The sequence below is a fragment of the Oppia nitens genome, unplaced genomic scaffold (assembly GCF_028296485.1).
Source record: "Oppia nitens isolate AA-2021 unplaced genomic scaffold, nextdenovo-longstitch-racon4-pilon3 scaffold5_pilon_pilon_pilon, whole genome shotgun sequence".
NCBI classification, from domain to species: Eukaryota; Metazoa; Arthropoda; class Arachnida; order Sarcoptiformes; family Oppiidae; genus Oppia; species Oppia nitens.
The window spans coordinates 1,356,211-1,412,908 of NW_026533243.1; the positions used below are offsets into that span (position 1 = coordinate 1,356,211).

The 56,698-nt window shown below is 24.8% G+C and overlaps 8 protein-coding genes across 11 annotated transcripts; 2 read left to right on the top strand and 6 right to left on the bottom strand.

Annotated features, from left to right (window-relative positions):
* Window positions 1–7,238: 7,238 nt before the first annotated feature.
* Window positions 7,239–8,347, bottom strand: LOC128961357 (uncharacterized). Its single transcript, XM_054307589.1, has 3 exons — window positions 8,131–8,347; window positions 7,507–8,007; window positions 7,239–7,416 (listed from the first exon to the last, which is right to left on the bottom strand). The coding sequence occupies exons 1-3, from the start codon at window positions 8,341–8,343 to the stop codon at window positions 7,240–7,242; spliced, it is 891 nt and encodes a 296-aa protein (XP_054163564.1). The 5' UTR covers window positions 8,344–8,347; the 3' UTR covers window position 7,239.
* A 12,489-nt stretch (window positions 8,348–20,836) lies between these two features.
* On the bottom strand, window positions 20,837–21,993 carry LOC128961143 (uncharacterized). The gene is made up of 3 exons (XM_054307347.1): window positions 21,741–21,993; window positions 21,106–21,606; window positions 20,837–21,013 (listed from the first exon to the last, which is right to left on the bottom strand). Exons 1-3 carry the CDS (start codon window positions 21,990–21,992, stop codon window positions 20,837–20,839), a joined length of 930 nt encoding a protein of 309 aa, XP_054163322.1. The 5' UTR covers window position 21,993.
* Window positions 21,994–22,366: 373 nt separating this feature from the next.
* Window positions 22,367–23,251, top strand: LOC128961144 (cation-independent mannose-6-phosphate receptor-like). The gene has a single exon (XM_054307348.1). The coding sequence runs from the start codon at window positions 22,367–22,369 to the stop codon at window positions 23,249–23,251; it is 885 nt and encodes a 294-aa protein (XP_054163323.1).
* Window positions 23,252–27,658: 4,407 nt separating this feature from the next.
* On the bottom strand, window positions 27,659–28,815 carry LOC128961145 (uncharacterized). The gene is made up of 3 exons (XM_054307349.1): window positions 28,563–28,815; window positions 27,928–28,428; window positions 27,659–27,835 (listed from the first exon to the last, which is right to left on the bottom strand). The coding sequence occupies exons 1-3, from the start codon at window positions 28,812–28,814 to the stop codon at window positions 27,659–27,661; spliced, it is 930 nt and encodes a 309-aa protein (XP_054163324.1). The 5' UTR covers window position 28,815.
* A 3,777-nt stretch (window positions 28,816–32,592) lies between these two features.
* Window positions 32,593–36,819, bottom strand: LOC128961950 (cation-independent mannose-6-phosphate receptor-like). 4 transcript variants are annotated; one of them, XM_054308285.1, is made up of 7 exons: window positions 36,631–36,819; window positions 36,308–36,489; window positions 36,061–36,230; window positions 35,847–35,992; window positions 33,579–35,788; window positions 33,447–33,519; window positions 32,593–32,937 (listed from the first exon to the last, which is right to left on the bottom strand). In XM_054308285.1, exons 2-7 carry the CDS (start codon window positions 36,448–36,450, stop codon window positions 32,767–32,769), a joined length of 2,913 nt encoding a protein of 970 aa, XP_054164260.1. In that variant the 5' UTR covers window positions 36,451–36,489; window positions 36,631–36,819; the 3' UTR covers window positions 32,593–32,766. The 4 variants fall into 4 exon arrangements, with proteins under 4 accessions (XP_054164260.1, XP_054164259.1, XP_054164261.1 ...); XM_054308284.1 differs by having other exon boundaries at window positions 36,308–36,492; XM_054308286.1 differs by lacking the exon at window positions 36,631–36,819 and having other exon boundaries at window positions 32,870–32,983; window positions 36,308–36,524.
* A 4,089-nt stretch (window positions 36,820–40,908) lies between these two features.
* LOC128961141 (cytochrome b5 reductase 4-like) lies at window positions 40,909–41,964 on the top strand. Its single transcript, XM_054307346.1, has one exon. It carries the CDS (start codon window positions 41,307–41,309, stop codon window positions 41,832–41,834), a length of 528 nt encoding a protein of 175 aa, XP_054163321.1. The 5' UTR covers window positions 40,909–41,306; the 3' UTR covers window positions 41,835–41,964.
* A 357-nt stretch (window positions 41,965–42,321) lies between these two features.
* LOC128960970 (uncharacterized) lies at window positions 42,322–44,101 on the bottom strand. Its single transcript, XM_054307158.1, has 3 exons — window positions 43,474–44,101; window positions 42,788–43,417; window positions 42,322–42,717 (listed from the first exon to the last, which is right to left on the bottom strand). The coding sequence occupies exons 1-3, from the start codon at window positions 44,015–44,017 to the stop codon at window positions 42,428–42,430; spliced, it is 1,464 nt and encodes a 487-aa protein (XP_054163133.1). The 5' UTR covers window positions 44,018–44,101; the 3' UTR covers window positions 42,322–42,427.
* Window positions 44,102–47,842: 3,741 nt separating this feature from the next.
* On the bottom strand, window positions 47,843–52,743 carry LOC128961470 (NADP-dependent malic enzyme-like). The gene is made up of 5 exons (XM_054307714.1): window positions 52,134–52,743; window positions 49,395–49,754; window positions 48,855–49,328; window positions 48,564–48,786; window positions 47,843–48,496 (listed from the first exon to the last, which is right to left on the bottom strand). Exons 1-5 carry the CDS (start codon window positions 52,371–52,373, stop codon window positions 47,907–47,909), a joined length of 1,887 nt encoding a protein of 628 aa, XP_054163689.1. The 5' UTR covers window positions 52,374–52,743; the 3' UTR covers window positions 47,843–47,906.
* Window positions 52,744–56,698: the final 3,955 nt, after the last annotated feature.

Genomic DNA, 56,698 nt, shown 5'->3' on the forward strand with positions numbered 1-56,698 from the left:
AAAAAATTTTGGTGTTCGGACCCGTACCTGACCTTAGCCCTAACTTTTACCTGACCTGACCTGACCTGAAAAATCAGGTCAGTTTTCAGTCTCTAATAGATATCTAATAGATGTAATTTTTTGTAACAAATATTAAGATAATAACAGTTTAGGATAACTAATAGGAAGGACATGTCATGTGGTGTAGGCATATGTTGTCGGTAACACGATTTGTCTTAAATAAATTACACAATTTGTCATCAATTTTGGCCATTTCATTGCACGCGTCCACTATGTTGTCCTCATGTAAACTATTATATAACTGTTTCCATTCATTTGTATTACATTTACTTAATTATCAGATTTAGAATAAAAAAACATAAAATTGTAAATAAATAAAAAGTTAATACTAATAGAAAATAATTAGAAAATTAGAATTAGAAAATACAATTTAATTGATAATAAAAATACCAATTGTTTGACACTACATGTGTACTCCCGATGATAACAACAATATTCAATAGTAAGTTGTGTTAAATCTATTGGTTTATCTGATGTCAAACTCCACTTTTTAATGAGAAATTGTTAATCTTCGGCCCAATACTGATGTCACACAACATTGGATTGATGTTTGAAATACAAGGAACAGTAGGTATGACTGTCGCTGATTGGATACTAGTTTGGATGTGTCGGTGATAATCCATGTTTCGATTTCTGACATTAGTATTATCATTACACGGATTCTGTGTAGTGGTTCGGCCATTGATAAACATTGACGGAACTGTGACATCGATATTATCAAAGCACGGGATGTATATCTTACAGGTGTCCGTCTCTTCAGTTATATTGACTGTATTTTTCAACTGATATTGTCTACAAAAATCAAAATCACTAATCAGATGATTGTTTTTACATTTCTTGAATATGGATCCAAAAAACAGATCCGTGTATTGTTCGTAACAGAACCGATGCTATCAATTGAGATATTAATTGAATTAATTGATAATTTTGTTGTTTTGTTATTATTGATGTTTAATACTAATAATAGTCTGTTTTACCACTCTTTTATGAGAACACTCTCTTTCTCTGGCTTTACAACAGCTCTGTTGACTAATAATACCATTGACAGCACCGACCCATTTGCTGTCCAAACATTTGTCCACTTTATTGACCACTTGATTGCAGGGATGACTAAGATTTGGATACAATAACTTTTGGTTGTCATCAAAAACAAATATATATATATCAGGATTAAGCAAGGTTTTGGATTTTAGGGGGCGTAGACCGGGGTAAAATTTACAAAATTCTCGAAAAATCTTGGAGGGGGGTATTGGGTGGGGTAAGATTTTTATTGCATTTTTAAACGACAATTTTTTCAAAAATCCAAAATCAAGGGGGGGTCAAGAGAAAATTCTTTAATATTCCATTAAATTCCCGAATATTCCCATGTAAATTCAATAAAGTTCCCGCAAGTTCCCGTATAAATTCCCAGGAAAATTGGTAAATTCTCCAAAAATAAAAAAAACTTAAAAATTTAAAAAAAACTTAAATTTTAACAAAAATTAATACTTAAAAATAGTTGATAAAAGCATTAATGATACACTATGAGTTTTTTTTATTATTTTAGTAATTTTTAACTTTTAAAATAATTAATTTTTTAAATAATACTTAATGTTTATAGTTTATAGATATATATTTTTATTTTTATGACCCCGAAATTTTAGGGGGGGTCATTTCTCCTCGTTTTTAAGTGACAATTTTTCCCAATTGGTCAAAAAATCTGGGGGGTAAAATCTCAAAATCTCGATCCTAGGGGGGGTATTTTGGCCTTACCCCCTACCCCCCTTACTTAACCCTGATATATATATATATATCTTTCCATATTAAAAAAAGTTTTGTGTTTTGTCAGATAACAATACATTACTATCTCATGAATAATATCAAGATAACACTTTAAGATAATAGTTTTATCTGTCTGTGTGTATGTGTGCACATTTCATCAACAACCATATTTTAACTCAAATCTAAAAATGTATTGTTATATTTTCAATTTTTATTCAAAGTAATGTTATTTCTATGGGAAATTTTAAATGATTATTGAGCTCAGGTAGATTTTTAGGACAGGTAGGCATGTGCTGTGTAACTATATTTAGCTATTTGGTATTCGTCATAGGGCACCGGGAGGTTAGCTACCTGTGCTAAATTTTTGTAAAATTTTCTCAAATGCAAAAATTTTAAATTTGTATTAAAATTTTCTATTTTTATTCAAAGCAATGTTATTTCTATGGGAAATTTTAAACGTTTATTGAGCAATGGTATGTTTTAGGGACAGGTAGGCAGGTTTTGTGTTATTACACTTTGTTATATTATATGAGTCACATGGCACCGGGAGGTAAGCTACCTGAGCTAAATTTTAGTAACATTCTTTCAAATGTAAATTTTTTTCGCAAAAATGATTTAATTTTCAATTTTTATTAAAATTATTTAAATATATATAAAAACTAAAAATTCTCAAAAGTTTAGACGAAATAATATGTATTGGTTCAGTAGTTTTGTTACATTAGGTTATGTAGTAGTTATATAGACAAATTAAGTCTCATTCAAATTACTTATGATGAATATTTTAAAATTAGTAATAGAATTCCACGGCTAGACATGTTGTGCGGGACAAACTAGTATTATTTATTTATTTAATTTTTTAATTTATATATTTTTAAATAATTAAAGATAGCGCGAGACGTAATAAAAATTTTTCAATAATATTCAATGATTTTTCAACTGGTCTCGCGATTGTTATAATTATTAATAATTAATTAATTTAAATATAAATATATATTATTTATGTATTAAATTAAAGAGAGTGTGTGTGAGAGAAGAGAGAGAGAGAGTAAAATTAAATAATCGTATTGTAATTTTATTTGTAATTTTGATAAAATAAAAATATATTATTTTTTTAAACATATAAAAATATTAAAATGGGTATGTACTAGTATATATTAAAAATAAATTTATTGAAAACATATATTGTAATAGTTTGAAATACAATAATTAATTAACACACGCTCTACAGTGAGAAAAACATTAAACAATTTATTAAAATAAAAATATATATTTTTAGATATATCTAAATCTAGCAAATTTTTTGATAAACATTGAATTAGACAATACATATATGAAAAAATAATGATAACATTTAGTTAGTTCATACAGAAAGCTTTTAACTGGCCATACGATAGGCCGATGATTTTGTTATTGGCTTTACATATACTTGTGGTGTCTGTGGTGTTGACTCTTAAATTTTAATGTCTGATGCATTGGTTGTGGTGGCTGTTGGACAACAGTAGTAGTTATAATATTCACGGGTTGGGGTGTAGTGCATAACTTATACATTTTAATTTCAATGACATTAATTAATATTATTAAAGTTATTAATGCTTTGCATCTAAATTTGTTACAAAATATTTTGTAATAAACATAAATTCAAAGCATTAATAACTGATATAAATCATTGAAAATAAAATCGCTAACATATTTTGCTTGATCAATTAGCCCATCAATGTTTGATAAATCGTCACAAATAATCATAGGCTTAAAATTAATTAGTTTAACTGATTTATTTTGATGATTATTTAGACCAATATATGTCGAATCATTGTATGTTTTGCGTATAGATTGCATAATACCAAATGGTATATCTTGTGTATGGATCCAAATAATGTTGTATTTTAAGAAATTTATTTTTTCGTGTGTATTAAAATTTTTATTTTGATTCAAATACAATTTGAAAATCGCAATATTAAACGCTTTATTAGTAATATAACCAATACATGTACTAGTATTTCCAAATCCAAAAATAGTTTGTTTTGACTTATTTATTATTCTTTCATCAAAAATATTAAATTTTGTGATACTTAGTACAATATAAGGCATAATATTTTTGAAGTCAGTTAAAGTATAATTTATTGCCAACTTATTTCTTAAATCATCTCTAAATCCATTATTCATATCTATAGAAAATTTAATTGATGTTATCTGTAAATTATTAAATTTAATGAATAACATTTAAGTTAATATTTTAAAATTTTGTAAATGTACATAACTTACATTTTGTCCATGACAATAGAAATTAATTGCATTTTTATAATACAATACAATTTCATATTGCATGTAATTATCAATTAAATACAAACACGACATAGTTATTTTAGGTGATTTATCATTTAAATATTTTGTTAGTTCATTATCATTAATTTGAATAATAGAAGATTTGATAGTTTTAATGAATTCAATTAATGTGATTAAATTTTTTCTACCATAATATTGAATTATGTGTTTGTTTAAAACGATAGAAATTTTAAAACCAAGTGTAGTATTTTTACAAATGCCAATATAATTGGCCGAAAGTTCATACTTATTATTCTCAATCCAATTGCTTTTATCATACATTATAAACGGTAAATTCAAATTTATAAAATTTCGTGTATTATTTTCGTTACATAAAACAGAATTATAATTACTGATTAAATTTATCCATTGAGATGATTCACTTTTAGCGTTAATGCTATTATACAATACATATAAATTAATTAAAAAAAATAATGATTTAATTGACATTTTTTATAACAAGTTGTAGTTAAAATCAGACTTAACTTAATGTATAGCAAAATATTAACTGTTATCGAAGTAATACTTGTTTTCAGTATTTATAAGATTTATTTAAATTTATTCATTTCAATTTTTTATACAATAAACCCAAACAAAAATAAAATTTAATATTTTAAAACAGTATAATAAAAATTGTTTTTTACTAAACAAAGTTTGTTTTTTTATAATTTATTCAAAGTAAAAGTATTGAATTCAATATTTATATATAAATAATATTGAAATATAATTCTTGTTTTCATTGTTATGAATTTAATTATTCTTAACTTCATTTTTATATTACAATTTATGACATTATTTTTATTTAATAAATTTAAGATGTTTTATCATTAGATCATTAAATAAATGTAAAAAATTAATTAGTTACTAAACAATTTTGTAATAACTATAAAAAAAATTATATAACAAAATACTTGTTAATTATAGTTATTATAGAAGTAATACTTGTTTTTATAATTTTATTCTAAGTAAAAATGTTTAATTTAATAGTTTTATAAAAATAATATTCAAATATAATTTTTATTTTCATTATGTAATGATTTATATTATTTTTAACTGCATATTTACATTATAATTTATAACAAACATTTGTTATTTAATAAATTTTAAATAATATTTTTAATTATTTAAGTAAAATTTAAAGTTATTTAAAAAATAATAAATTAGCATTTGAGTAAAAACCAGTGAAAATACTATAAAGCATTGCCATAAACAAACTTTTAGGGCATAAAATATGTTTACACTTTATTATAGATTAATAATTTAAACTTATTAGTGAAGTATAAATGGTTTAGTATGAAAAGATAAACTATAGACATGTGAGGTTTCAAATGATTCAGTATATCAAAATAAACTCAACTATAAACATGTGGGGTATGAAATATTTCAGTATAACAAAATAAAAAAATAGTCATGTGAGGTATCAAATCTAAATAAATTAGATATCAATATTCAATATAACACTTTAAGATAATAGTCTCTGTGTGTGTATGCGTGCACATTTCATCAACAACCATATTTTTATTTCAAACCTAAAAATGTATTGTTATATTTTCAATTTTTATTTATCTATGGAAAATTTTAAATGTACATTGAGCTCAGGTAGATTTTAGGGACAGGTAGGTAGGTGCTGTGTAATAACATATTGCTATATTGTATGAGTCATAAGGCACCGGGAGGTAAGCTACCTGTGCTAAATTTTGTAAAATTTTCTCAAATGCAAAAATTTTCAATTTGTGTTAAATTTTCAATTTTAATTTAAAGCAATGTTATTTCTATGGGAAATTTTAAATGATTATTGAGCTCAGGTAGGTTTCAGGGACAGGTAGGCAGGTGCTGTGTAATAAAATATTGCTATATTATATGAGTTACTGGGCACCGGGAGGTAAGCTACCTGTGCTAAATTTTTGTAAAATTTTCTCAAATGCAAAAATTTTCAATTTTAATTTAAAGCAATGCTATTTCTAAGGGATGTTTTTGTTGAGCACTGGTAAGTTTTAGGGACAGGTAGGCTGGTGTCGTGTAATTACACTTTGTTATACTGTGTGAGTTTATAGCACCGGGAGGTTAGCTACGTGTTAAATTTTTGTAAATTTTTTTCAAATGCAAATTTTTTTCGCAAAATGATAAAATTTTCAATTTTTATTAAAATTATTTATATATATAAAAACTAAAATTTCTCAAAAATTTAGTCGAATTAATGTGTATTGGTTCAGTAGTTTTGTTACTTTAGGTTATGAAGTAGTTGTATAAACAAATTAAGTCTCATTCAAATTACTTATGGTAAATATTTTAAAATTAGTAAAAGAATTGTACGGCTATACATGTTGCGCGGGACAAACTAGTAGAATTTATTAAAATTAATAAAAATATAAAATACTTTGACACTTTTATTTTATGAGATTTTGAAATTTTCATTTTTTAATGAATAAAGTTATTTTTTACAAAAACTAATTAAAAATTGCCAAAACACGTGTCAACTCATTTTAAAAGATGTATAATTTGCTTTTTAAAGAATTTTCCTATATCTTATAGTTTATGAGATATCGTACATCCCGGTGCTAGCATACCAGTGCCAGTATACATACAAAGTAGCAAAACTAATGTATTCGTCCCAGAAAACCATATTTCCATATTAAATATTTTTGTTAAATTCCAATCCATAGAGAAGTTATTCCCAAAAATCTAGTTCCGCCTATTTTGGAAATGATATATAGATTTCAGTGAACCTACTTTTTCTAAAAAAGTTTGTTCGAAAATTGATTTCTTGTTTGAATAAATTTTATAAATTATAAAATAATAAGAAAACAAATAGTTGTTTATTGTATTTATATTTTTCTTTAATTCATATGATATTAATACTGAATGAAAAAGTTTATAAAATAAATTTCCTTAATTTTTATTTAAATTAAGACATTTAAGAAATTAAGATTTAGTATATTATATAACATTAATTTTTATATTAACTATAAAAAAAATTAATTAATATTTTGGTTTTGTATTTGTATTTAGGTATGAAAATCACAAATAGATAATATCTAATAGATTTGTTTTGTTGTAACAAATATTAAGATAATTACAGCAATCAGTTTAGGATAACTAACAGGAAGGACATGGTATGTGTTGTAGGCATGTGCTGTCGGTAATACTATTTGTCTTAAATAAATTACACAATTTGTCATCAATTTTGGCCATTTCATTGCACGCGTCCACTATGTTGTCCTCATGTAAACTATTATATAACTGTTTCCATTCATTAGTATTGCATTTACTTAACTATCAGATTTTGAAACAAAAAAAACATAAAATTATAAATAAATACTAATAGTTGTCAGAAAATACAATTTAATTGCTTATAAAAAATACCAATCGTTTCACAATACATGTGTACTCCCGATGATAACAACAATATTCAATAGTAATTTGTCTCAAATCTATTGGTTTATCTGATGTCAAACTCCACTTTTTAATGAGACAATTGTTAATTTTCGACCCAATACTGATGTTACACAACATTGGATTGATGTTTGAAATACAAGGAACAGGAGGTATGACTGTCGCTGATGTCATACTAGTTTGGATGTGTCGGTGATAATCCATGTTTCGATTTCTGACATTAGTATTATCATTACACGGATTCTGTGTAGTGGTTCGGCCATTGATAAACATTGACGGAACTGTGGCATCGATATTATCAAAGCACGGGATATATATCTTACAGGTGTCCGTCTCTTCAGTTATATTGACTGTATTTTTCAACTGATATTGTCTACAAAAATCAAAATCACTAATCAGATGATTGTTTTTACATTTCTTGAATATGGATCCAAAAAACAGATCCGTGTATTGTTCGTAACAGAAACGATGCTATCAATTGAGATATTAATTGAGATATTAATTGAGATATTAATTGAGATATTAATTGAATTAATTGATAATTTTGTTGTTTTATTATTATTGATGTTTAATACTAATAATAGTCTGTTTTACCACTCTTTTATGAGAACACTCTCTTTCTCTGGCTTTGCAACAGCTCTGTTGACTAATAATACCATTGACAGCACCGACCCATTTGCTGTCCAAACATTTGTCCACTTTATTGACCACTTGATTGCAGGGATGACTAAGATTTGGATACAATAACTGTTGGTTGTCATCAAAAACAAATAGATCCGATTGAATCCAATTTATTACTGTCGACATCACAACTATCACCAGTAATACATGATTCAAAAAAATCATTTTTTATAATCAATAAAAACTAAATAACTGTTATATATATTTAAAAAATTAATTAAATTATTAAACATATAATAATGTATAGTTTGAAATACAATTAGTTAATACAGTACAGTATAAGTTTAAAAAAAACATTTAGCAATTTATTATTTAAACTAAATATACATTTTTAGAGATGTTTAATTGTAATTATTTATAATTAATTTCTATTTTTCGATTTATTTTATTATAAATTATTTATTTGATGTTAGTAATATTACATTTGAGTACAATAAATTCACTAATTAAACAATTAATTTTCACTAAATTTTACATTATTTTTAAAGTATATAAAAGTTAATATATTATTTTAAAACATTAAATACTTTAAATACACTTTATTATTTAATAATTTATTTAAAAGTTTTATAATATTAATTATATAATATGATAATTATATATTACTCATTATATTAATATTATACAAAAAAATCAATTAATCATTATTAATATATTAATTATTGACAGCATAACAAAAGAATATATAAGTATTAGTTAAAAATGTTATTTTCTAAATTAAAATTTATAAAAAATAACTTATAAAAGTAAATTATATAACTCATTATATATAATTTTACTAATATAATTGGATGTTTCTATTTTCAAACTAATATTAGCACAACTGTTATCAAAAATATTATTTGATAGATCAATTAGTTTTAAAGATTTAGTATTATTATTCAAACCTATAATTAATTTAGACATATTTGTGTATTGTATTTGCAATGATTCCAATATACCATAAGGAATGTCAGGTGAATGTATCGATGTTTGATGATATTGTAGTATTTCAAATTGAATTTTGAAAATGTATTTATATATAAGTTTCGTCGATTATACAGTTTATGAACTGCGAGATTAAATGCTCTATTAGTAATAAATCCAAAGCATGTATTGTAGTCTCCGATGCCATAAATTGTTAATTTGGAATTATTAACAATTCTATTATCAAAAATATTAAACTTTGTTATATTGTGAACAACATAAGGAATTATGTTTTTAAAATCACTTAAAGTATAATTTGTTTTTAAGTTATCAAGTCTTTTTTTATATCCACCCATTAATTCTATATAGAATTTATTTGATGTTTTCTTAAAATAATTTTTTTTAAAAATAAGATTAGTTTAATATAATAATATTTTATTTACTTACCACTGTTTGACCAAAACAATAAAAATTAATCGTATTTTTATAATATATTGCAATTTTATATTTCATCACGTCATTTATCATATACAAACAGGACATGATAATTTTAATAGATGAATCATTATCAAATTTGGTTAAACTATGTTGAAATGGTAAATTTATTATTGAAGATTTTCCGGTTTCTTTAATAAAATCTATTAATGTCTGTAGACTTCTTCTACCATAATATATAATAATTTGGTTGTTTATTACTACACCAATATTATTAGACACTAAGATATTTTTACATATAACAATTTTTTCAACAGATAATTGATACTTGAAATTTTCAATCCAGGTATTTTTATAATATATAAGGTATGGTTGATAAATTGAAGTAATATTACAATTATTTGAATCACCTGTAGTTATTAAATTCATCCATTGATAGTATTCACTTATAGCACTCACATTATAATAAAAAACATATAAATATATGCATGAAATAAATGTTTTAAATAACATTTTTATAAAAATTATTATTATCTAATCTTGATTATATAAAAAACTAATATTACTCTATATATCTAAAAAGTCTAAAGTAAAGTTATTTTAATAATATTCAATACATGCTATATATATACTATTATATAGTTTCAGACTTAAGCAAGGTTTTGGATTTTAATGGGTAGAGAGGGATCAAATTTATAAAATTGTTGATAAAAGCATTAATTATACATGAACAATTACAATAACAAATAAATTATTTTAAATATTTGAATAATTTATAACTAGTAACATAATTATTTATATAAATAATAATTAATGTTTAAATCCTGTTTAAGGCTAAAAGCGACTCGAAATTTTTGTTTTCATTATGCAATGATGTTTTATAAAATTATTTTAGTAAAATTTAAAATGTTATTTAAAATAAAATAAACTAGCAATTGAGTGACAAAAAATTGATTTCTTTTTAGACTAAATTTTAAAAATTATAAAATAATAAGAAAACAAATATCAATTGTATTTAATAAGTATAGTACAGATCGCAAGTTGTTTATTGTATTAATATTTTTCTTTAATTCATATGATATCTGTATAAAAGTTCTAAACAATTTAAAAAATAGATAATAAAATCATATCAACCAAAAAATAAATTAAATAATATTTAAATTTGTTTTATTTAAACATTTAATTAATAAATTATAAAATTTTTATTTTATTATCGAATATGAATTATTAATTTTGACAACAAATACAATTAATAAAAATATAATATATTTTCTATTATTATATATAAACAGATAATTATTAGTACATTAATGTACTTTAATTAATTTACCAGAAATACAAATTAGTTTTATCAAGATAACATTTTAAGATAATAGTCTCTGTTTGTTTGTTTATCTGTTTCTATGACATCTTTCCTCAACAACCATATTTTAACTCAAATCTAAAAATGTATTGTTATATTTTAAATTTTTATTTAAAGCAATGTTATTTCTATGGTAAATTTTAAATGTTTATTGAGCAAAGGTAGGTAAGCGGGACACTAGGGAGGTGCTATGTAACTATATTTTGCTATATGGTATGAGTCACATGGCACCTGGAGGTTAGCTACCTGTGCTAAATTATTGTAAAACTTTATATAAATGTCTGAAATTTTTTAAGAGTTTAGACGAATTAATATGTATTTATAGCAAAACAGACATTTTTAAATATCGCAAGTTTTGTAAAGTTTTTCTGGATAGCCTAAACTGAATTTTGCATATAATTACTACATATGCAGACGTTTTTCTAAATAAATTAGATATCCTTAATTGTCCAGTAAAACTAACGCAACTATTTATATTCAGACCTTCAATTTTTTTGATTTTTTTTCCTTTTTATGTTAAGGAATTCGTATGGAAATGCTTTTAAAGCATTCTCAACTGGTTTTATATAAATAATATTGAAATATAATTCTTGTTTTTATTATGTAATAAATTTTATTATTCTTAACTGCATTTTTATATTACAATTTATAACATTTTTTTTTATTTAACAAATTTTAAATAATGTTTTATAAAATTAGTCAAATTTAAATAAAAGTTATTATAGAAGTAATGTTTGTTTTTATAATTTTATTCTAAGTAAAAATGTTTAATAAATTTTAAATAATGTTTTATCATTAGATCATTAAATAAATGTGAAAAATTTTAATTAATTACTAAACAATTTTGTAATAACTAAAAAATTATATAACAAAATACTTGTTAATTATAGTTATTATAGAAGTAATACTTGTTTTTATAATTTTATTCTAAGTAAAAATGTTTAATTTAATAGTTTTATATAAATAATACTCAAATAAAATTTTTGTTTTTTATTATGCAATGATTTTTATTATTTTTAACTGCATTTTTATATTATAATTTATAACAAACATTTTTTTTGTTTAATAAATTTTAAATAATGTTTTATAAAATTATTTTAGTAAAATGTTATTTAAAAAATAATAAATTAGAAATTGAGTCAAAAAAATTGATTTCTTGTTTGAATAAATTTTAAAAATTATAAAATAATAATAAAAAGAAAACAAATATCAATTGTATTTAATAAGTATAGTACAGATCGCAAATTGTTTATTGTATTAATATTTTTCTTTAATTCATATGATATTAGTATAAAAGTTATAAACAATTTAAAAAATAGATAATAAAATCATATCAACCAAAAAATCAATTTAATAATATTTAAATTTGTTTTATTTAAACATTTAATTAATAAATTATAACATTTTTTATTTTATTATCGAATATGAATTATTAATTTTGACAACAAATACAACTAATAAAAATACAATTTATTTTCTATTATTATTATATATAAATAGATAATTATTAGTACATTAATGTACTTTAATTAATTTACCAGAAATACAAATTAATTTTAATTATTTAAAAATACTTTTTGATTATAAGTTATAATTTATAACAAATAATTAAATATATGTAAAAAAATCTTATTAATTATTAAACAATTTTATAATATGTTATTAAAAAATATCTGTAATATATTTTGATGATATAATAATAATGTATTTTTTGTATTAGATATAAACATATCATCGAAAAAATAAACGTTTGTAATAATAATCAGAATTTGTCTTAATATTATCGATTTTATTGGTTATTAAAAATACAATTATTATTAGTTTATTAAAAATATATATAAATATTTCCTTAAATGTATAATATTTTGTAAAACGATTTAGTATATTATATAAATTTTGATAATAACAATAAAAATAATTAATATAAATAAGATTATAAATATTTTGTTTTTATGAGAATCACAAATAGATAATATCTAATAGATCTAAGATTTTTTTTGTAACAAATATTAAGATAAGTACAACAATCAGATAACTAACAAAATATTTATATATAAATAATATTGAAATATAATTCTTGTTTTCATTATGTTATGAATTGTTTAATTCTTAACTGCATTTTTATATTACAATTTATAACAATATTATATTGTTTAATACTATTTGATTGAATCGCAAATAAATTGTGAAAAATTTTGTTGTTGTCATTTTGAATGATTTTTTTGTGTAAATTATTTTGTTTTAAATAATTAATTTCATTATCATGTGATTCATGTCATAGGAAATAAAGATAAATTGACATTGATTATATTTGATTGAATTTATTAGTGAAAATGATTAACATGATTATAATATTTATTTAATTGATTAATTTCAAAAATTTATTATTAATTGTTTGTATAGAGTAGAGTATATTTGAAACTACAGTATATATTATTTGATAAAAATTCAGTAAAATTCTAGTGAATCTCTTTTAATGTAAATAAAATTGTTGATAATTTTTTCACATTTTTATTTAAGTACAGTATTAACAATTAAATTGTTATAATTAACTGATCACTTAATTTGTTTGGATTTTCATTACATTTGTGTTTTGTTGATCACAGCAGACATTACCAAACAATTTGGTTTAAACATCAAAACCAGTGATGAGTCGATTAACGGCAATCATTGTTATCGGTATTTTGGTCATTGATTTGTCGTATCTGTTGGTGAAATCGACAGCCGTTGCCGATAACAATGGCCTTTCGTGTCATAATATGAATGGTTACGACTTGTCGATAATCAATGAGTATATGACATAAATTGAGTGAAAATTATTATTATTGAGATAATTGTTTCTTTTTTTTAATTTGATTTACAGGAAAACTTATAACTACATTCATAACTACACGAATACGTCTACTAATAAAACCGATAGTTTTGACGTTTTAATTAACATTTGCCGAGTGTTTGATACCAAAGATAAGACACCCGAAGTCTGTTTTGGCCGACAAATCTGTGGCCACAAGACCACTGATAAGACACCTATTGGTAATGAATTTATAGATATATATGATATAGTTTTAGTAATAATAACTGATATGTGATTTGAATATTAGGCTATCGATTGAAGTCCGCAGACTTTGTTCCCGACAACGGATCGCATAAAGAGTATATCAAAGTTGTTTACGTCGGACCCCAGTGTGATGTCATTGATATTCATCGGATACTTAACTATTCAATGACTATCAACTTCTACTGTGGAGAAGACAATGTTTGTGATAAATGTCATTAATTTTTAATAATTATAAAAATATATTTTGTATTTTTTAGCCGAATTTCAACCTCGAAATGTCCACTACTTGTAGTATCCAATTAAATTATACCACAAAATCTGTCTGCAAGACTATCACTAATACCTCAATAACTACAACAACATCAAAGGCGACAGTCAATTGCTTTTGGGGCAATAATACGCATTTTATTGATCTAAAAGAATTGGTTAAAAAATCAAATAATTATCAAATTTATTATCTCTCACCGACAACAAGTGATTTTAGTATATTTTATATAAATGTTTGCCAACCTTTGAATCCGATTATCTATTCGTTCAGTGAGTCAGGTATTACTAATTGTGGACCAAATTCCGCCATTTGTCGGGTAAATATCGATACAAATGATAGCGGAGTAAGTTTAGGCGAACCGACGAGTGGTCTAATTCGTCTGTTTGATGACAGTTTAAATTTGTTTTATGAAAACGGGAGTCCGTGTCCGGTCAGACCGCATGAAAAGTTGCGAACTCGCATAAAGTTTGTATGCGATCCGTTAGCCGACATTGAAAATATAACTGTCAACGAACCGGGAAGTGAGACAATGGATGCCGAAGATTGCGCCTATTTTATCGAATGGCGTACTTCTGCCGTTTGCAACTATATTGAACCGACAAAACTCGTAAATAATTCGTGTTATTTCACGGATCAGAGGACAGGATTATCTGTTGATTTGACATCACTTAAGAAGAAGTCGAATAATCCGTATCGCATACCGATGGACAACGGATCCACTTTTGAATTGAATGTCTGCGAATTTGCCAACTCTATCAATACAGAAGACTGCTACCAGACATCGGCCTGTCTTCAGCACAACGACTCGGGTATCAGTTATGGTCGGTTGACTTCAAGTTTCTTCATCTATAATGGCGTCGATTTAACGCTAAGATATGCGGACGGATCGAAGTGTACTGAAAACACTAATAAAACTTTGTCGACTATAATCGTATTAAAATGTAATCCAAATGAGACAAACTCTGAACCAAAGCTCAAGACAATCACTTCATGTGTGGCTCAGTTTGAATGGCAGAACTCATTGATGTGTGATATCAAACCATCGAAGTGTGCAATAATGAGTGAAAGTGGAAAATACTATAACTTAAGCCAACTGTCATCGATATCGCATTCATGGAACACAACTGATCCAAAGAACTCGTTTTTTGTCTATTATTTGAATGTTTGCTCTAAAGTACCGAAAAATATCGGCTGTAATGACCCGAATGCCGGTTCGTGTAAATGTTTTTACAATTCACAGAAACAGTTTGATAATTGCATCAGTTTAGGCCATCCATCGATGGATGAGTTAAAGGTCTTATCAAACGAAGATTTACTTTTGACTTATAGTAATGGCGACGACAGAGAGTGTAGTAAAGGAATGGGAATAAAGACTGAGATTACGTTTAAGTGCGATAAACATATCGGGAATCCGAAGTTTATTGAACACATGGTTTCCGAGTGTATCTACAGATTTGAATGGAAGACTTTAATGGCGTGTCCAGTATTGGATCAAATCGATGAACTCATCTATAAGGATGGCTTTCTGGAGGACAATCGACTCGATGCCTACATTAATGTATCGGCACTAATGGGAACAACTTTTAATGTGAATGAATTCAGACAATTGGATAATAATAAGACAGACAATTACACTTATGTCATAAATCTGAGTAAACCCGAACTGTCCACTGACTACCAGTGCTCTGAAGCGGGTGTTTGTCAGACAAAAGGCGACTTTAGACGAGATTTAGGTAGTGTTAAGACACTCAAGTATTATCTAAGAGGACATGAACTTCAAATGGCATTGCAGTCCAAAGGAGGCACTCGAGGAAAATGTGGCAAAAATGCCAACAAAAATGTGACCACAATTTTCCGATTGCATTGTTCCTCATCGGCCGGTGTCGGAGAACCAGAATTTATGTACGAAAGCAACGATTGTGACTATGTTTTCAATTGGGAGACATCGATGGTTTGCCCAATAAATTTCATCAAACAAGAAGAATATATTGAATATATTACTGAACGTAACAAATCCCAGGAACGGATAGAAAAGGAAGAGTTGGATCATTTAGATAAGTCTACTGAAGACAGTCAACAATCTGGTGGTCACACAAATCTGGTGATCGGTTTAATAATAGCTATATGTTTTGTGGCTATTGTTTGTGCTCTATTGCTATACAAACCATTCAGGTATATTTGATAAATGTTTTTTATATTAATTAACTTTTTGTTGTAATTAAATTTATTTATTTATATTTAGAAATTATGTTTGGTCTATTTTGATACCAATAGACAATAGGTATTTATTTAATACAAATTATTCAAGAAAAATTTTCAAAATCATCTCATCTATATATAAATAACATGTCATTACATTTAAAATTATTAACACTAATTATTATAATCATCTTATTTTAATTATGGTAAATTTTACAATCCATTTTATCATATTATATTATGTTTTAACCATTTTAATATAACTTATTATTTATATATTTTTTAGATCCAATGATTTTTTATTAACTAAAAAACTTAAGTATCGTAAGTATTTTAATTATTGCAGGAATTACTAAGATTTGGATACAATTTATTACTGTCGACATCACAACTATCATCAGTAATACGTGATTAAAAAAAATCATTTTTTATAATCAATAAAACTGAATAACTGTTATATATATTTAAATAATAAATTAAATTATTGAAAACATATAGTTTGAAATACAATAATTAATTAACACACGCTCTACAGTACAGTATAAGTTAAAAAACAGTTTATTATTTAAAATTATTCATTAAAATTTTTTATACAATAAATCCAATAAAAAATAATAACAAATTAAAATTTAATATTTAGAAACAGTATAGTAAAATTGTTTATTAGTTATTCAAAATAAAAGTATTGAATTCAATATTTATATATAAATAATATTGAAATATGATTCTTGTTTTCATTATATTATGAATTGTATTATTTTAACACTTTTTTATATTACAATTTGAATAAAGAGTTATCAGTGGTTTTGCTGTTGATAAACATTGACGGAACTGTGGCATCGATATTATCAAAGCACGGGATATATATCTTACAGGTGTCCGTCTCTTCAGTTATATTGACTGTATTTTTCAACTGATATTGTCTACAAAAATCAAAATCACTAATCAGATGATTGTTTTTACATTTCTTGAATATGGATCCAAAAAACAGATCCGTGTATTGTTCGTAACAGAAACGATGCTATCAATTGAGATATTAATTGAGATATTAATTGAGATATTAATTGAGATATTAATTGAGATATTAATTGAGATATTAATTGAATTAATTGATAATTTTGTTGTTCATTATTATTGATGTTTAATACAAATAATAGTCTGTTTTACCACTCTTTTATGAGAACACTCTCTTTCTCTGGCTTTGCAACAGCTCTGTTGACTAATATAAATATAAAGTGATATAAATAATTGAAAATAAGATTGCTAACATACTTTGCTTGATCAATTAGCCCATCGATGTTTGATAAATTCTTACAAGTAATCAAAGAGTTAAAATTAATTATTTTAACTGATTTATTTTGATGATTATTTAGACCAATATATGTCCAATCATTATATGTTTTGCGTATAGATTGCATAATACTGTACCAAATGGTATATCTTGTGTATGGATCCAAATAATGTTGTATTTTAATAAATTTAATTTCTCTAAAGTATTAAGATCTTGGTTTCCCTTTTGATACAATTTGAAAATCGCAATATTAAACGCTTTATTAGTAATATAACCAAAACAAGTACTAATATTTGCAAATCCAAAAATAGTTTGTTTTGACTTATTTATTATTCTTTCATCAAAAATATTAAATTTTGTGATACTTAGTACAATATAAGGCATAATATTTTTGAAGTCAGTTAAAGTATAATTTATTGCCAACTTATTTCTTAAATCATCTTTAAATCCATTATTCAATTCTATATTAAATCGAATTGTTGTTATCTGTAAATTATTAAATTTAATGAATAACATTTAAGTTAATATTTTAAAATTCCGTAAATGTACACAACTTACATTTTGTCCATGACAATAGAAATTAATTGAATTTTTATAATACAATACAATTTCATATTGCATGTAATTATCCATTAAATACAAACACGACATAGTTATTTTAGGCGATTTATCATTTATATATTTTGTTACTTCAGTGTTATCAGTAATTTGAATAATAGAAGATTTGATAGTTTTAATGAATTCAATTAATGTGATTAAATTTTTTCTACTATAATATTGAATTATGTGTTTCTTTAAAACGATAGCAGTGTTAAAACCAAGTGTAATATTTTTACAAATGCCAATATAATTGGCCGAAAGTTCATACTTATTATTCTCAATCCAATTTATCATACATTATATAGGGTAAATTCAAATTTATAAAATTTCGTGTATTATTTTCGTTACATAAAACAGAATTATAATTACTGATTAAATTTATCCATTGAGATGATTCACTTTTAGCGTTAATGCTATTATACAATATATATAAATTAAAAAAAATAATGATTTAATTGACATTTTTTATAACAAGTTGTAGTTAAACACAGACTTAACTTAATGTATAGCAAAATATTAACTGTTATCGAAGTAATACTTGTTTTCAGTATTTATAAGATTTATTTAAATTTATTCATTTCAATTTTATATACAATAAACCCAAACAAAAATAAAAATAAAATTTAATATTTTAAAACAGTATAATAAAAATTGTTTTTTAGTAAATAAAGTTTGTTTTTTTATAATTTTATTCAAAGTAAAAGTATTGAATTCAATATTTATATATAAATAATATTGAAATATAATTTTTGTTTTCATTATGTTATGAATTTAATTATTCTTAACTTCATTTTTATATTACAATTTATGACATTATTTTTATTTAATAAATTTAAAATGTTTTATCATTAGATCATTAAATAAATGTAAAAAATTAATTAATTACTAAACAATTTTGTAATAACTAAAAAAAATATATAACAAAATACTTGTTAATTATAGTTATTATAGAAGTAATACTTGTTTTTATAATTTTATTCTAAGTAAAAATGTTTAATTTAATAGTTTTATATAAATAATATTCAAATATAATTTTTGTTTGTTTTTATTATGCAATGATTTTTATTATTTTTAACTGCATTTTTACATTTACAAACTTTTTTTGTTTAATAAATTTAAAATAATGTTTTATCATTAGATCATTAAATAAATGTAAAAATTAATTAATTACTAAAGAATTTTGTAATAACTAAAAAAAATATATAACAAAATACTTGTTAATTATAGTTATTATCGAAGTAATACTTATTTTTATAATTTTATTCAAAATAAAAATGTTCAATTTAATAGTTTTATAAAAATAATATTCAAATATAATTTTTATTTTCATTATGTAATGATTTATATTATTTTTAACTGCATATTTACATTATAATTTATAACAAACATTTTTTATTTAATAAATTTTAAATAATATTTTAAATTATTTTAGTAAAATTTAAAGTTATTTAAAAAATAATAAATTATCATTTGAGTAAAAACCATTGAAAATACTATAAAGCATTGCCATAAACAAACTTTTATGGCATAAAATATGTTTACACTTTATTATAGATTAATAATTTAAACTTATTAGTGAAGTATAAATGGTTTAGTATGAAAAGATAAACTATAGACATGTGAGGTTTCAAATGATTCAGTATATCAAAATAAACTCAACTATAAACATGTGGGGTATGAAATGTTTCAGTATAACAAAATAAAAAAATAGTCGTGAGGTATCAAATCTAAATAAATTAGATATAGAATTTATTAAAATTAATAAAAATATAAAATACCTTGACACTTTTATTTTATGAGATTTTGAAATTTTCATTTTTTAATGAATAAAGTTATTTTTTACAAAAACTAATTAATATTTTAAAAATTGCCAAAACACGTGTCAACTCATTTTAAAAGATGTATAATTTGCTTTTTAAAGAATTTTCCTATATCTTATAGTTTATGAGATATCGTACATCCCGGTGCTAGCATACCAGTGCCAGTATACATACAAAGTAGCAAAACTAATGTATTCGTCCCAGAAAACCATATTTCCATATTAAATATTTTTGTTAAATTCCAATCCATAGAGAAGTTATTCTCAAAAATCTAGTTCCGCCTATTTTGGAAATGATATATAGATTTGAGTGAACCTACTTTTTCTAAAAAAAGTTTGTTCGAAAATTGATTTCTTGTTTGAATAAATTTTATAAATTATAAAATAATAAGAAAACAAATAGTTGTTTATTGTATTTATATTTTTCTTTAATTCATATGATATTAATACTGAATGAAAAAGTTTATAAAATAAATTTCCTTAATTTTTATTTAAATTAAGTCATTTAAGAAATTAAGATTTAGTATATGATATAAAATTAATTTTTATATTAACTATAAAAAAAATAATTAATATTTTGGTTTTGTATTTAGGTATGAGAATCACAAATAGATAATATCTAATAGATTTGTTTTGTTGTAACAAATATTAAGATAATTACAGCAATCAGTTTAGGATAACTAACAGGAAGGACATGGTATGTGTTGTAGGCATGTGCTGTCGGTAATACTATTTGTCTTAAATAAATTACACAATTTGTCATCAATTTTGGCCATTTCATTGCACGCGTCCACTATGTTGTCCTCATGTAAACTATTATATAACTGTTTCCATTCATTAGTATTGCATTTACTTAACTATCAGATTTTGAAACAAAAAAAAACATAAAATTATAAATAAATAAAAAGTTAATACTAATAGAAAATAATTTAATTGATAATAAAAATACCAATCGTTTGACAATACATGTGTACTCCCGATGATAACAACAATATTCAGTAGTAATTTGTGTTAAATCTATTGGTTTATCTGATGTCAAACTCCACTTTTTAATGAGACAATTGTTAATCTTCGGCCCAATACTGATGCCACACAACATTGGATCGGTGTTTGAAATACAAGGAACAGTAGGTATGACTGTCGCTGATGTCATACTAGTTTGGATGTGTCGGTGATAATCCATGTTTCGATTTCTGACATTAGTATTATCATTACACGGATTCTGTGTAGTGGTTCGGCCATTGATAAACATTGACGGAACTGTGGCATCGATATTATCAAAGCACGGGATATATATCTTACAGGTGTCCGTCTCTTCAGTTATATTGACTGTATTTTTCAACTGATATTGTCTACAAAAATCAAAATCACTAATCAGATGATTGTTTTTACATTTCTTGAATATGGATCCAAAAAACAGATCCGTGTATTGTTCGTAACAGAAACGATGCTATCAATTGAGATATTAATTGAGATATTAATTGAGATATTAATTGAGATATTAATTGAGATATTAATTGAATTAATTGATAATTTTGTTGTTCATTATTATTGATGTTTAATACAAATAATAGTCTGTTTTACCACTCTTTTATGAGAACACTCTCTTTCTCTGGCTTTGCAACAGCTCTGTTGGCTAATAATACCATTGACAGCACCGACCCATTTGCTGTCCAAACATTTGTCCACTTTATTGACCACTTGATTGCAGGGATGACTAAGATTTGGATACAATAACTTTTGGTTATCATCAAAAACAAATAGATCCGATTGGATCCAATTCATTACTGTCGACATCACAACTATTATCAGTAATACGTGATTCAAAAAAATCATTTTTTATAATCAATAAAACTGAATAACTGTTATATATATTTAAATAATAAATTAAATTATTGAAAACATATAGTGTATAGTTTGAAATACAATAATTAATTAACACACGCTGTACTTATGAGTTTAAAAACATTTAGCAATTTATTATTTTTAGAGATATATCTAAATTATACATAAAATTGTTGACAATCATTGAATTAAACAATACATATAATAAAAAATAATTATAACATTTAGTTAGATCGTACAGAAAGCTCTTAACTGGTCTTACGATTGTAAAACCAATAGCAAAATCATCGGCCAATCGTAAGACCAGTTAAAAGCTTTCTCTACGATCTAACTAAATGTTATGATAGTTAACAAAATATTTTAAAATGTCAAACGAAGATTTACTTTTGACTTATAGTAATGGCGACGACAGAGAGTGTAGTAAAGGAATGGGAATAAAGACTGAGATTACGTTTAAGTGCGATAAACATATCGGGAATCCGAAGTTTATTGAACACATGGTTTCCGAGTGTATCTACAGATTTGAATGGAAGACTTTAATGGCGTGTCCAGTATTGGATCAAATCGATGAACTCATCTATAAGGATGGCTTTCTGGAGGACAATCGACTCGATGCCTACATTAATGTATCGGCACTAATGGGAACAACTTTTAATGTGAATGAATTCAGACAATTGGATAATAATAAGACAGACAATTACACTTATGTCATAAATCTGAGTAAACCCGAACTGTCCACTGACTACCAGTGCTCTGAAGCGGGTGTTTGTCAGACAAAAGGCGACTTTAGACGAGATTTAGGTAGTGTTAAGACACTCAAGTATTATCTAAGAGGACATGAACTTCAAATGGCATTGCAGTCCAAAGGAGGCACTCGAGGAAAATGTGGCAAAAATGCCAACAAAAATGTGACCACAATTTTCCGATTGCATTGTTCCTCATCGGCCGGTGTCGGAGAACCAGAATTTATGTACGAAAGCAACGATTGTGACTATGTTTTCAATTGGGAGACATCGATGGTTTGCCCAATAAATTTCATCAAACAAGAAGAATATATTGAATATATTACTGAACGTAACAAATCCCAGGAACGGATAGAAAAGGAAGAGTTGGATCATTTAGATAAGTCTACTGAAGACAGTCAACAATCTGGTGGTCACACAAATCTGGTGATCGGTTTAATAATAGCTATATGTTTTGTGGCTATTGTTTGTGCTCTATTGCTATACAAACCATTCAGGTATATTTGATAAATGTTTTTTATATTAATTAACTTTTTGTTGTAATTAAATTTATTTATTTATATTTAGAAATTATGTTTGGTCTATTTTGATACCAATAGACAATAGGTATTTATTTAATACAAATTATTCAAGAAAAATTTTCAAAATCATCTCATCTATATATAAATAACATGTCATTACATTTAAAATTATTAACACTAATTATTATAATCATCTTATTTTAATTATGGTAAATTTTACAATCCATTTTATCATATTATATTATGTTTTAACCATTTTAATATAACTTATTATTTATATATTTTTTTAGATCCAATGATTTTTTATTAACTAAAAAACTTAAGTATCGTAAGTATTTTAATTATTGCAGGAATTACTAAGATTTGGATACAATTTATTACTGTCGACATCACAACTATCATCAGTAATACGTGATTAAAAAAAATCATTTTTTATAATCAATAAAACTGAATAACTGTTATATATATTTAAATAATAAATTAAATTATTGAAAACATATAGTTTGAAATACAATAATTAATTAACACACGCTCTACAGTACAGTATAAGTTAAAAAACAGTTTATTATTTAAAATTATTCATTAAAATTTTTTATACAATAAATCCAATAAAAAATAATAACAAATTAAAATTTAATATTTAGAAACAGTATAGTAAAATTGTTTATTAGTTATTCAAAATAAAAGTATTGAATTCAATATTTATATATAAATAATATTGAAATATGATTCTTGTTTTCATTATATTATGAATTGTATTATTTTAACACTTTTTTATATTACAATTTGAATAAAGAGTTATCAGTGGTTTTGCTGTTGATAAACATTGACGGAACTGTGGCATCGATATTATCAAAGCACGGGATATATATCTTACAGGTGTCCGTCTCTTCAGTTATATTGACTGTATTTTTCAACTGATATTGTCTACAAAAATCAAAATCACTAATCAGATGATTGTTTTTACATTTCTTGAATATGGATCCAAAAAACAGATCCGTGTATTGTTCGTAACAGAAACGATGCTATCAATTGAGATATTAATTGAGATATTAATTGAGATATTAATTGAGATATTAATTGAGATATTAATTGAGATATTAATTGAATTAATTGATAATTTTGTTGTTCATTATTATTGATGTTTAATACAAATAATAGTCTGTTTTACCACTCTTTTATGAGAACACTCTCTTTCTCTGGCTTTGCAACAGCTCTGTTGACTAATATAAATATAAAGTGATATAAATAATTGAAAATAAGATTGCTAACATACTTTGCTTGATCAATTAGCCCATCGATGTTTGATAAATTCTTACAAGTAATCAAAGAGTTAAAATTAATTATTTTAACTGATTTATTTTGATGATTATTTAGACCAATATATGTCCAATCATTATATGTTTTGCGTATAGATTGCATAATACTGTACCAAATGGTATATCTTGTGTATGGATCCAAATAATGTTGTATTTTAATAAATTTAATTTCTCTAAAGTATTAAGATCTTGGTTTCCCTTTTGATACAATTTGAAAATCGCAATATTAAACGCTTTATTAGTAATATAACCAAAACAAGTACTAATATTTGCAAATCCAAAAATAGTTTGTTTTGACTTATTTATTATTCTTTCATCAAAAATATTAAATTTTGTGATACTTAGTACAATATAAGGCATAATATTTTTGAAGTCAGTTAAAGTATAATTTATTGCCAACTTATTTCTTAAATCATCTTTAAATCCATTATTCAATTCTATATTAAATCGAATTGTTGTTATCTGTAAATTATTAAATTTAATGAATAACATTTAAGTTAATATTTTAAAATTCCGTAAATGTACACAACTTACATTTTGTCCATGACAATAGAAATTAATTGAATTTTTATAATACAATACAATTTCATATTGCATGTAATTATCCATTAAATACAAACACGACATAGTTATTTTAGGCGATTTATCATTTATATATTTTGTTACTTCAGTGTTATCAGTAATTTGAATAATAGAAGATTTGATAGTTTTAATGAATTCAATTAATGTGATTAAATTTTTTCTACTATAATATTGAATTATGTGTTTCTTTAAAACGATAGCAGTGTTAAAACCAAGTGTAATATTTTTACAAATGCCAATATAATTGGCCGAAAGTTCATACTTATTATTCTCAATCCAATTTATCATACATTATATAGGGTAAATTCAAATTTATAAAATTTCGTGTATTATTTTCGTTACATAAAACAGAATTATAATTACTGATTAAATTTATCCATTGAGATGATTCACTTTTAGCGTTAATGCTATTATACAATATATATAAATTAAAAAAAATAATGATTTAATTGACATTTTTTATAACAAGTTGTAGTTAAACACAGACTTAACTTAATGTATAGCAAAATATTAACTGTTATCGAAGTAATACTTGTTTTCAGTATTTATAAGATTTATTTAAATTTATTCATTTCAATTTTATATACAATAAACCCAAACAAAAATAAAAATAAAATTTAATATTTTAAAACAGTATAATAAAAATTGTTTTTTAGTAAATAAAGTTTGTTTTTTTATAATTTTATTCAAAGTAAAAGTATTGAATTCAATATTTATATATAAATAATATTGAAATATAATTTTTGTTTTCATTATGTTATGAATTTAATTATTCTTAACTTCATTTTTATATTACAATTTATGACATTATTTTTATTTAATAAATTTAAAATGTTTTATCATTAGATCATTAAATAAATGTAAAAAATTAATTAATTACTAAACAATTTTGTAATAACTAAAAAAAATATATAACAAAATACTTGTTAATTATAGTTATTATAGAAGTAATACTTGTTTTTATAATTTTATTCTAAGTAAAAATGTTTAATTTAATAGTTTTATATAAATAATATTCAAATATAATTTTTGTTTGTTTTTATTATGCAATGATTTTTATTATTTTTAACTGCATTTTTACATTTACAAACTTTTTTTGTTTAATAAATTTAAAATAATGTTTTATCATTAGATCATTAAATAAATGTAAAAATTAATTAATTACTAAAGAATTTTGTAATAACTAAAAAAAATATATAACAAAATACTTGTTAATTATAGTTATTATCGAAGTAATACTTATTTTTATAATTTTATTCAAAATAAAAATGTTCAATTTAATAGTTTTATAAAAATAATATTCAAATATAATTTTTATTTTCATTATGTAATGATTTATATTATTTTTAACTGCATATTTACATTATAATTTATAACAAACATTTTTTATTTAATAAATTTTAAATAATATTTTAAATTATTTTAGTAAAATTTAAAGTTATTTAAAAAATAATAAATTATCATTTGAGTAAAAACCATTGAAAATACTATAAAGCATTGCCATAAACAAACTTTTATGGCATAAAATATGTTTACACTTTATTATAGATTAATAATTTAAACTTATTAGTGAAGTATAAATGGTTTAGTATGAAAAGATAAACTATAGACATGTGAGGTTTCAAATGATTCAGTATATCAAAATAAACTCAACTATAAACATGTGGGGTATGAAATGTTTCAGTATAACAAAATAAAAAAATAGTCGTGAGGTATCAAATCTAAATAAATTAGATATAGAATTTATTAAAATTAATAAAAATATAAAATACCTTGACACTTTTATTTTATGAGATTTTGAAATTTTCATTTTTTAATGAATAAAGTTATTTTTTACAAAAACTAATTAATATTTTAAAAATTGCCAAAACACGTGTCAACTCATTTTAAAAGATGTATAATTTGCTTTTTAAAGAATTTTCCTATATCTTATAGTTTATGAGATATCGTACATCCCGGTGCTAGCATACCAGTGCCAGTATACATACAAAGTAGCAAAACTAATGTATTCGTCCCAGAAAACCATATTTCCATATTAAATATTTTTGTTAAATTCCAATCCATAGAGAAGTTATTCTCAAAAATCTAGTTCCGCCTATTTTGGAAATGATATATAGATTTGAGTGAACCTACTTTTTCTAAAAAAGTTTGTTCGAAAATTGATTTCTTGTTTGAATAAATTTTATAAATTATAAAATAATAAGAAAACAAATAGTTGTTTATTGTATTTATATTTTTCTTTAATTCATATGATATTAATACTGAATGAAAAAGTTTATAAAATAAATTTCCTTAATTTTTATTTAAATTAAGTCATTTAAGAAATTAAGATTTAGTATATGATATAAAATTAATTTTTATATTAACTATAAAAAAAATAATTAATATTTTGGTTTTGTATTTAGGTATGAGAATCACAAATAGATAATATCTAATAGATTTGTTTTGTTGTAACAAATATTAAGATAATTACAGCAATCAGTTTAGGATAACTAACAGGAAGGACATGGTATGTGTTGTAGGCATGTGCTGTCGGTAATACTATTTGTCTTAAATAAATTACACAATTTGTCATCAATTTTGGCCATTTCATTGCACGCGTCCACTATGTTGTCCTCATGTAAACTATTATATAACTGTTTCCATTCATTAGTATTGCATTTACTTAACTATCAGATTTTGAAACAAAAAAAAACATAAAATTATAAATAAATAAAAAGTTAATACTAATAGAAAATAATTTAATTGATAATAAAAATACCAATCGTTTGACAATACATGTGTACTCCCGATGATAACAACAATATTCAGTAGTAATTTGTGTTAAATCTATTGGTTTATCTGATGTCAAACTCCACTTTTTAATGAGACAATTGTTAATCTTCGGCCCAATACTGATGCCACACAACATTGGATCGGTGTTTGAAATACAAGGAACAGTAGGTATGACTGTCGCTGATGTCATACTAGTTTGGATGTGTCGGTGATAATCCATGTTTCGATTTCTGACATTAGTATTATCATTACACGGATTCTGTGTAGTGGTTCGGCCATTGATAAACATTGACGGAACTGTGGCATCGATATTATCAAAGCACGGGATATATATCTTACAGGTGTCCGTCTCTTCAGTTATATTGACTGTATTTTTCAACTGATATTGTCTACAAAAATCAAAATCACTAATCAGATGATTGTTTTTACATTTCTTGAATATGGATCCAAAAAACAGATCCGTGTATTGTTCGTAACAGAAACGATGCTATCAATTGAGATATTAATTGAGATATTAATTGAGATATTAATTGAGATATTAATTGAGATATTAATTGAATTAATTGATAATTTTGTTGTTCATTATTATTGATGTTTAATACAAATAATAGTCTGTTTTACCACTCTTTTATGAGAACACTCTCTTTCTCTGGCTTTGCAACAGCTCTGTTGGCTAATAATACCATTGACAGCACCGACCCATTTGCTGTCCAAACATTTGTCCACTTTATTGACCACTTGATTGCAGGGATGACTAAGATTTGGATACAATAACTTTTGGTTATCATCAAAAACAAATAGATCCGATTGGATCCAATTCATTACTGTCGACATCACAACTATTATCAGTAATACGTGATTCAAAAAAATCATTTTTTATAATCAATAAAACTGAATAACTGTTATATATATTTAAATAATAAATTAAATTATTGAAAACATATAGTGTATAGTTTGAAATACAATAATTAATTAACACACGCTGTACTTATGAGTTTAAAAACATTTAGCAATTTATTATTTTTAGAGATATATCTAAATTATACATAAAATTGTTGACAATCATTGAATTAAACAATACATATAATAAAAAATAATTATAACATTTAGTTAGATCGTACAGAAAGCTCTTAACTGGTCTTACGATTGTAAAACCAATAGCAAAATCATCGGCCAATCGTAAGACCAGTTAAAAGCTTTCTCTACGATCTAACTAAATGTTATGATAGTTAACAAAATATTTTAAAATGTTTTATAATAAACTTAGATTCAATGCATTAATAACTTATATAAGTAATTGTAAAATCAAATTGCTAACATAATTTGCTTCAACAATTAGTGTATCAATATTTGATAAATCTGTACAATTAATCATAGAATTAAAATTAATTAGTTTAACTGATTTATTTTGATGATTATTTAGACCAATATATGTCTAATCATTGTATGTTTTGCGTATAGATTGCATAATACTGTACCAAATGGTATATCTTGTGTATGGATCCAAATAATGTTGTATTTTAATAAATTTAATTTCTTAATTGTATTATAATTTGTGTTTCTATAATACTCATACAATTATTATACAATTATACAATTATTGTATGAGTATTATAGAGACAAGAGACAACATTATTTGGATCCATACACAAGATATACCATTTGGTACAGTATTATGCAATCTATACGCAAAACATACAATGATTGGACATATATTGGTCTAAATAATCATCAAAATAAATCAGTTAAAATAATTAATTTTAAGTTATTTGAAAATCGCAATATTAGTAATATAACCAAAACAAGTACTAATATTTCCAAATCCAAAAATAGTTTGTTTTGACTTATTTATTATTCTTTCATCAAAAATATTAAATTTTGTAATCTTTAGCACAATATAAGGCATAGTATTTTTGAAGTCAGTTAAAGTATAATTTATTTCCAACTTATTTCTTAAATCATATATAAATCCATTATTCAATTCTATATTAAATCTATTTGTTGTTATTTGTAAAATGTTGAATTTTAATGAATAACAATTAATTTAATATAAAATACTGTAAATTTATACATTACTTACATTTTGTCCAAAATAGAAATCAAAATTAATAGTATTTTTATAAATACAATACAATTTCATATTGCATGTAATTATCCATTAAATGCAAACATGATATGATTATTTTATGTAATTTATCAAGTACATATTTTGTTAATTGATTTTTTATCAGTCATTTGAATAATAAGAGTTTCGATAATTTTAATGAATTCAATTAATGTGATTAAATTTTTTCTGCCATAATATTGAATTATTTGTTGGTTTTAACATTGCTATCATTTAATCTGTAATGAAAATATTACACGAAATTTTTATAAATTTGAAGTTACCGTATATAATGTATGACAAAAACAATTGGATTGAAAACAATAAGTATGAACTTTCCGTCAATAATATTGGTTTTAACGTTGCTATCATTTTAAACCAATTGAAATATTTTTACAAATACCAATATTATTGACGGAAAGTTCATACTTATTGTTTTCAATCCAATTGTTTTTGTCATACATTATATACGGTAACTTCAAATTTATAAAAATTTCGTGTAATATTTTCATTACATAAAATTGAATTATCATTAGTGATTAAATTTATCCATTGAAATGATTGACTTTTAGAATGGATACTATTATACAATACAAATAAATAAATAAATGATTTAATTGACATTTTTTTTATAACAAGTTGTAGTTACAAACAGACTTATCTTAATGTATAGCAAAATATTAACTATTATCGAAGTAATACTTGTTTTCAGTATTTATAAGATTTATTTAAATTTATTCATTTCAATTTTATATACAATAAACCCAAACAAAAATAAAAATAAAATTTAATATTTGAAAACAGTATAATAAAAATTGTTTTCTAGTGAATAAATTTTGTTTTCATAATTTTATTTAAACTAAAATCCTTGAATTCAATATTTTTATATAAATAATATTGAAATATAATTCTTGTTTTTATTATGTAATGAATTTTATTATTCTTAACTGCATTTTTATATTACAATTTATAACATTTTTTTTATTTAACAAATTTTAAATAATGTTTTATAAAATTAGTCAAATTTAAATAAAAGTTATTATAGAAGTAATGCTTGTTTTTATAATTTTATTCTAAGTAAAAATGTTTAATAAATTTTAAATAATGTTTTGACAGCCGACAGATGGCTACTCATAAATAAATCATAATTTTTTTTAAACCGCTTTTTATATCTATATATACTTATGCTTTTCATTGTATTAATCAGTAGCAATCAGTTATTCAATATTATACGACATTCAGTAGTTAAACATTAATAAAATTTATTCAATTTTAATTACTTGTCGTAAATTGTTGGCCTAATCACTCTTCGGGCTAACAGTTTTATCATTAGATCATTAAATAAATGTGAAAAATTTTAATTAATTACTAAACAATTTTGTAATAACTAAAAAAAATTATATAACAAAATACTTGTTAATTATAGTTATTATAGAAGTAATACTTGTTTTTATAATTTTATTCTAAGTAAAAATGTTTAATTTAATAGTTTTATATAAATAATACTCAAATAAAATTTTTGTTTTTTATTATGCAATGATTTATATTATTTTTAACTGCATTTTTACATTATAATTTATAACAAACATTTATTGTTTAATAAATTTTAAATAATGTTTTATAAAATTATTTTAGTAAAATTTAAAGTTATTTAAAAAAATAATAAATTAGTAATTGAGTCAAAAAATGATTTCTTTTTTGAATAAATTTTATAAATTATAAAATAATAAGAAAACAAATAGTTGTTTATTGTATTAATATTTTTCTTTAATTCATATGATATCTGTATAAAAGTTCTAAACAATTTAAAAAAATAGATAATAAAATCTCAAAAAATCAACCAAAAAATCAATTTAATAATATTTAAATTTGTTAAACATTTAATTAATAAATTATAACATTTTTTATTTTATTATCGAATATGAATTATTAATTTTGGCATCAAATACAACTAACAAAATACAATATATTTTCTATTATTATTATTATTATTATTATTAGTACATTAATGTACTTTAATTAATTTACCAGAAATACAAATTAGTTTTATAATTATTTAAATTAATATTTAAAAATACTCTTTGATTATAACAGATCATTTAATAAATGTGAAAAAATTTAATTAATTACTAAACAATTTTGTAATAACTAAAAAAAATTATATAACAAAATACTTGTTAATTATAAACAAATTTTTCATATGATATTTGGTATGAAGTTTGAGCTGCAAAACTGGGATCCGGTTATCAATACATATATATATGTTATAATAGTTTATTAGGAATGGACTAGAAGTTTGATTAATATATAATTTTTTGTGATTATAAAAACCAAACCGAAACTATCAATTGCAGCGCAACCGTCACTCACAAAAAAAAAATCATTAATATCATCACATCCTCAGCTATAGTCACACAAAGAAAACAAATCGACTCCTTGTTTATCACAGATTTGTTTACATATTTAATTAATGACTAAATTAGAAAAAAACTATAATATAATAGTAATTAATAAGTAAACAAATAGCAATTATATATCAATATACAGTATATATATAATAAATATTACAATAGTAACCAATAAATTAGACAACACTTTACACACATATCACTAACTCAAATACAATTATAACAAATAATTTTCACAATAATTATCAACAAAAATATATAAAAAATGCCAAAACCATAGGTCAAGGATTAAGTGTTTGTGTGTAATGTGAAGTCAAGTGAGAAGATCAACGTCGGAGTCGTCGTAAATGCTATAGTAAGGCACGTGAGATGATGGCTGTCCTGCAATTGTGTTTGAATATTGATGACTATTGTTGCCGCCGTCGATGATAACCACTTCGGCTTTCGGTTTGTTGCTGTTGTTGTCCTTTTCATGCGATGCCAACTGTGTAGAGGATTAATGGATATGTTTTGCCGGTTTATAAAGATATCTATACGACAATCGAGTTTCACGTAGTATTTGTTAAAATAAATACAAATGCAAGACATATGACACAAGTGTGTGTGTGTTGTGAATAATATGTGTAAAAATAATAATTTTTGATTTGAAAAAAATAAATCAGTAATTATAAGTAAATAATCAAAAAAAAAAATCAAATTCAAACATAAATTGAAAGAATATTCAATAGAAATTAATTGACAGAAAATAGTTTTTGTTTTTTTTTTGCAAAAAATCAATACAAACTATGAAAAACAGAAAGATTTTATGATTACAGGAGATTACAAACAATGCAATGAAACTTTGACTTTAGTTTTTTTTATTAAAAAAACAAATTAGGTATTGAACTGAAAATAAAAAACCAAACACCAAAAAATATATAAGTTTGAAATTAGGGAATGGATTATAATATTGGGTTATATGGGGTAACAGTAATCTATTGGGGGATCACATACCTGATGATAATGAAATGTATGATTAGTTGTGTCCGATTTGAAAACACGTCTCACTTTAAACCAAACCACTTGTCTRAATAAATTTAATTARAAAAAAGTTAATAAAAAAATCATTTATTAATTCTAGTTTACCTGATGTTAGGTTTGTAGAAGAGTAGGGCACAAACAGTAGCCACAAAACATATAACAATAAGGATACCGATCCACAGATTTGTGTGACCACCAGATTGTTGATTGTCTTCAGTAGACTTAGCTAAATGATCCAACTCTTCCTTTTCCATCCGTTCCTGGGATTTGTTACGTTCGGTAATATATTCAATATATTCTTCTTGTTTGAGGAAATTCATTGGACAGACCATCGATGTCTCCCAATTGAAAACRTAGTCACAATCGTTGCTTTCGTACATAAATTCTGGTTCTCCGACACCGGCCGATGAGGAACAATGCAATCGGAAAATTGTGGTCACATTTTTGTTGGCATTTTTGCCACATTTTCCTCGAGTGCCTCCTTTGGACTGCAATGCCATTTGAAGTTCATGTCCTCTAAGATAATACTTGAGTGTCTTAACACTACCTAAATCTCGTCTAAAATCGCCTTTTGTCTGACAAACACCCGCTTCAGAGCACTGGTAGTCAGTGGACAGTTCAGGTTTACTCAGATTAATGACATAAGTGTAATTGTCTGTCTTATTATTATCCAATTGTCTGAATTCATTCACATTAAAAGTAGTTCCCATTAGTGCCGATACATTAATGTAGGCATCGAGTCGATTGTCCTCCAGAAAGCCATCCTTATAGATGAGTTCATCCCTTTGATCCAATACTGGACACGACATAAACGTCTTCCATTCAAATCTATAGATACATTGAGGCTTTGAAAAGTCAATAAACTTCGGATTCCCGATATGTTTGTCGCACTTAAACGTAATCTCAGTCTTCGCTCGCATTCCTTGAGGACACTCCCTGTCGTCGCCATTACTATAAGTCAAAAGTAGATCTTCGTTTGACAAGATCTTTAACTCATCAATAGACGGATCGCCTAAACTGATGCCACAATCCAACTGTTTCTGTGAATTATAGACACATTTACACGAACCGGCGTTCGGGTCCTTACAGCCGATACTTTTCGGTACTTTAGAGCAAACATTCAAATAATAGACAGAAGACGAGTCCTTTGGATCAGTTGTGTTCCATGAATGCGATATCGATGACAGTTGTCTTAAGTTATAGTATTTTCCACTTTCACTGAGTATTGCACACTTCGGCGGTTGAATATTACATATCAATGAGTTCTGCCATTCAAACTGAGCCACACATGAGTTGATTGTCTTGAATTTTGGCTCAGAGTTTGTCTCATTTGGATTGCATTTAAATGATATTTCTGTCGACAAAGTTTTGTTAATGTCTTCATTACACTTCGATCCGTCCGCATATCTTAGCGTCAAATCGACGCCATTATAGATGAAAAAACTTGAAGTCAACCGACCGTAACTCATACCCGAGTCGTTGTGCTGAAGACAGGCCGATGTCTGGTAGCATTCGTGTGCATTCAAAGAGTTGGCTAAACCGCAAACGTTTAGCTCAAAAGTGGATCCGTTGTCCATCGGTATTCGATACGGATTATTCGACTTCTTCTTAAGTGATGTTAAATCGACAGATAATCCTGTCCTCTGATCCGTGAAATAACACGAATTATTAACGAGTTTTGTCGGTTCAATATAGTTGCAAACGGCAGAAGTACGCCATTCTATAAAATAGGCGCAATCTTCGGCATCCATTGTCTCACTTCCCGGTTCGTTGACAATCATATTCTCAATGCCGGCCAACGGATCACAAACAAACTTTATCCGAGTCCGCAATTTCTCATGAGGTCTGGCCGGACACGGACTCCCGTTCTCATAAAATAAATTTAAACTGTCGTCAAACAGACGAATTGGACCACTTGTCGGTTCTCCTAAACTCAAAACGCTATCATTGGAACCGATAGTCACCCTACAAATGGCAGCATTTGGTCCGCAATTGTTTATACTCGAGTGGCTGAAGGTTTCGAAAATCCGATTCAAAGGTCGGCAAACATTTATATAATAGATTACGTGTTGACTCGTACTCGGAGACAGACCAACAGTTAGATGGTTACCGTTTGTCATAACCAATTGATTCAAATCCATGTGATGGGAACCGTTCTCCCAAATACAATGGACTGTCTTCTTCTTCTCCACAATTGGTGCCGGCGTTGATGTTGTTGTCGTTATTGAGTTATTAGTAGTAGTCTTGCAGACAGACTTTGTGGTGTAATTTAATTCTATACCACAAGTAGTGGAAATTTCGTGATTGAAATTGGGCTAAAAAATACAAAATATATTTTTTAATTATTAAAAATTAATGATATTTATCACAAACAGTGTCTTCTCCACAGTAGAAGTTGATAGTCATTGTATAGTTAAGTATCCGATGAATATCACACTCTGATCCGTCGTAAACAACTTTTATATACTCTTTGTGCGATCCGTTGTCGGGAACAAAGTCTGTGGACTTCAATCGATAGCCTAATATTCAAATCACAAATCAGTTATTATTACTAAAACTATATCATATATATCTATAAATTCATTACCAATAGGTGTCTTATCAGTGGTCTTGTGGCCACAGATTTGTCGGCCAATACAGACTTCGGGTGTCTTATCTTTGGTGTCAAACACTCGGCAAATGTTAATTAAAACGTCAAAACTATCGGTTTTATTAGTAGACGTATTCGTGTAGTTATGAATATATTTATATGTTTTACTGTAAATCAAATTAAAAAAAAGTCAAACAATTATCTCAATAATAATAATAATTTTCACTCAATTCATGTCATATACTCATTAATTGTCGACAAGTCGTAACCACTCATGTTATGACACGAAAGGCCATTGTGATCGGCAACGGCTGTCGATATGGCCAACAGATACGACAAATCAATGACCAAAATACCGATAACAGTGATTGCCGTTAATCGACTCATCACTGGTTTTGATGTTTAAACCAAATTGTTTTATAATGTCTGCTGTAATCAACAAAAACACAAATGTAATGAAAAGACAAACAAATTGAAGGATCAGTTAATCAATATATTGATATATCATATCATATATCCTATGATATGATAATGAAATTAATTATTTAAAAAACAAAAATAATTTACACAAAAAATAGTCTCCAAAATGACAACAACAACAAAAATTTTCACAATTTATTTGCGATTCAATCAAATAGTACTAAACAATAGTATTATTAATAATACTACCAATTATTATGAAATTACTATAAATTTATTAATAATTATTTATAACAACAAAAATAATGATTCATTTGTTTGCCATTAATATTACTTTAATATATTAGACTTCAATCATGAGTTTACACTTTTTTTCTCTATTAACTCATAATAATAATAATAATACTGTAATATTTGAAATGTATTGGTATTGCAATACAGTATATACAGTATAATATACAGTGTATTGTACTGTATGTTACTATTTGTCAAAACTTATCGCTTAATAATAACATAACGTATATAACGTATATATAAACAGCTTGTAGTGTGCAAAGGGCTTGTAGTGGTTAAACAATCGGGGGGTTAAACAACAGCTATAGGGTAGGGATGCTATGGGATGGGGGGTTGTTTGATAATAAGTGGGAGGAACTGCTATTCACAAACTACATATGTCTGATGTTTGGATATTAAATTATTTTATTATATGTTTTAACAAAATTTATATAAAAGTACTTAAATTTATATTCTGTACAAACAGTAGAAATAATTATTACAATATTACAGTAAATTTAATTGTTGTAGAAATTAATATAACAATAAAACATTTTTTATATATATTTATTTATCTCATTTTAAATTACAATTTCCATACACTTGTATGATATTTCTTTTTTTACTGTTAATAAAATGTTTATTTGTAACATATTTTTTTTGCTCTCAATATTAGTTTCGCTACATTTTTAGTTTAATTTGGTTTAAAAAATAAAATTTTGTTGCATTATTATAATTAATTTATTATATTTGAAATATAAAAACTATTTCCCACTCTATCTTAGGTAATAAAAGTATTATTTTGTCTACATTTTCCTTATATAGTAGTCTATAGCAACAATTTTTTTGTTATATATTAATATTTGTTATTTTTGTAGATAAGATTTGTTAAATGAAATGAAATTTATCAAATAATATATTATTAGATTAATTTTATTAGTTTTAAAAAAATTATTTTATTTTTTAAAAGTTAAACAACAAAATTGTATTAATCCATTCAAATTATTTTATCTAATTAAACACTAGACTATTGATCAAATACATCAGACTATAAATGCAAATCTACTATCAATATATATATATATTGATAGTAGATTTGCATTTATAGACAATATATTGGTATTTAAAGTTGTTTAATATTAATGCAATATATGTATAGAATATTATTTTCAAATTTATTTTCTAATACCAGATAATTCAATACATAGTTTACATAATATTGAATCTATAGAACCGACTGATAACTGATATAACAATTCATAGTTAAACAAAATTAAAATTGTATTAACACATTGAAATTATATACTGTATCTAATAAAACACTACACTATTTATACAGTTATTATTATATTTTTAATAAATTAAATTAATTGTAATTTTATTGATTATAATGATAAGAATATTTTAATATACTTATTGTAATTTTTATTCTCATATTATAATGTAGACATACATTATTTAAAATTATTTAAAGCAAATGCAATAATACAGTATATTATTTAATATTCATTTGAAACCTATTTCTTTTTAATGATATACTATATACATGTATATTTTAAATTATAAAGTTTATTACTGTTACAGTAATACTGTATCTATGTGTTAAAAAACATTCAATGCTATATGAGTTGCAATAAAAATAATTTATTAGAAATCCAATATATTGATCTAGCTAACAAATTAAAATAATATTCTATACAAAATATTGATATTTATTTAATAGATAAAAAAATTATAAATAAATAATAACAAATACATATATATATATATATATATATATATATATACAAATAAATATACAGTACTATAACTATATACTTTATAATGAATGTAAATTTATAAAACTGATATTATTAAGCATGTAATACAAGTTACAACAATCAATCATAAAAATCGTAACTAAAATACAATAAATTTTATTAATTGTAACAACAATACTGTAATTAACTGTATTATAATATAATAATAATTGTATAAATTTACTAATTCAATATATTAATATATGTTAACTGTGCAAATACAGTACTATTACACTAGTTAATACTAAATAATCATATATGTGATAAAATGGTAAAAGTTATCATTAACATTGATAACTTATCAATGATAACTCTATAGATTATAGATATTAAATAAAATTAGGGTATTACATATAATACAGTATATACATATAAATTTATATACACAGTGTTTCTGTATTAAAAATTTTATTTAATATTTATTGTAATTTTATGATAACAGTTCTGCTAAATCAATGATAAATCAAATAAAGTTTAGTAAATTTAATTTAGTAAAGTGTAAAGTAAAGTGTTATACAGTACATACAATGCCCATTAGCTATTTATATGACACTTGACTTTTAAGGTTCGGCTAATATTATAATACCTGTGCAACAAAAATATATAAATATACCTGTATACCTGTAATATACTAGAGTAGTAGCAGTATAGTAGATGGATGAATAGTTCATTAAATACATGTGTGGCAGTTAAAGATACAAAAATACAGTATATAATGTACTATTAATAACCTAATTTGATAATTATGCACAAATATATATATATATATTGTATTTACATTTATACATACAGTACTGTATTATAAAGTTTGTACATTTTATTTAAATATTTGATAAGCTATACAAATAATTAAAACAATAATAAAAAATTTCTCATATCGATTTTAACGATTACTTTATTTTATTTTATTTATTATTATTAGCCAAACCTAATAATTTAATGCCCAGTAGTTTAAATATCTCCGGTGTACTACAATTGAATTACATGAGCACCTGTACTCAAACATTGTAAACTACCAGGCCAATAATTTATACACTAATACACAGATAATATTATAAGCCTACTTGTATTATATAAAATTATTTATAATAACTATTACAAATTACATTTAAAATAATACTCTAAAATGATAAATGTATTATAGCATTATATATAATATACACATATAGTATATATTATATATAAGTGAGAGAGAGAGAGAGAGAGAGAGAGAGAGAGAGAGAGAGAGAGAGAGAGAGAGAGAGAGAGAGAGAGAGAGAGAGAGAAAGAGAGAGATTATAAGTTATAATATCTCTCTCTCTCTCTCTCTCTMTCTATCTATCTATCTATCTATCTATCTATCTCTCTCTCTCTCTCTCTCTCTCTCTCTCTCTAATCTCTCTCTTCTCTCTCTCTCTCTCTCTCTCTCTCTCTAATTCTCTCTCTCTCTCTCTCTCTCTCTCTCTCTCTCTCTCTCTCTCTCTCTCTCTCTCTCTCTTCTAGTATGAATCTCTCTCTCTCTCTCTCTCTCTCTTCTCTCTCTCTCTCTCTACTCTCTCTCTCTCTCTCTATTTTCTCTCTCTCTCTCTCTCTCTCTCTCTCTCTCTCTCTCTCTCTCTCTCTCTCTCTCTCTCTCTCTCTCATATATTTATCTCTCTCTCTCTCTCTCTCTTCTCTCTCTCTCTCTCTCTCTCTCTCTCTCTCTACTAATATATATAATATATATATTATATATAATGCTAGTGTATAGCATTAATATTTATCATTATTAGAGTATTATTTAGACAACGTTATCATATTTATTTCTATTTAACAATAAATATGATAACGTTGTTAAAAATTTGACACTAATAAGAATACACTACAATTTATGCACACACTTAGATTATAAAACCAATATATATTATAGTATGAATTGCTTAATAAATGAAAAAATGTAATACAATTTTATATCTATATATTTATATCTCGATATATATGAATGTACGATACATAACATGATTACATGACGTAATAATCGAGAGTCGTTATTCAACCACARGACTGTAATAATTTACACAACTATTGAATGTATTTATATAAATATATATATATTTTTTTGAATACACATTATAACACATTAGACATCAAAATCCTAATACTTAACCAAACATAACATAAGTGTTTTAGTAATGTATTGTTATTTCAATTGAATCAATGAATACAACACACCGTTTGATTATCCATTGTATTGATTGTTAGTTCAATGAGAGAGTCAGACAACAAATAGGAGAAAAAATAATTTTTTTTTCAAACATTTCTAAGAAATCAATAATTTATTTTTACAATTAAATAATAATAATAATAATAATTAATTTATATATGATATATAAAAATTGATTTTTGTTTGTTTGATACGAAAATCAGTTGTCATCCGAAAAACACGGATCACTCCATCAGCTGATGATATCATCCATCACTGGTATTGTCATACAAGTCATCGACACAGAAGAAGAAGAGGAAGTGTTGTTTGTTTTTATTGATTGATTTTTCCTGTGTTTACCATTTATTCGTCTTTTGGTTTTTTTAAAACAAAATATCAAAATTGGTTTCTCATATCTGATGACAATCTGGTATATGATATATCATAATCTATGATGAGATGAAGTGATACAATTGAACGACCAGATCATTGCCGGTGATTATCAACCTGTCGATCGACGTGTCAATTGTGTGACCACTTTGTATATATCATATCCTATTTATATATATCTGCGGCCAGTTATTCCTCAAATGTGCGGTGCGGTCACATCGAAAAACACAGATAAGCCGATTATGGATAACGAAGCCAAAGATAACAAACCAAGCGATCAAAAGCCTGCCCGACGGCCATCGATAACCATAAACGATGATCTGACAGATTTGGCGAGTTTATCGATATCGCCGACCGATACCACAGGCTGTGGCGGCAACGCTACCGGATCTGGTCGGACAAAAGTGGCCCTAAAGCCCGGCCATTCACTAATGGATTGGCTTAAACTGTGCGCCAAAACGCCTGATCTCGCGGGAACTGGCGGCCAATTACGAGCGGTGACTATTGACGAGCTTTCCAAACACAATACACTCGAAGATTGTTGGTTATGTATTCGTGGAAAGGTATACAATGTGACCCCATATCTTGAGTTTCATCCGGGAGGTGTCGATGAAATGATGAGAGGCGCCGGAACCGATGCCACCGATTTGTTCAATGAAATACACCGATACGTTAACTATGAGTCGATGCTGAAGAAATGTTTTATCGGACCGCTGGCTATTGACTGATGAAACCATTTGGTTGACCATTGGATTCATCCGATAGATAGTTATATAATCTATAATAATGTTATTGTGTTTATTGTTTTCCAGAGAATTGTTTTTTTTGTTATATTATAATACTATATAACTTTATATATTGTTTTACAGCTATTTTTTAAATGAAATCATATTTTAATTGTTAAATAATAATAACTTATTGGCCAATGATAATGTTAACCGATGTTTATTACTGTAAGTGACAAATATTGTCGATCACTAAATGGTTCCATTTGTTGTCTAGTCTTTATATATACAATATATTATACATAATAAATACGGTATCTATTATTTCCATTTATACAAAATTGAATTAAATCAATTAAAAATGATTAAAAAACCAACTAAATATTTATTAATTATTTATTAATTTGGCAAAATATCAAAGATACAAAAAAATAATAGTAACGATTACATATAGTTATCAATACACACACAAAATACTTAACGGACTTAATATATATATATAAATATTAGAAATCACCACAAAATGAGTACAAATTCACAGAAAAAAATTAAATAACAGAAAAATATGAATAATTAAATGATATATATTTATATGTTTAGTATTGTTGGCAATGTTGTGGTGGCAGACAGGGAACCGGTGGCTGTGGTGGTGGCGGCGGAGGCAAAGGCGACATCATATATTGCTGTTGACCGACATCAATGCAATTGCATGGAACCAATAGCTGTCCGAGTGGATTGTGCTCCAGACGTAACGGTGCAATGTTTGATGGAAACCAACAGATGAAATGCCAGCCTTCGATCGGATGGTTTTGAAAGACACCGAAATAGAGTGGAGGCGTTGGACCATCCAGTGGTGGATTGAATGGCTTTAAAACAATTTGATCCCCTGTTTTTTAAAAAAGTGGACAGTTAGGTTATCAAATATTACTATCGAGCAGTAATTAATTATAGAGCACCTGAAGTTTGTTGCGGTAGCGATTGCAGCGACGAGTCGGACATCTGTTTGACCATCTCTTTGTGCTTATCGTTAGCCATTGGAATATTGGAGATCAGATTCAACGGCATGTTTAGCGGCATTGGCTGAACAATATTTCGCATACTGGTACCACTCGAATAGTATTGACCAGAAATTCCATCCGGTAGACCATTAAATCTTTGCGGGACATAGCCATTGACAGGATATGGTGCCGAATAAGGAATATATCCGCCGCCACCACCACCACCAGCATTGGTGTTTATAAAACCATCATTAGGCAAAGAGTTTCTCTGCATCTGCTTTTGCGGTGATGTGGCAAGTGACCTCGGCTTAGCGTACTGTCGCTTATCATTGTTGTCATACTTGATCCCACCGGCGCTGTTATTGAGTGGACGGTCGTGAGGGTAGAACTTATTGCGATTAATTTGATTCAAATGAAGCGTATCCGACGACTTCTTAGGCTTAGAGAAGCGCCCCTGAGAGTCGCTAACACTATAACTTCGCTGATTACGTATAATAGGCTGATTTGGCGCCGATTTGTTAACAAATGTCAAATCGCTTTTCGTCTCTTCAGGCAATTTAATCTCCATATTGTTGACCGCATCGGTAACTAAATTTGTTTTAAATTATTGAATAAGAAATATCAAAAGTTTATACCACTCTTACCATTGGTGACTTCCGGTGTCGGATTATTGTTGACTTCTTCATTAAGTTTTACCGATCCGTTCAAATTCAATTGTTTCAAGTCTTCGGCGATCATATCGGCTGATAAGCTCTTGTCTTTCGGCACATCACTTGCGCTCGTAATCGAAGCCGAATCGCTGATCATTTCAAGATTATTATCATTGGCCACGAAAACTGGTGTCGTCGACCTGTTTCGCGTAACAGCAATACCGGGCATTTGGGTCGTTTGGCCAGTGGTCGGCTCGAAATTTGGTGCGTAATTATTGTACAACTGTTTCGGGCCATTCCTATAGTCACCTCTCGCTTCTCGGTAATAACCCTGACTACCATTAGATCGGTAGAATTGGCCGCCGCCGCCGCCACCACCACCGACATTGTTGCGGTCACCACCAGTGCCGAGACTTCGGTCACCACCTCTATAGTAGTAACCACTAGAGTTACGGTGCGGCCGACCATCTTGTTGGTGATGATGTCCGCCGTTACCGAAACGGCTATTTCGGTGATTATTAACAAATGTTTGATTCATTTAGTCGACTAAATACTACTATTAATACTATTAGTACTTCGGGTCTCGTAATTCAATACAATTAATAATATAAAAAAATAAATTATATGTAAATAATTATAATAATAATTAAACAATCGGTTAATTGCTTTAATATTTGTAGTTTTTTTCAATAATAATAAAAAATAATAATTAATAAATAATATAAAACTATTGCTAAACAAACTAACAAACAATTAATTTAGTTGTAATAAATGTGGTGCCGATTGAATGGTTAGAAAATAATATAAAAATGATATTAAATATCTGTAAAACAAAAAACAAAATGAATTCAAATAAAAGAGACAAAAAAAATTACTAATTATATTACAGTTTCTTTTAAACGTGTGATATATATATGTCTCCTATCAATAGGTTTTATGATATCCAATGAGTCAGTTATTCATTGATTCAATTAATGGCTTTAATAATATTATTAATATATCAAAAGTTTTATTGTCTATTATATTCAATGCAATGGATTAAACTGTTAAAACAAAAATCGGCTAATAGTTTGGTATACAGTTTGTGTGAAAAATATTTGACTATTAATTAATTTGACTAATTTTTATTAGTAAAAGGGATTCAATGTTTTAGACAAAAAAATAAAACATATTGACTTATAATAACTCATTAATAATTATAATTATAATTTTTGTTCATTATTTGTTTATTCATTATTATTATTATTATTTTATGTACAGTTCTCTCATCTTATAGTAATTTTTACTAATAGTATAATTGGTATTATTATTATATTAATAATATTTAGTAATAAAAATAAAAGTCATCAACTTTTGATAATTAAATTAAATTTTTAATAAGATTTTGTAAAATAAATTTTCAAAACAATTTTTTTGATTATTCACTTTCTGTCTGTATTTTATTTATGTTTAACTTTTTCATTAATAATATTATACTACTATTTATTTAATAGATTAATGATATTTTAAATTTTTGATTCAATAAATATCGTATTTAATTACTGTATTTAACTACAAAATATAAACCCATTTTATTAGTCTATTTACTGTATGTCTCCTTCACATAGATTTAATAAAAAGTAATTTATTTTTGGGATTAATTTTTTTATAATACATTAATATTAATTATTTTAAAACTAAGATATGTACTGTATATTATTTCTATACTATTTTGCATATTGTAAAAAATAAATAAATATTCTCATAGTAAACATATTAAACAAGTAATTTAAGTTTTTAACTTAAAAATTGTTAGTTAGCTTTTTATCTGTTATTAAAAATAGTAACAACAATTTTAATAAAAATAATACACATTAACTAATATATGTTTTAATATATTTATACTTTATATAATTAATATTTTATCTTTAATTTTAACTGAAATATTGATTAATTATACTATTGCTTAAATATAATATTAATCAATATATATTAACCTTAAATATTTTGTGTACTATTATTTGTTAAAAATATTTATCATCTATAATTATGATTAAATAATTAAAAATACATTTAAATAAGCAATTAAAAATAAAATGTTAACTAATGACAAATTAATTTTCAATAATCTTAGTTATAATTTTTTATAGATAAAAAAATTATTTTTAAAAATATGCTAAAATTGCATAAATAAATCTAAATATGTTATAAAAATCTTTATTAATTAATTTTAGTTTAGTATAAAAATACTTTTTAATAATTCATTACATAAATTTGTATAATTGCATTAATTTAAATATAATTTTGTATAATTTTATTAAAAATGTATAAATATGTTATTAGTTATTTCATTATATTTATATTGTTATATGTTTTGTGTGAAAATTATAATAAAAATACAGATAATACTGAATGGATAAAAATTTTCAACATTAATGAAAAATCGTCAAAATGTTCAATTGATTTATTACATAAATATTCTGATTTTGACAAAAGTTTAATTCAATACAACGGTAAAAATAAATGGATTAAAAACTACAAAAAGTTTTTCATAAATAACTATTTAAAAACATTTAGCAATTTATTATTTTTGAGATATATCTAAATCATACATAAAAAATTTTGACAAAAATTGAATTAAACAATACATATAATAATAAAACTGTATTATAATTACTGATTAAATTTATCCATTCAAAGTATTCACTTTTAGCGTTAATGCTATTATACAATACATATAAATAAATTAAAAAAATAAATAATTTAATTGACATTTTTTTTTATAACAAATTGTAGTTACAAACAGACTTATCTTAATGTATAGCAAAATATTAACTATTATCGAAGTAATACTTGTTTTCAGTATTTATAAGATTTATTTAAAGTTATTCATTTCAATTTGTTTATACAATAAATCCAATCAAAAATAAAATAAAATTTAATATTTTAAAACAGTATAATAAATTGTTTTTTAGTATAAAAAAGTTTGTATTGAATTCAATATTTATATATAAATAATATTGAAATATAATTCTTGTTTTCATTATGTTATGAATTGTTTAATTCTTAACTGCATTTTTATATTACAATTTATAACAACATTTTATTGTTTAATCCTATTTGATTGAATCGCAAATAAATTGTTAAAAATTTTGTTGTTATCATTTTAAATGATTTTTTTGTGTAAATGATTTTGTTTTAAATAATTAATTTCATTATCATGTGATTCATGTCATAGGAAATAAAGATAAATAGACATTGATTATATTTGATTGAATTTATTAGTGAAAATGATTAACATGATTATAATATTTATTTAATTTATTAATTTCAAAAATTTATTATTAATTGTTTGTATAGAGTAGAGTATATTTGAAACTACAGTATATATTATTTGATAAAAATTCAGTAAAATTCTAATAAATCTCTTTTAATGTATTAAATAAATAAAATTTTTGATAATTTTTTACATTTTTATTTAAGTATTAAAAGTCGAATTGTTATAATTAACTGATCACTCAATTTGTTTGGATTTTCATTATATTTGTGTTGTTGTTGACCACAGCAGACATCAAAAGACAATTTAGTTTAAACATTAAAACCAGTGATGAGTCGATTTACGACATTCATTGTAATCGGTATTTTGGTCATTGATTTGTTGTATCTGTTGGCCATATCGACAGCCGTTGCCGATAGCAATGGCCTTTCGTGTCATAGTATGAATGGTTACGACTTTACAGCAATCAATGAGTATATGACATGAATTGAGTGAAAATTATTATTATTATTGAGATAATTGTTTGACTTTTTTTTAATTTGATTTACAGTAAAACATATAAATATATTCATAACTACACGAATACGTCTACTAATAAAACCGATAGTTTTGACGTTTTAATTAACATTTGTCGAGTGTTTGACACCAAAGATAAGACACCCGAAGTCTGTATTGGCCGACAAATATGTGGCCACAAGACCACTGATAAGACACCTATTGGTAATGAATTTATAGATATTTATAGTTTTAGTAATAATAACTGATTTGTAATTTGAATATTAGGCTATCGATTGAAGTCCGCAAACTCTAAACTAATAATTAAATTTTATTTTTGAAAAAAAAAATTAACTTATTTTATTAATAAATCAAACCAATATCTATAACAACTTGAGTATCAATAAAATTTTAATAATTTTCAATATTTTTATTAATATTTTTTTATAATAAAGAGATATGGTTTCAAAATAACAATATTTTTAATAATAATTTATAACATTTATTAATAATTATAATCACAAAAACTCTTCAAATTCTTAATTAGTTAATAATAATATTTTAATATTAATTAATAATTTATTTAATATTAAATTAATAATAATAATCACATGACTATATCGATATTATCCAATAAATGGTGATTTGGGATCAATTATAACAACTAAAGTATCAATCAATGGGTGAAGTTGTTGTTGTTGGATGTGCTCCACGAAGACTTACCATTGATATGATTGGTAAAACTGGAGCCATCGTATGTGGCGTCATATAGTTTGCCTTTCAGGAAGAGATACTTGTCGTCGGGTTCGGGACGATGTGTGGCGTAGCCCTCGGTGTAGAACCATTGCGCAACTTTGGCCGCTATACGCAGTGACGTCTCGTTGATGGTCTCCAGTGGCGGATAGACTCGTCCGACATCGCAGTCCCGTTTGGTAACACAATCGACCAGTGCTTTGGCTGCCACAAGAAATACCTCTTCTCTGATCTCATTGACACCGCAGGCCATGACTGCCAGTGCAACTCCCGGAAAGATATATGCGTTGTTTCCCTGTCCGGGATAATACGTCTTGCCGTTGTAAACGACGGGATCAAAGGGACTGCCGCTGGCGAACACACATTGACCGTCGGTATGCTTGTAGGCCTCCTCAGCGGTACACTCGGCTTTACTCGTCGGGTTAGATAAGGCAAACACAATGGGTCTCTTGTGAAAAGTGGCCAACTTTTTCAGTATGGCTGGAGTGAAAGCTCCCGACACAGCAGACACACCTAAAAACACAAACAATTTTGAATGAGTTAAATGTTTATTAATTTCTATCATTTTATCAATAGTTACCGATAATACAAGAAGGTCTGACCAAATCGACCACTTCTTCCAAATTCTTTGTGTCGGTCGCTTGTTTCGCGTATTGCATTTTGTGGGCGTCGTTGCCAGTGTTTCGGCTCAATGTGACCAAACCTCTCGAGTCGATCATCCAAATTCTATTGCGGGCCTCATCGGTAGACATACCCTCCTGTTCCATAGCCATCACTATAAGATCTGCTGTTCCCAAAGCAGCCTTTAGATTAAATAATTTAATTAATATAAGCAAAAGAATTGGCGGTAATTGTTAAATACTAGACATACCTCTCCGGCTCCTTGAAACAGAAACGTGTGTTGCGTTATTTTAGTTCCCGTAATCTTCAGACTGGCCATAATGCCGGCCACAGCTACGGAAGCGGTGCCCTGAATATCATCGTTAAAGACACAGTATTTGGTCTTATATCTCTTCAACAAACGGAATGCGTTATTATTAGCAAAGTCTTCAAACTGGATGAGCGTCTGACGGCCCCACCGTTTGACCGCCGCTTCCATGAATTCATCGATTAGATGATTGTATTCACTGCCCGTAACGCGATGTTGTTTGAGTCCAATATAGTACGGGTCGTTCAATAGAGACTCGTTGTTTGTGCCGACATCGATACATACGGGAAGTGTCAGTTCCGGCGGAATTCCGCCGATCGCCGAATACAAAGCCATTTTACCGACTGGTATACCCATACCGTTAGCTCCCAAGTCTCCCAAACCAAGTATACGTTCGCCATCGGTCACCACAATAGCCTATTAACGAGACAATTGGTTGATAATGAATAAAATATTTCACTTAAATAACTATTTTCCAAATACCTTGACTTCGGGTTCGGGCCAATTGGCCAGTATTGAGTCCACTCGGCCTGCATCGTGTACGGTAATAAAAAGACCGCGCGGACGCTTAAACAGCAGCGAATATTTTTGACAGGCGGCGCCCACTACTGGAGTATAGACAATGGGCATCAACTCGGAAGTGTAGAGTTGGAGTACCCGATAGAAAAGTCGTTTGTTATGGTCCTGGAGGTCACGGAGATACATATATTTGGCCAAATCGTCTTTTAATTGTCTGATGTTTTCCATAGCCAGTTCCACCTGTTGATCCTGAGTCCGGATGCATGGTGGTAACAGTCCCTTCAAATGCAGTGCCTCCCGTTCCCGGGTTGTAAACGCTAAGTCCTTTTAAATAATAATACAATTAATTAGAGATGCAATCAGTTTAACAAAAAAGTTATGTTTTTATTGTATATACAGTATATTGTTATTGTTGTTAATATGAGGAAAAATAAAGTATAATTAATTAAAGTCATTGTCAGTGTTAATATAGTGAAGGTGTGGATTAAAAAGGTGTTTTAATTATTATTTTGTTGAAAATATTATTTATTGTGATTATAATACCAGTAGTAGTAGTAGTACTACAGTATAATAAAAATTATCAATAAAAACATTATAAGTTATAATTTATTAATATAACAATGTTTTGCATCAAATATTCTGCTAATTATTTATAATTCAGTGAAAAAGTTTTCTTTATTAGCTATAATATAATACCTGTATATATATATACAATACTACTACTAGTAGTAGTAGTAGAGTCAAAGCATTAAGTATAGTACAGGAGCACTGGTAGCCCTGACCCAATCCCCTATTTTTTATGCAAAATTATATACAGGAATAGATTATTATTATCATTATTACAATGCTATTATTATTACTACTTCTTTGGTAAATTTAATACCAATATTATTGGCGTTTTTTCCATAACATACTCATTAATAAATAGCTGTAATATATTTTTTTATGATATAATAACAATGTATTTTTTGTATTAGATATAAACAAATCATCAAAAAAATAAACGTTTGTAATAATAATCAGTACGTAGGAGTGTCACGAAATTACTATTACTTAGAGATAATATATTATTATTATATTATAGTACTATAATAATAGTCATAATTTGTCTTAATATTAGTTTTAATTGTGATTAAAAATGCAATTATTATTAGTTTATTAAAAAATATATAAATATTTCCGTTAAATGTATAATATTTTTTCAACAATTATCAGATATTTAATTTAGTTAACAAAAACTATAGCTTATTAACATTATGTGATTATATTATATTATATTAATAAATGGTTTCTATTAATTCAAGGCTTGTTTTTTTGTAAAAATGTATATTATTTTCAAATCAATTTATTATATCATTATAAAGCTGCCATCAATTATGATTAATTGATATCTCTTTCAACACAAACACATAAAAATCATCCTATTTATCTCTCAACTATCTATCTATATATCAATCAAAATATTAAATAACTATCTATTAAAAAATTTAATATTAAAAAATACAACAAAAAAAATATTTCATTAAAAAATCATAGGAAGTCTAAATCACGATTTATCCATAAAAATTTTAATTTTAAATATTATTATTAAATATTATACAATATAAAAAAAATGTACAGAAACCCTCAAATTGATTTTAATCGCTTAATTTTTGTTATTAAAAAATCACACAACATTTTCATAATACATATACAGTAGATACTGTATTTATTGAATTTTTAAAAATAATATTGTTTTTTAAATACAACCATAATTAAATTAAATAATTATTATTTTTGTTAAATACCAAAATCAATGGCCTTTACTATTAATATTATGCAACTAAACAAAAACTAACACAATATAGTTAGTGTTAGTGAAAAAAAGTCTAATCAATCAATTGAATGATAGTTATAATCACTATAATTATAATTTCCAATAAAACATTTTTATTGATAATTGTGTACAAAAAAATATCACACTAATATGCACACAAACAAATAAAAAAAAATATTAATAATAATTGGAAAATACAAATATACAAAAATAAAAATAAACTAAAATATTTCCAACTTTTTTTAATGACTTATCTTTAAAATACTATTTAACAAAAAAATGGTTTCAATAAAAAAAATTAAAATTGTTTAATAGACTAAAAGATAGGGCGAAGTTTTGTTGTTTTTGTTATATATATAATAATAATATTGTAACATAACTTCAATTTTTGTATAGATCTTAAGTACAAATATAAAATAACTTTTATATATACAGGAAACATCAGATAAATAAATATAACTTAAAATATCAATGTTTTACTGTAAATTGAAAGTGAAATATTACATAAAGAGTTGTAATAATAATGCAATCGTGACATAGAGTATAATGTTTACATAAGAGTACAGTTATAGCTTATAAGTATCTGATGCAAGATATTAGGTTTATTGTGATATCGATATTTTCAATCAAATAAATGTAATAATATTTCCCATAAAAAAATTTTATATAAAATATTAAAATAAAATAAAAACAACATTTTAAATCAACTATATTAGTTGTCATGTTAGATTCAAAAAAACATATTGATATAAAACATTATATTTCAATACATAAGTGTCTAATATAGTAAAATAACTTTCTAAACTATAATAGAGATTTAAAAAATATATTTGAATATACAGTATAATAAAACACTTTATTTAATAATGTATATAAAAAGCACTTACTTTATTAACATTGGGTTCCCGGAGTAGATCCATACCAGTGAGGTCTCGGTTATTCATTTTGTTAGTCGTTGAGAACCAGCGGGTGTGTTGAGTGACACCAATACGATGAAAATTGCGGGGACCGGCACACAGACAACGGGTCGACTTTTCACAATTGCAGCTACAGTTGGACAGTGTGTTTGAACAACAGGCGCACTGAAAACGCGATTTTGAGTCACATTTGCCGGCTATAAGACCCATAGTTAGTGTAGAATATGCGCGACTATTCAATTGGGATATTGAGGTATTGATCGGTGAACTAATACCAGCAGATAGTATACAAGTGCCACTACTTTTAGTGGTAAGTGTGCCTAACTTTGGGCTTAACTTGATCTCTGGTCTTGTGGTGGTATTGTAGCGCTCAGTGGTGATGGCAAATGGTTTATCAGCACTGGTAGCATAATTGCATTTGCTATTATTATTATTATTATTATTATTATTGAAGCTCTGATAGTAGTCTCGCCTCTTATGATAGCTATTGACATCATATGATGGTCGGGCGTTACAACAGCGCGAGACAACTACCACACCACTGGCGCTAACTTTGCTGAGCTTATGTATATTTTTTAGGTTATTCATTGAGAGAGAAATTTTTTTCCAATTATATATATATTTATATGTATATATAATATATAATATTAAGTATATATGATATATTTTGATTCAATTTTGACGTAAGATATACACGTAACTGAGCCGGCATTCAGTCATGACGAGGTCAACCGGTTTTACAGTTTATTTTCTTACAGTGCGAGTGATTAAAGAAAAAAAAGATACAGAGAAAGTGTGTATTTGTTTGTATGACTCAAACACAATAACTTTTATTTGAATGATAATCTCCCTGAGCTGATACTTATTTTAGGTACTAATTAATAAATTGGATGACTTTTGACTGTGAATTTTGTTTGAATATTGTTTTTTTCTTAATATTTTTTTCTTGTATTATTTGCTTCTTTATTTGAAAAACTTTTTTTTCAATATTTATTATTAATATTTAGTTTTTTTGCTTTTGTGTAAATTTTAATTGGTTTTCTTTATTTTTTTATTATCATCTGATTTATTATGAGCTTTGCTTTTATAAACAATGCTATTGACAGACACATAATGTGAGAGAAAGAGAGAGAAAGAGAGAGAATAAAAAAGTATTAAAAAATCATATGAGGGATAAAAAATTGTTAAACAAATTGATTATAACAACAAATAAAACATTTTAAATAACAATTATTACGATTTAGATATAAAATATTATTGTATTGTCTTAATTTCATTGAACATACAAATGTTTGTTAATATTAAACAAATAATAAAAAACAACATATTTGATGATTATGTACTGTATATCCTAACTTATAAATCAATTAAATGCTCAAATTGTTAGCAAATAAAAGTTACATTTAATATGATATATTATTTTCAAACAAACACAGACATAAAATTCAACAAAAACATAACAAATTAATTTGTTTCGACATTATATATATATATATATATATATATATATATCATATAATATAAATGATGTCAAAACTAGGAGATATCGAGACATATGAATAGATGTTTAGTCAACTAAACAACTTTATCGCCAATAAAGACAACAACAAAAAACTTGTGTTACATGATGTTGAACATTGAGGGCATGACTTACCATTATATTTATGATATTAGTTAAATAATTGTGTTAATTAACTAATACAATACAGACATTTGACTTTTTTTGTCTATAAAAGTAATTATTTAATTAAAAAAAATATTATTAAGTTTTTAAATAATTTAAAATAGTTAGTATATCCTTATTGATTGATTTATTCAAATAATTATTACTTTTCTTTTACTAAATATTCTGGCAGTTATTAGTAATTACAGTACATATTCATTATTGATATTATTTGACGTTTATTTTTCTAAAAAAATGAATTTTAATCAAATCATTATATTGCGGATAAAACAATAATCCAAAATAATGATCATAAATAAATATACAGGTATTTCTAAATTTAAGCAAACATGTAATTAGTTTATAAAAAATATATGTTTATTGATACAAATATGACATCAATGACTTTTAAAAAAAACTTTTTTGCTTAAATGCTTAACTGTATATACAGTATATTAAAATGTATAAATATTATATTTTTAATGTATGTATATCTCATTGATCTCTAAATTAATGATACTTTTTATTATTATTATACAGACTAAATATTATTAATAATATTGTAATTATAAAGTTAGCAATATTATAAATCGATAAAATCGTAACATTAACTAATTTTTTGAATATTATATTAAAATATGTTATTATGGTATTCATTTATATATCTTAAAAAAAGTTCATATATTTTTCACACCCAATTATTATACCGTATATGTAGTATTTTATTGATTATTAAATTATATTTATAGCTAAATAGTAGTTGCAATAAAAAAAATAATTTGATAAATATCTAATTAACACTAAAAATAAGGATATCCTAGTTATTTGGTTTTTTACAGACATTTTATTTTATAAAATACAAATATTTTTCAAAAATACAATTAAAAAAATGATGCATCAGTAAAAATTATGTTTTGTAAATAAAAAATTGATAAATAAATATTGAAAAATAATATACAATTTTCAATACTAATTTCTATATGTTGCATAATAGTAAAACATTTTTATTTATTATTTAAAAATGTTTTTTTTTCTCTCAATTATTTATATAATTATCAAATAATCTATAATCTATTGTATTATTTTATTATAAACATCTATTTATTGTACAAACATTATTAATTATAGGTAATGTTGAAAACAATTGTTAAATTTGGATATTATTAATCAAATATAATCAAATAAAAAACCAACAAAATAATAATACGTATGAATTAATTATTTATATCCTCCAAAAAACAATATAATTTTAAATATAAGAAATTTTTAATTATATAATATTTCAATTTACCTTAAATTATGATATTTTATTTTATATAATAATAAAATATTTTACACTTTCAGTAAAATAATAATAATAATAAAAGTATTTTGACAGCTCATAATATATATTTCAATAACGTTATTTTGAATTCACAATTTAAGGTGTGTTATATTATATAAAATGATTAATTTAAAACTTATGAATTAAAAAATATTAATATATAAAAACTTATTATAATAACAAAAAATTAAATGATTAAATCAATTCAAATATTATGGCTTTATTTGTGCATTAATTATATTTCAAAATTAAATATCATTGAATGGATAGATATTATTTAAATTATTATAAAATATGCAATTATATATACTGTATATATAAACTAAATTACTTAATTTGTATTTATATGTATCAAAGTCAAGTCAATTACACAATATTATCAATATATTTCAGATTTTTAAACCGCTATCATTACCTTTAATTGTTATTTATTGATAAATATCATTATATAGTATAATGAGATTTACTGTTTTGTTGTAATATAACATTTTAAAAAACAATAAAAAGTTAAATAATCCGTTAAATAAATCATTAATCTAGTATTAAATATTATTAATGATATGTTTTATTATTATTATTATTATTTTCATTTTTCATATTGATATTGATATTAGCGATGAGACATAACTATTTTTCCCCCATTCAATGCTATACTAATTAAAACAAATTAAAAAAAACATTTGTCTTAAAGGCTTTTCAAATATTTGTAATAATAATAATTATATATACATTAAGTGTTTGAAATAACTTATTATTTCATTTTATTTAAATTGCTATTTATAAATAAAAATAAGAGAAAAACTAAAAATATTAAATTAATTGCAGAAAATATCTAAAATAAAATCTCTTCTAACGTAAGACAAAATAAATAAAACTAAATGTTTAATATAAATATTTTTTAATCATTGTATTATTATTATTATTATTATTACATTACATTGCATTATATTATATTTAAATATTGAAAAACATGTAAAATGTATAAAAATTTGATTTTTTTCTCTTAAATTTTCTCTTTTTTCTGTTACTTATATTATATTAAAATTTTATATAGATTTTAAACCTTATGAAATAAAAAACTTAGTTTTTAAATGTCATTTAAAATAACAGCAAATACTTTGTTGTAAAACTGCAAATAACTGTACAGTATATCTAAAATATTACTGTTTTAACGTTACAACTGTATAATATTGATATTACAATTTTGTAAGCCATTAATATTTAATCTCAATTTTGGTTATATTTTTTTATAAAAAATGTTTTATGTATAGAATAATAATTATATTGAAACAAAAAACATTGAAACCATTGAAATACATTATTTTTTACTAACTATTATTGTGTAATACTTTAATACATTAATATAAAAAAAATTATATGATATTATAGTCTGTAAAATTGTAATTAAATAACATTAATGAGTCATATAAACTGTATATCATATTATAATATTATTGATACTTTGATAAATTAATAATAATATCATAATAATTGTTATTCAAACATTTATTTGCATTTATATAATAATTAATTACTTACATTGTCTTG

Bases quoted from the DNA above. Each gene is read 5' to 3' on its own strand.
- LOC128961143 (XM_054307347.1), bottom strand. From the start codon at position 21,992: ATGATTTTTTTGAATCACGTATTACTGATAATAGTTGTGATGTCGACA. The intron at 21,607-21,740 runs GTAAAACAGACT...CTCAATTGATAG, and splicing joins AGTGTTCTCATAAAAGAGTG to CATCGTTTCTGTTACGAACA. The intron at 21,014-21,105 runs GTATTTTTATTA...AAAATCTGATAG, and splicing joins CATGTATTGTCAAACGATTG to TTAAGTAAATGCAATACTAA.
- LOC128961145 (XM_054307349.1), bottom strand. From the start codon at position 28,814: ATGATTTTTTTGAATCACGTATTACTGATAATAGTTGTGATGTCGACA. The intron at 28,429-28,562 runs GTAAAACAGACT...CTCAATTGATAG, and splicing joins AGTGTTCTCATAAAAGAGTG to CATCGTTTCTGTTACGAACA. The intron at 27,836-27,927 runs GTATTTTTATTA...AAAATCTGATAG, and splicing joins CATGTATTGTCAAACGATTG to TTAAGTAAATGCAATACTAA.
- LOC128961470 (XM_054307714.1), bottom strand. From the start codon at position 52,373: ATGGGTCTTATAGCCGGCAAATGTGACTCAAAATCGCGTTTTCAGTGC. The intron at 49,329-49,394 runs GTATTTGGAAAA...TCTCGTTAATAG, and splicing joins GGCCCGAACCCGAAGTCAAG to GCTATTGTGGTGACCGATGG. The intron at 48,787-48,854 runs GTATGTCTAGTA...TTTAATCTAAAG, and splicing joins TGTTTCAAGGAGCCGGAGAG to GCTGCTTTGGGAACAGCAGA.
- LOC128961144 (XM_054307348.1), top strand. From the start codon at position 22,367: ATGTCAAACGAAGATTTACTTTTGACTTATAGTAATGGCGACGACAGA.
- LOC128960970 (XM_054307158.1), bottom strand. From the start codon at position 44,017: ATGAATCAAACATTTGTTAATAATCACCGAAATAGCCGTTTCGGTAAC. The intron at 43,418-43,473 runs GTAAGAGTGGTA...AAACAAATTTAG, and splicing joins GACACCGGAAGTCACCAATG to TTACCGATGCGGTCAACAAT. The intron at 42,718-42,787 runs GTGCTCTATAAT...TTTAAAAAACAG, and splicing joins GCTACCGCAACAAACTTCAG to GGGATCAAATTGTTTTAAAG.
- LOC128961357 (XM_054307589.1), bottom strand. From the start codon at position 8,343: ATGTCGACAGTAATAAATTGGATTCAATCGGATCTATTTGTTTTTGAT. The intron at 8,008-8,130 runs GTAAAACAGACT...CTCAATTGATAG, and splicing joins AGTGTTCTCATAAAAGAGTG to CATCGTTTCTGTTACGAACA. The intron at 7,417-7,506 runs GTATTTTTTATA...AAAATCTGATAG, and splicing joins CATGTATTGTGAAACGATTG to TTAAGTAAATGCAATACTAA.
- LOC128961141 (XM_054307346.1), top strand. From the start codon at position 41,307: ATGTGCGGTGCGGTCACATCGAAAAACACAGATAAGCCGATTATGGAT.